The sequence below is a fragment of the Saccopteryx bilineata genome, chromosome 2, assembly GCF_036850765.1.
Source record: "Saccopteryx bilineata isolate mSacBil1 chromosome 2, mSacBil1_pri_phased_curated, whole genome shotgun sequence".
Taxonomy (NCBI): Eukaryota; Metazoa; Chordata; class Mammalia; order Chiroptera; family Emballonuridae; genus Saccopteryx; species Saccopteryx bilineata.
Genome location: NC_089491.1, coordinates 253,835,429 through 253,901,072, shown reverse-complemented (window position 1 = coordinate 253,901,072; position 65,644 = coordinate 253,835,429). Strand labels below are relative to the sequence as shown.

At 45.2% G+C, this 65,644-nt stretch overlaps 1 gene segment (V, D, J or C); it reads right to left on the bottom strand.

Moving 5' to 3' along the window:
• Positions 1-40,231: 40,231 nt before the first annotated feature.
• LOC136322485 (immunoglobulin lambda variable 5-45-like) lies at positions 40,232-46,722 on the bottom strand. The segment is given in 4 exon segments: positions 40,232-40,332; positions 40,470-40,715; positions 46,230-46,544; positions 46,660-46,722. Coding segments are annotated over 4 exon segments (708 nt in total).
• Positions 46,723-65,644: the final 18,922 nt, after the last annotated feature.

Sequence of the window (65,644 nt, the reverse complement as noted above, 5' to 3'; positions counted from 1 at the left end):
CACTCTTCTGGTTTCTCCTCTCTCACAGGATGAGGTTGAAGTTCAGCTCCCCACGTTGCTGTCGGAATAATGGGTGAAGCCTTTTAACTATATTTTCTGGTTACAGTAATGAGAAAATCATTCCTTACAAAATATATTAGGGAATGTTTCTTTCTCCTGTTTCCTTTAAAACTGTGTGCATGGCCCTGGCCAGTTGGCTCAGTGGTAGAGCGTCAGCATGGTGTGTGGAAGTCTGGGGTTCAATTCCCGGTCAGGGCACACAGGAGATTTGCCCATCTGCTTCTCCACCCTTTCTCCTCTCCTTTCGCTGTCTCTCTCTTCCCCTCCAGCAGACAAGGCCCCACTGGAGCAAAGTTGACCTGGGCACTGAGGATGATTCCATGCCCTCCGCCTCAGGCACTAAAATGGCTCTGATTGCAAAGGAGCAATGCCCCAGATGCATAGAGCATCACCCCCAGGGGGGAATGCCAGGTGGATCCCTGTCGGGCTCATTTGGGAGTCAGTCTTTCTGCTTCCCTGCTTCTCTCTTTAGAAAAATAAAACAACAACAACAACAAAAAACAACTGTGTGCAAAATATTTATTATTTCCCTCTTAAATATTTGGTATAATTAACAAAGTCAACCTTTCTCCAACTTCACACTGAATGCTCAGGGCACAGCAAGGGCTCCAGGCCAGCTGCGTCTGGAATTCCTCCTGGGTCTGTGTCCTCTTCCCAGATTTACCGTCTGAGAGCCTTGTCCGTGGGACACAGTGCTCCTCACTCAGCACTGAGCATGGGAGCCTGGCAGGGACAGGAAGTCCTCTGTTCTGACGCCTCAAAGTGCAGAGTTCATTTTTTGAATATTGTTCACCTGCGGGATGGTCCCTGAGCTTTGACTAAGAACAGAGCTTGGAAGTTCTTTTTCTTATTTCAAGTGAAAAAGAACAATTACACAGTCTCTGGTCCTGTTACACGTGAGTAACAGGCAACATTTCAGTGTCATGATGAATATTTTGTTGTTGGTTTTCTCTTTCTTAGAGCTTCAGAAACATGGGAAAGAAAATGGAGGCAGACCAATTATGAAAAAGAAATATCTTCCAAGTAAAGTTTTCATATATACAAGTAATTTCAAAATGATAAATTTTTATAAAACAATAGTCAGGGAAAGTCGAAGTTTATGTCCCACTTCCCAATCTATGTGTATTACTGTGAAGAGCACTATTGTGCCAGAGCTCACAGTAATAGTCCGCCTCGTCCTCAGGCTGGAGCCCAGAGATGAGCAGGAGCCCTGCATTGGCCAAGGTGTCTGTGGATCCAGAGAAGCAGCTGGGGACTCCGGAGCCCTGGTGCTTATCTGAGTCTGAGTAGAACCTCAGGAGATACTGGGGAGGGCTCCCTGGCTTCTGCTGGTACCAGTGTATGTCAGAGCTGCAACAGTGAATCCACTGCTCAGGGGGCAGGTGAGTCTGGCTGATGCTCCAGGAGATGCAGAGAGGGAGGGCAGCTGAGTCAGCACAGGCTGGGACAGGGAATCTGCAGACACAGCACTTGTGGGTGAGGGGTCAGGAACTCAACAGGATATTACGATGATCAGTGTCCCCAGGACCTGTCCCCACATGCACAGTGAGAAGGAAGCAGGAGGAGCAGAGGGGTCCAGGCCATGGTGCTCACAGCCCTGAGCCCACAGTGGGGCTGGGCTGCCCCAGACCTCCTTTTCCTCTCCCCCCTCTGCCAGAGGAGGGGCTGTCCATGCAAATGTGTGTCCCTCAGTGACTGCCCAGCCTCTCCCTGAGCCCTGGTGCTGAGCTCAGCTCACACCCCGCACTGAGGAGGATGGAGGTTACTTTCCCCCCTGAAAGTCACCGCAGCACCCTGAGCCCTGTCCCTTCAGGGCACTGGACCTACTCCTTCCTTTTCTTTTTAGGAGATATTGGCTTAAGCTTGAGATCATGGTGATAGCATACATTTTGAAATATTGGAGTGACTTTTAGTAACAAAATGGGCACACATCTTGATAGACAGGAATAGAGAATTAACAAATACAGACTGTGGATAATATTGAAGGTACACAGTCAGCAGGGAAGAGTTCTAAGTACCTGCTCCCATCATCTCCCATCAATCACCATCCCTAGGACTCCTCTTGTTCAACCTTCCACCCTCTGTCCCTCCTCCTACTCCCTGGACGAGCAGGAAAACACATCCACACACTGTGTCCATCACCGCTATGTGCATTAGCGTGTACGTGCATTTTTAATGTCTCCATACTCTTGCACCTGAAAACATTGTTTTCCACGTACTCTCACATAAATATATCTGTGTTTTAGGCTCAGGAATGGTTAGCTAATTGATTGTTGCACCGACTGAAAGAGTGGAGGAGGAACAAGACCTCCTGTGTCTGCAGTCTGAGGCTCGTGGATGACGTATGAGCAGAGGAAAGCCCAGACCAGCACGCACGGCCTCAGACATTTATTGGCTTCCTTCACCGACGTCACAGCGCACACCCTGTCTTCCTTCACACGGAGAATTCAAATCTGTCATTCTTGTTTCATGAATGTTCCCACTAGAATCCTTTGTGGGAATGTGGGTCAAAGAGTTGAATATTAAAATTCATTGATTACCTGGTTCATTCTGAGCTGTGTATTTAGCACTGTGATATAATTGATGATCTTACAGACTCTCAGTTTAGTGAATTCTGAGATGTTCAAATGATTACCTTGCACCCGGCAGTACATCGGCCCACGGAGGTTGTCTTGTTCTCTGTCATCAGCGTTTCTTCCTCGTCCACCTGCTGCTCCTGTCCATTTCTGGGACTGACACAGACATGCAGACTCCAAGAGGACAAGCCTTTGTCATAAGTTTATTCCTATTTTGTCTCATGCTTAAAAGTACTCCCTAAGAATAAAAATAAATATATTATATATTCATGTGTATTGTGTGAAAATTTCACAATATTAAATGCACACATAGTCTACCCAAATTTCTACTTGCTCTTTATGTGAGAGCAGAGTCCAGGCTCTTTGATTTCATATGAGTTCTGTATAACTGTTTTTCTTTAACACATGAGAAAACAGAAGAAAGAAAGAAGTTTAGTCTCTGTCCAGATGCTGACATAAACAGGACAATAAGCCAAAGGCTGCACGAAGCTGAGAGCATGTTTTTTTTAGCTCAGTGGTTCTCAATCAGGGAGGTGTGTTCCCCTCGGGCAGTATCTGGAACTGTCCGCAGGTGTGTTGTGTGTCCCACTTTAGAGAGCAGAGCTTACTGCCTTGTGATGTGTGGAGCCCAAAGAATGCTTTTTAATGTCCCATATGCACAGAACAGCCCTCTCCTCAAGCAATGACCCAGCCCCATTGTCTGAAGTCCAGAGGCTCAGAAACCCTGTTCCAAACTAAATCACCTCCATGAAGTGAGTGCAAAAAAAATAAGCAATTGTCCATTAAGCCATGGTGGAAGTTTGAAAAGAAAATAGACTCCTGTACCCAAAATATCAACACACACATTCCAGCAGGAGACAGAAAAGAGCACCCCTACCGAAGGTGACAGACGAGAGCAGACCCAGCACAGGGAGGCTCTGGGAGTCTGGTATCGCTTCCCCAAGGGCCAGATCAACTGTGTGATCATAGCTACAATCATATCCAGACTGATAGCAGTAGTTGGCCTCCTCCTCAGGATGGAGCCCAGAGATGGTCAGCTAAGCCTGGTTAGAAGCTACTGTTGGAGCCAGAGAACTAAATGGAGCCCCAGAGGGTCTTTGGTTGTCCTCATATGTCACGGCGATGGGACCACTGCTCAGGTGCTGCTGGTACCAGTACACATACCTGTCCCCAGTGTTGCTGCTGCTGCAGGTGCAGGAGATGGTGGCCTTCTGTCCCGGAAACCATAAAAAAGAACAAAGCTAATTCAAGATAACCTCGGCCCAGGACCCTGCGAGAAGGAATCAACATGGACATTATTAGATTCAGGAAGATGTGCTGTGACTGCCAGAGTGTAGGAGCAGGAACAGGGAGGTGATGATAGGGACCCTGTGAGGCTGAGAACAAAGAAGATCAGCACAAAGGAAGACAAACGTTTGCATTCCATTGCTCAGAGACCCTTATCAGAAGTTATGTTTGAAATTCGCCACTAAGCTAAACCCAGCCCCTGTTGCTATGCTGCGTGAGACCCCCTTAGCGAATAGGTAACTGCCACATCTGCTTCTGTATAATGCTTGCTTACTTAGGATATATAAGGACCTAGCTGTAAGCGCCAGGGTGACTCTCGTTTGCAGCTCCTTGTGAGTACGGTGTCTCTGGACATTTGGGAGTTCACCCCTGCGCAGGTTAAATTTGGCCAATAAAGTATGATCTAAACTCCTGAAAGTCTCCGACGTTTGTTCTCATACCTGGTGGATGCAACAGACATCAGTGGAGACAGAATAAACCCTGTTCCTAGGGAAATGAGAAAGGTCTTTTTTTCAGGTGACAAACAGCTGTCCTCCCAGTATTCTCAGCAGGCACCAACTGAGCAGTGAGAAAGAAGGGAGAGGAGGGCCTGAGCCCAGGCCATGGTGGGGATGCCCTCAGACTGCCCCTCAGCATCACAGCCCGGCCTGAGCCTTCATACATCTTATTTGTCATCCAGATCACAAGAGTGGACATCTCGAAGCAAATTTACCCTATTCTGGAGGCTGAGCAAAACCTACCTTGGATCTGCACCACAGATCCAGCTGAAAAAAAGAAGAGAATAACGTACAGTGTGGAGTGCTGCAGCCTCAGGATATCACAGGAGACTTACAAGAGTCAGGGAGGATTCACAAATGAGAAAGTGGGGCACGGGCGCCCTCTGGTGGATGCCATGAACATGGTGCCCTGGGATGGGAGTTCAGGGCCCCTCCAACTTTCCATCCTCCACCTCTCAGTTTTAGCCTTCTCAGGTTGGCTGCTTTCTCTCACAAATATGCCTGTCGGGTTACCTGACTGAATCACTTTCCATTGTTTACAGTACAGAATCTGTCTATTCATTCACCTATTAAAGGACACGGCAGTTGCTTTTAAGTTGTAATAAACATGAATAAAGGAGCTGTGAACTTGACATGCATGTGCTTGTTTGGAGAAGATTCATCTTTGCAAATACCCAGGGTGTGACTTCTGTACTGTCTCACATAAGAATAACTTTAGCTTTGTAAGAAACTGACAAAGTGTCTCCCACAGTGATGGTGACATTTGATTTACTGGAGAATAAATGAGAGTTCCTGCTGCCCTGTGTCCTGGGAGCATCTGATGACGTCAGTGTATTGAGTCCAGGTGAGAAGGATGGATGAGGGAAGAGCCTAAGGGGGGACAATGATGGTGGAAAGAAAATTGATTTTGAAAGGTGAACACACAAGACAGTGTACAGATGATATGCAATAGAAATGGGCACTTGAAATTTGCATAATTTTGCTAACCAGTGTCACCCAATAAATTCAATAAAAGTTATTTTTAAAAAGGAGAAACATTCATAGAAGGCTTTTATGAAAAATGGAGCAAGGATTGAAACTTGGACCCACCCCAGCAATCCCCACTCTCCTCTCCCCATGATAGAGCTGTTTGTCAAATGCTAACCATGGTCAAGCCATTACTTCCTCCATTTCCAGATGCGACCTGAACTAGTATTCATTTAACAACTTTCTTTAGATACACTGTTTATTTAACTATATTTATTTTAAAAGGTTGCTCTGTATCACCATGGTAAACAGGAAACCAGAAATAGAACACAAATTTACAAATCTAAACACAATGCAGATAAAGCAGTGCTGGTCCATTCTACCCAACACAGCTGCCTGGAAGAGCCCATGAACTTGAGGTTAGGAGCCATTACTGAGGGAGATCAGCAGGTATGAGAGAGGCGTTAGAGACCCACTACCCCAGAAGGAGACTTTCTCCTTCTTGTAACCAGAGTTTTCTGAGATCACTGGAAAAGGGACTTGTGTTCTCAGTCACTTATTCAAAGCTGGGTGATGCCCACACTCTGTTACCTTATTTGCCTCATGGCACTCATAAATTAAGCACTGAAATACTGTACCACACAAAAAATATGTTTTGTGGCTCTAACAAAAGAAAAATAGGTATATTTTGATTTATTCACACTGCACAGCTATTGCTATACTGGTTGTTCTCATTTTTTTTTTAATTTGACATTCTATGGGAAAAGAGGTCAGTGCCCTAATCGAAAGTCAGATAGTGCATGTTTGAGATGTTCTTGCAGCACACTGGTTGAAAATCACTGGCTCAAGAAAATAATATTGTTGCCATTATTTATTTAAAGTGTACTTAATGTGACTCTCACAGGTGTGAGACACTGCTTAAGGCACTCGGAACAGCACAGTGAGCAAACTTGTCAAAACCCTCTTGATCTTATGAAACTTACTAACAACACTGGTCGGTTCACATTATTCTGCTGGCCCCTGGGTGTCATGGAAACAGAGGTAGTCACAGATCCAGGCTGGTCCTAACGGGTCAGGTTTCTGTTTCCTGAAGTGAGGGACATACACCCTGGTGGTCTTAGAAATTATTTCCAGTGCTGCATGGCCATACATTAAATTATGGAGTAAGTTGCTATTCTCCAATGACCACAAGGAGAAAGTCTCAGTAGGGAGCGAGGATGCCTTCAGTACCTACAGGTGAAGCTTGGTGGTTACAACAGGGACTCCAGGCTGCCCTGATCCACATCCAAGCTGGGCACCCCCATGTTAGTCAACTTGGGCTTGCATAACTTAGAAACACTACTAGAGATTTAATCAACATAAATTGATTTTCTCACATTTATGAATCTTCCCCTCACCACACATTTTTGAAATTTTAACTATGTCCTAGAACGTCCTCATGCAATCTTCACCATGTGTCTGTCAGAGTGCGTGTGAACCATGAGGCGGTGAAGACGGCGCTGTGTAAGAAGGGGCCGCAGTCAGGCTCCCTTCGGGCTGTGCTTCCCAGTGGAGGGGCCTCAGCTGAGACCTCAGAAGATGCACGGTGCCCAGGGGTTCTGCTGGAGCAGTGACGAAGGGACAGACACGGTCAGAAGGCAGAATGTACAATAGTCCCTGAGAAGACGCATGAGGTGTGACTTTGCATGCCCATCCCAGCTCCTGTCCACAGGACATCCCTGTCTGTGGTCCTCCCATGAGAGGGTGGCCTCATACTGCTAGTTCCATTGTCTCTGAGAACAATTATATTTCTGAACAAAAATTTTCTGCTGTGTAGAGGTAAGCACAGGCTGAGTGTGTGATCTCAGCAATCATTCAGTTTACAGATTCGTAGTCAGTGATTCATGGGCTCGCACAGAGCCTATTTTTTCATCATAGGAGGAGCACACGACAGGCTAATATTCCTGACCATGAGGGACAATGCAAGTCACCCTGCAGTGAGATATCATTCCACCCAGACAAGAAGGGCTGTGATCAAAATGAAAGGTAATATTAATTGTTTGTGAAGGTGTGGTGGAAATGGAATCTTTATACATTGTTGGTAGAAATTCATCCCGTACAATCATATTGAAAAATACCTAATAGTTTCTCAAAAAATTTAATATGCCATTACCATAATGACACATAAACCCCAATCCTATATTCATCCATCAATTGAAACTTTAGTTTGCAAAATTAAATAAAAAGCATAAAACTTGCACACAAATGTCCCAAGCAAATACATTCATGTTTCAAGTGACACTATGCACAACTGACAAAAGATGACAATCGACCCAGTGTTGCGTGACCTAGTGTGGCATAGTGAACGGAGCGTGGCCTGGGAATCTGAGGACTCGTGGTCCAAACCCGAAGATTGCTCCCTTGAGTTCAGGATCATAAACATGACCCCATGGTCGTTGTCTTGAGCCCAAAGGTCCCTGGATTGAATCCCAAGGTTGCTATCTTGAGCACAGATCACTGGCTTGACAAAGAGGTCACTGGTTTGGTGAGAATCCCCTGTTAAAGGCACGTATGAGAAACAATCAATGAACAACTAAAGTGCTGCAACTATGTGTTGATGCTTCTCATTTCGCTCCCTTTCTGTCTGTCTCTTGCTCTCTTTCTCTCTCTCTCTAAAACCAAACCAAAACAAACAAAAAACAACCCAATGTAGGTCAGTGGATGGGTAGATGGATGGATGGGCAAAGTGAACTGTGTTCATACAATGCAGTGTTACATGGCCATAGAAATGAACTACTCATCATATCACAACATTGATGGATCTCAAAAACAAGACACAAACCAATTAACTAAAATAGAATAGTCATAAAATTGCCCCAACCTTTTACATCTAACCTAATGAAATGTCCTCACGAAGGAAATTATACAGAGAAGAGGATCAGCAGTTACCCAGGACTGAGCTGAGTGGACAAAGACTGATTTGCAAATGGGTGGAAATTTCTTTGAGGGACAATGAAATGTTCTAAAATTATACTTTGGCAATAGTTGCATAATGCAGTAATTATATTCATAACAATTAAATATATGCTTTAAACAAATAACTTTAACATATGCATCTTCTAATTTCATAAACCTGTTAAAAAGAGCATGTGAGCGTCACTGCCCCTTTAAAGTTCATCTGTACGTGTAAAGGGGGCCTCTGACACTCTCCACCTGCTACAGTCACCCTCTCTGTTGTTTGTCACAGTCTCAGGAGAGATCACGAGGAACAGGGGCAGGTTTTGGTCTGAGTTTCACATGGGTCTGAATCACTGTGGTACCACCAGTGGTAGCATCGTATGCTGAGCAGTAATAGTCGGCCTCGTCCTCAGGCTGGAGGCCGGTGATGGTCAGAGAGGCCGTGTTGCCGGATTTGGAGCCAGAGAACCGATCAGGGATCCCCGAGGGCCTAGAGCTTCCAATCATCACAGCTTTGGGGGCAGCACCAGGGAGCTGTTGGTACCAGGCTGCACCAACTATTCCAACATTGTTCCTGCTCCCAGTGCAGGAGAGAGTGACCTTCTGTCCCACAGACCCTGACACTGAGGCTTCCTGCCTCAGCCCAGACTGCGCCCAGGACCCTGCAACAGAGTTGTAGACACACAGAGATGTGAGACTGGGGTTATTTCTCACAGCTCATTCTCATTAAATAAGGCAAAAATGTGTCCCCCATCATCACTTCCCCCCTTCCCTCAGTCTGTCACCTGAGCAGTGAGCGAGGAGGGCGAGGAGGAGAGGGGTCCAGGCCATGGTGGAGATGCCCACACTCTGCTTCTGAGCCCCACACGTGAGAGAACTGCACACAGTCTCTCTTATCTTGTCCCCTCAGGGGAGGGCAGGGAGGAACCCTCATGCAAATTTTACCTCCCTTGGGTGTTCTCTGGCGAAATTTGTTGAATGTTGGGGGTAGGGGAGCATCTCCTGGGCACTGGGAAGTCACAGCTGCTGGTTCCAGTGAGCACAGAGCAGAGAACAAAGGTTAGGGCCCCAGGGCTTGTTTCCCAACTGAAGCCCCTCAGCCCTCCCTCTGGGACAAGCCCACAGCGCCCCCTGCTGTCTGAGAGTGCAGACTCACTTGTAACTGGGAAGGAGAGGCAGGAGCTGAGCAGAGAGGGACTGAGACTCTGGTCTTCAGCCCCTCCTTACACATCACCCACCCCCACAGGGCAGGGCCTTCCCATCCCTCAGGGGCTCCTTACTGTGCTGCAGGTGTCCCCACACCTCACTCCTTACTTCAAATACATTCACTCAGCATGAAGTCATCCTGTGCTCCTCTAGTGTTTAGATCATTATCTTAGGAGGGCCATTAAGTGACTAACAACCCAGAAGCAATGTGTCCCTCACCCAGTGAGAGAAGGGAGAAGATATTGACACCCCTATACACCCTCTCTGTGCAGGGACTGGGAGAGGGGGACTGAGAAACCAGACCCCTTCATCCCATTTCAATCCTGCCTTGAAAGCAAGTCTCCATAACCCTCTCCAGTTGCTCTTGTCTGTAAACTCAAAGAGGCAGGATCCATTCATACAAATGCCCAGCAAATTCTCCCAGAAGAGACCTGTATTATTTAGAGAGAACTGCTTCTCTGTGGCCCCTCCACCCCAAGGAAGCTGATCAAAAACACCCGCCCCAGATGCAGCCGGAATCCACAGCCCTAGAGTGGACACCAGGGGAACAGGTCTCCACACAGGACGGGGTGGGCTGCACAGTGCTGTTGGGTTTCGGGGTGCAGACTGGCTGGAGTGGCGAGGACAGTGACAAGGGAAATGACACAAAGCTCCAGAATTCCTGCCTCAGCCCATTAACTACTCACAGTCAACTCTTAACTATTGTGCAGATCTGTTGGGTATTATTCTACTTGCTTTATGAATATTAACATTTCTTTTCCCCAGAGAACTAATCCACACATGTACTCACATGGAATTCATAAACTGTAAACAACTATATAAACATGTTTCTATCCAAACTCTTGTGTTTCCACTTCAGACTTCTGCACTCATTGCTGTTAGACTTCATGTGTTCATCTGAATGATTCACAGACGACATCATATCAGTGTCTCTAACACTGAGTCAGACTAAAACCCACGGGATGTCCATGACATTTACAGTGTAGTCTCCCGGCTGTGGAACCCAGAGTTCTGGCACTTAGTAGTCAGTAAAAAGTATTTTTGAATGAAAATATAAATAAATCATTAAACATATTTTTAAAAGTGCACATCCCCCCTCATTAACACATGGGAGACAAGGGATGAAGACACGGTTTCAGGATTGATGTCATGAGTGCTGTAACCCTACTCCCTGATTCCAATCATAGACGTGGAGTCATGCTAGAGACACCCACCTTCCTCATCCAAATCTCCAACAACCCCTCATTCTGCTTAATTTACAACAAAAACAGATCTGACTATTCTGTGTTTTCCTCATCTTCACTCTATCCTGAGCTCAGACACTGCCATCTTGCCCTGGAATATGACAACAGTCCTACACCCTCTCTCCTAGCCACACTTCTCCATTCTGTTTTACCTTTAACGCATCTCCCAGAAATAGCTGCAAAGTTGTCATCAAAACAACACTGTCTTTGTGATGATCTGGCTTCAACCTGCCTCCCTAGACAGCCCAGTTCATCTCAAAGGGCACCTCCTGGAACTCTTTCTCACCCTCAGAATCAGATGAATACGACAAAGACAAATTTTATGACTTATTTGAGACGTGTATCCCAAAGTTAGTATGTGCTCATATTAGAGGCACATATCCCTCCACAACATGGTGGACTGAAAAATTATTGTGTGAAAGCACTAAATGAAGGAGAACATTCACACAGGACTACATGTTATATGAGTTTATTTATGTAAAATGCACGAAATAGATAAAGATGTAAAAATAAAAATTAGATTAATAGCTACTAATTGCTGAGCGGATGGAGGTTAGCAACTGACTGTTAATTCCTGAGTTGTCTCTCATTCCTCAAAGGGCTCAAATGTAAGATTCCACCCAGTCCCCAGATTCAGGGAGGGGTGATCATCCTCATCTGGCACCACGTGCAAAAGCCAGCACCCCAATGTCATGTTGTGTCCCCCATCTGGCTTTACAGGGAAAATTACAGAAAAGGTTTCAGCAAAATCCATGGCCCTCCTACCCTCTCCTGAGCCTCCTGAGAAGCAGACGGGGTGGGACCAGGGGCAGCAGGATGGATGTGGGGTTGCTCTTCCAGACAAGTACTCACACCTGAGATGCTGTGTCTTTAATAAATGAAGCGGGTGAAAGGTCATGACATGAGACCTGGAGAAGGGACTCAGCAGTGGCTCCTAAAGGACGTGTGGACATGATAGATCCATGTTCATGGCAGCTGTAAACCCGGGGAGTTAGGTCACAAGGGGCAACGTAGACGGAAGTTCAACCCAGCTCAGGGCAGGGCACCCTGAGAGAGACTCGGGAGTCACCTACAGACGGTAGCTTCACTCTAAGTAGGAAATGAAGATGGCACGAGGGCTGACCTGGTGCTAGTGGCAGGAAAAGAGAGACAGGAACAGTGACCCTGATGACCATTTCCAGAATGCCCTCAGCCCCTCATCTGTGCAGAGAGAAGGGTGAGGAGGGAGGACCCTAGGTCAGGCCTGCAGTGTCCCCAGAGTTGGGACCCTACTACTCCCCACACCTTCATGATCCTCTGTCAAAGCTTTGTGGGTGGATCTCCATCACCTGATGTTCCTAAACTTTCATTGTCGACATCTTGGCATGAGCCTCAGATCACCTAAAATGGAGAAGAGAGGGCGATCCTACAGAACCTGCACAGGAGTGAGGAAGCTGACACTGGTGTCCTGTGTGCACAAGGAGGTCACACACAGTCACATCTCACTCTGGAAAAGACTTTCCCTAGCATCCCTGGAGCCACAGAGACCTGCTTCCTCTGAGCCTCAGGAGGGAACTGACAGTCCCCACAGAAAGCTTACAGTGAGCCGATGTAGAGGGAAGGTGACAGACACTTGGTGATTCTTCCCAGGAGATGAGTGAGGCATAAACTGTACCCAGTGACTATCAGATCATCTACATCTGTGAGGTCAAACACCTCCTTCCTCATCCGTCATCGCCAAGGAGAGGAGCACAGCCCCAAGACCTGATGTATGTCTGTGTGGACATGATCAGGGTGACAAGGTGTTAGCAGTAAATGAAGGATCATTTTGAATAAGGAAAATGAGAAGCCATTTGCACAACCTCTGTTGCAAGGAAAGGAGTTGCTGACAATAAATATCACCCTCAGTTAGACTTTGCCTCAGGTAGAGCAAGGTTGTCAGCTCCAGGCAGGGAGAGGACAGCGGAGTGTTAGTCTCACGTCCCGTGACCCTGGAGCACTGTGTAACTTACTGCCATCATGCCGTGTATAACAGTAATATCCTGCCTCGTCCTCAGGCTGGAGCCCAGAGATGAGCAGGAGCCCCGCATTGGCAGAGACGTCTTTGGATCCAGAGAAATGTCTGGGGACCCCGGACCCCTGGTGCTTCTCTGAGTCTGATTTGTATTCCAGAAGATACCGAGGAGACCTCCCTGACTGCTGCTGTACCCAGCCTATCCGATACCCACTAACTTTGAGGCCACTGCTCAGGGTGCAGGTGAGTCTGGCTGATGCTCCAGGAGATGCAGAGAGGGAGGGCGGCTGAGTCAGCACAGGCTGGGACAGGGAACCTGCAGACACAGACACTCATGGGTGAGGGATCAAGGACCTACTTTCTCAAGTTTCTAAGTAAGACAGAAGTGATGTTGGGTGTTCCCCAGTGTCCTAAATTCTTATACCCACCTGCGCAGTGAGAGAGGAGCACGAGGAGGAGAGGGGTCCATGCCATGGTGCTCACAGCCCTGAGCCCACAGTGGGGCTGGGCTGCCCCAGGCCTCCTTTTCTTCTCCCCGCTCTGCCAGAGGAGGGGCTGTCTATGCAAATGTGTGTCCCTCAGAGACCGCCAGCCCCTCCTTGAGCCCTGGGGCTGAGCTCAGCTCACACCCCAGACTGAGGAGGAACAAGTCTGTTGCTCCCTTTGGGGGGCCTTGGAAGGAAGCACTTACTGAGACCACACAGAGTTGGTGCTTCCTGATATGGAAATACTGAGTCCTCATCTGGGAGCATGGGGCCCAGGCCTGATGCCCAGACTGTAGCAAGTGAATGGTTTTCAGAAGTTATGCAGAAATTTAGGACAGTCCCACAGCACCCTCTACTGGTCAAAGAGTATGAGCCTCCTCATGGCCCAAAGGCCTGGAAGCCCCCTGGTTTCTGCAGCTCACCAGGTTCCTGTCTCTATTCACAACCTCACTTTCTGATTCCTAAACTACACTACCATGTGATTCAGCTGTCCCGCCCCTGGGGAGCTGTCTGGACCAGAGGAAAATAGTAACCCACAATGATACATGCACCCCCATGCTCATGGAAGAGTTACTTACTACGGTCAAGATAGAGAAACAAAGTTGATGTTCTTCAATAAATGAATATATAAATATACATGAATATGTTTCATTTCTTAAAATTGGTAAACCTTTGGCACAACAAGCTAAGAAATAAGTAAGGCACATGATATCACTGATAAGTGGGATAAACCATAACCAGGGGATCACTTGCTCTGTTCCATAGTTTGTGTAAATTTTTGAAACATTGCTTATTGTAAACTTTCATTTCTAAATCATATTTTGCTAACCAAGTTACAATAAAACTGAATTAACTAAGCCAACAAAGAGCATTTAATAAGACAACATTGTTGGCCCTGGCCGGTTGGCTCAATGGTGGAGCATCGGCTCAGCATATAGAAGTTCCTGGTTCGATTCCTGACCAGAGCACATAGGAGAAGTGCCCATCTGCTTCTCTACCCTGGCTCCATTGGAGCAAAGTTGGGCTGGGCGCTGAGAATGGCTTCATGACCTACACCTCAGGCACTAGAACAGCTTCGATTGCAGTGGAGCAATGCCCCAGAGGGGCCGAGCATCGCCCCCTGGTGGGCATGCCCAGTGAGTCACAGTTCAGCAGATGCGGGAGTCTGCCTGCCTCCCCCTCTCGCTTCTCACTTCTAAAAAATGCAAAAAAAAAAAAAAAGACAGCATTGTCAGCTCTCACAAATTGAAATTATATAGTAGTAATAATAAAAATAACAATAACATATGCACTGTTGAGTTAGCATCATTTACAGAGTCAGAAATTTTGCTTTTCCATACTCAGATATTCTTCTACCAATGACAGTAATGCGTTGTGTATGTGTGCGTGTATGTATATAAGTAGTGTTTGTATGTGCATGTGTGTTTATCCAAGCATGTATTTAGGTTTCTCTGTTGAATAAGATCCCTGTTTTTTATACATAAGTCAACACTATTATATAAGTACTTCACAAAAACATAGGTACTGATTATAATTTAGTACTATATAATATGCATACATAATTATATATACAATATATAATTAGATAATTATAAATATCTATATCCTATTATATATGGAGATCTAGACACTGAGGATGGCAGTGACAACCCCAGCACCTTCTGACCCAGGGACCTGGAAGCAGGTTGAGCACCCTCACAGCTAATGGAACAGCCCCGCTGTGTGCAGCTGGTGGAAGGAGAAAACGATGCCCCTCCCCCACACCGGCTCACTTTCCACCACAGGAAACTCCCTGTGCAGGGAGTGGGGAGGGGAGGGGAGGAACCCGGGCCATGACCGAGAGCCCAGAGCTCTGCTTGCTGAGGCCTAATGTTGTCACTGGGAAAATCCCTTCTTAGGTGTCTCCTCCTTTGCCCACAGAGCACTGTGGGTTGTGTTCCTTCAAGATTTAATTTATTGCATCATTTTCTGTCTATCCTTGCCTGCAAATCAGACCGGAAAATGACTTTATGAAAGGAGAAGATACAATATGAGGCAAATATGTGGGTCACATTTGAGCGCTCATGTGACTGCTTGGGCATCAGATGCAGGCAAGTCACACACTTCAGTGAGAACACTGCCTGCCCAAGTGTGCAAGAGCCAGTAGAGAACATCCCTAGACTGCCTGGGCCAGAACGCTAAGCTCTCAGGCGCCGTCCACCAGCGCCCCCTGCTGGTCTCAGAACGCACATCTGCAGCCCATTTCACACCACCCAGTTCTCCTGGAAGAGTTCTGGTTTTGCAATTGAATATTTCCCATGTCACTACCTAGGGCAGTAGAATGAGCATATCCCCTCTGTGATGTTGAGGTTAAGCCATTAATTTTTTCCAGAACACTGATGATCTCCAGACAGCGCTATAAAATGTGATGTTACCAGATATCACAGGATTATATGATAGTTGAGTTCACTTCTACCTGGCCCCCACGCTCATTACTGGTATGTGTTCACATTATTCTTCTAGCACATGGACTTTTTTTATTATTGATTTTAGAGAAAAAGAAATGAAAAGAGAGAAGGAGACAGAAACATCAATCTCTTGTATCTGCCCTTACCGGGGATCAAGCCCCACAGCCTTTGCATGTCGGGACAATGCTCTAAGTAACCGAGCTATCCAGCCAGGGCCATGCCCACGCTGCTGTTGTCATGAGGGTTCCCTATTAGGTCACCAGCCCCCAGGGCACATGTCTTGGCTTTTTATGTCTTCTTTGCCACGAGAACACAGCCCAGTCTGGGAACAAGTGCCTTGTGTTCTTCATAACACTGCAGGTTCTCATTCACCCTTGAATGTGATTCTGACAGTACTTCCTCTCTCCTGACTTTGAGGTAGTTAAGATAGCTTTGTTCATTTATGCAACTTTTCTTAGTACAAAAGTTGATATAAAATATTCTTATGGATTAAACTCTACCCATTTTAGGGGTTCTTCTTTCATTATGAGATTTCTAAACTCTCATTTTCTGTTCTCTAATCTTCATTATTCTGGCTCAAGTTCGTTTGTTAAGACCTCCATAGATCTAGTGCAGGTTATGCTAATAAGGTCTAGGTCCAAATCAACTAATATTTATTTCATATCATCCCAACAACAGAACCCATAGAAAAAGGTAGGGCAGGTCATGGGGTTAAACCAGAGGAAGTGAGCAGGAGACAGGCCTCAGAGCCACACCCTTTCTGGAGAGCATCTCCCGGGGCCTGGAGGTCAGGTGCTCCTCAGAGTGTCATCACAAAAGCAAAATGAAATCCGGGTTCCCTAAAGGAGTCAGGGTTCAAAGAATGAGCATCAAATCTTAGACCAAGAGCAAGGGCAGGCATGGGGCTGGTAGAAGGCACCTGGTCTCCCAGGTCACATATCCCAGATTTCTGTTGTCCTTTCACCCTGCCCATCACTCTGAGGGTTATAATGAATCTGGGTACAAAGCGATCTGTTTGAACTGAAGACTAATAAGAAGTGGAGATGTTGTCATTGACCCCTAGGTGCAGGCCGAGATGAGATCATGAGACCTCCTGGTTTCAAAGCAAATGTCTCAGCAGAGGAAACACCTGAGCAAGGATGGTCACAGTCAAGAACAGAGCAGTGACGGGTCACAGGGGAAGGAGGGTAGATTTGACCTCACTTCTTGATGAGAAAGTTCTCTGTGGCATTGGATTGTGCTGCGTTGGTGGCAGTGATGGTCAGCCTCCTCATCAGCTGTGGCCTGGGGGTCAGGGAGGCCGTGTGCACACCCAGGAGCCAGAGAAGAGGAGGAACCCCTGAGAGTCAGTCACCCCTGTCTATGTCACAAAGTAAGAGACCTGCCCCGGAGCCCTGGGAACCATTGCCATGGTAACCCTCCATGTATGACCACACCCTGTGCAGGAGATGGTTGTCTCAGGTCTGGGCTCATCAAGAGCTTCACAGGGACAGTGACAGAGGCACACACTGGGGAGTCCCTGCTTCTGATGCCCCACAGCCCAGCCCACACTGGAGTGGTGGAAAGCTCACAGGGATGAGAGGACAGGATACAGTCAGGGCCTGTATACTCAGGAAACCCACTCATGGGAGTTCCCACAACCCTGAGTGGGGTCATCTTATCCATGGACCCACTTCACCCTTTTCCATGGATCAGGCTCCGCTTTGTCTGAGGAACAGTGGAGCGTCCCCCACCCCCTCAGCTCCCATAAAGACATGTGCTGCACTCCGTCCACAGATCACATCTCCTGACTAACTACCGTCTCCTGGACACCACACCTGAAGGGACAGGTACTATGACAGTGCCAGGTCAGCTTTGTTCCTGGAATTCTTCCTCACCCTGTGTCCTCACACAGCACCTCACGTCATGGTGCCTTTTACCTGGGACACAGCGCTCCTCAACCAGCCCTGCGCACAGGAGCCTGGGAGGGACAGGAAGGGGAAGGTTCCTGCTCCGACCCCTATTTTTGAGTTCCTACAGGGAATTTTCTTCTTTAATTTCAACCATTGCATTCTCAGTTCTATAATTCCCATTTCTTTTGTTTTTATGCATGATATTTTAATTCTGATTTTTCTCATTTCCCATGTGTACCAAAAACACTTGTTTCCCATCAAGAGGCTATTAACATTGTTGCCTAAAAATATACGTCATATAATTATATCATCTGTGTCACCTCTGTGTTAATGTCAGTAGATTCTCCTTTCTCATTCAAGTTTTGATTTTTCTGGTACTTGGTGTGACAAGTGTCATTTTTACTGGACCCTGGACATTTCGGGATTGTATCACTATCCCCTGGTTCCCATTTACTCTCCCTTTAGTCAGGCCCCCTCCCGCTGAGCCGTCACAGAAGGTCGGGGGGTGGGTTCAGATCCCGCTGGACCCTGGGTGTCCCAGCAATGGTAAAACAATGATCCAGCCACCTTCCTGGGGACAATGAGGCAGGGATTGTAACCAGCTGGTTCCCACCAAGTGGGGTGTGAGACAAGTCCCCTGCTTTGGCACTGCTGACTGAGGGAGGGAAGCACAGGGCTCCGTGGAGGACCAGGGCTCAGTGGGGATGGGCGGCCTGAATCACGGATGGGACTGTGGGTCTGCAGCCTAATTGTTCTTATCTGGTTATAGAAACAGAGACGATTTGGCTTCCAGAAATACGTTGAAAACTTTCTTTATCTTACTCAAAATATTTCTGTAAAACAGTGATTTTCAACCTTTTTTTCTCATGCATTCATAAACTAATTACTAAAGAAAAAGGGGCCCTGACCTCTTCTTCCTTACTAACTAATATTTTTGTGCCATGAGATGAAAATGGTTGTATTTAGTCAGGGGCACTGACCTTAGTAATTTGTGTGTGTTTGTGCCATGAAAAAAAAAGGTTGAAAATCACTGGTGTAGAATATTTATATTTAGCTACTTCAATGACTGATAAAATTAAGACACAAAGTAATCTGAGTCCAGATTTGTGTTTGGAGGAGTCTGAAGCTACACTGTACTGACAACCAGAGACTAAACAGAACCGACCTCACATGTCATGAGATAATATTCACAGTGTAGAAGAGAGCTGCCTTTTCAATAGGCTGTAATTTAAATTAAATATTAATGTCATTGTTGGTTTAAAATAAATGCATTTTTATGCTTGAAAAGAAATAGTTTTTAAGAAAGGTAATATCTATTATTTTTATAGAAGCTCTCCAAGTTCAACCTCAAGTACTGTGCACATCCTATCTGCAGTGTGGCGCCAGCAGGTCATTCCCCAGAGCCTCGTGGTCTCACCTGAGAGTAGCCAGCCCTGGGGAACCAGGTTCCACATGTGGAACTGCTGCTTTCCTGCTGATAGAGCCCAGCAACACGCAGGAACACATTTAAAACTGGTCACATGGCCATAATGCTCTATTAGAAGACCAGTAAGGAAAGGTATTTTTATGGTCCTTATAAAGATAGACCACAATGAGAACAGGAACCCTCATAATTTGAAACACAAGTGACAGAAAAGTCAAAACCTAAGGTGGCTTTGATCACAGTCAGGAAAAGAACTGGGATGGGTCACAGGGGAAAGCTGGGCAGATGTTAACTCACTTCAGATGCAGTAGAGTTCTCTGTGGTATTGAGTTGTATTGAGTCATGTGCCCATGATGGTCAGCCTCTTCATCAGCATGAAGCCCAGAGAAGGTCTGGGAGGCTGTGTGCACACACAGGATCCAGGGAAGAGGCTGAACCCTAGAGGGTCAGTCACTATTGTCTTATGTCACAATGCAAGAGATCTGCCCAAGAGCCCTTGGAACCATTGCCATGGTAACCCTCCAAGAATGTGTCATGCCTTGTGCAGAAGAAAGCTACCTAGGTCTGGGCTCATCAAGACTTTCACAGGGGGACTGACAAAGGAGCCAGAGAAGAGGCTGAACTCTGAGACTCAGTCACCTCTAACCTAGCTCACAAGGTAAGAGATCTTTCCAGAGCCTTACACAAGTTCAGTTGTGCTATTCCCTGTGCAAAGAGAACATGGCCTTCAATCTGGGTTCATCGAGAGCTTCACAGGGGGAGTGACACAGTCACATTCTTTTTTTTTTCTTTCATGGGAAGGTTCTTTTTTTATATAAATAAATTTTTATTTTAATGGGGTGACATCAATAAATCAGGGTACATATATTCAAAGAAAACATGTCCAGGTTATCTTGTCATTCAATTCTGTTGCATACCCATCACCCAAAATCAGATTGTCCTCTGTCACCTTCTATCTAGTTTTCTTTGTACCCCTCCCCCTCTCCTTCCTTCCCTCCTACTGCTCCCCATAACCACCACACTCTTGTCCATGTCTCTTATTCTCGTTTTTATGTCCCACCAATGTATGGAATCCTGCAATTCTTGTTTTTTTCCGATATACTTATTTCACTCCGTATAATGTTATCAAGATCCCACCATTTTGTTGTAGATGATCCAATGTCATCATTTCTTAAGGTTGAATAGTATACCATGGTGTATATGTGCCACATCTTCTTTATCCAGTCTTCTATTTTTTTTACAGTGATTAAAGCCTTTAAGCAAACTCTTGGCCAATACAGCAAGAATCCATAAAAGAGTAGTGTCCTTAACATGTTCACCAAGTCCAAGTTGGCCCCAACACCATGCCAAGTCCCTGATAAATGCAACCTAACCCCAGTTCAATCTGTTAGGAGCTGTCACAAGAAGCAGGAGCCCAGGAAAAGTCCACATCCAGGAAAAGTCCACATGTCACTGGAATTGTTGTCACAATTCTATACTTTGCAGCTCACGTCCAAGTCCCAATGACCGCTGCTTCAAGCTTGTAATGATTCCGGTAGATTGGAAAAGCCATCTGTAGCATGCGTGGATATGGAACTTCTGTTCTCCTCTGCCTGGAGCGATGAGACCAGGTTGCTTTTCCCTGGGCTCTGAGACTGTGGCTTGGTAAAGAGAACTTTGGGATACACTAAGCTGGGTGGCAAAGGTAGATTCATAATAGAAGTTGGCAAAAGGGAGAAAGAGAGCTCTAAATTAGGAGTAGGTCCCAGCCTGAAATATGAGTGGGGCATTGAGGTAGGAGGGATAAAGGAAACACTATATATTAAACAAAGCAGCAGAAAATAGGACTATCAACACCCACAACAGAAATCTTTGAGGGAAGAATAAAAAACCTGACTATTCAGGCTAGACATAATTAAGTGGCCCTTATGCAAATGAGATCAGTTTACCTGCTTCTTGGAAGAAATACCCTAGGCTCATCCACAGTGTCATAGATGGGGCTGATGGCCCTGGGCAACTTCAGCCTTCAGTGGCAAACCCCAGCATTCTGGGCAAGGTTAGGTCATAGGTGGCTGGAGCAGGGCTGGAAGAGACTGACCACTCCCTTAGAGGAGCGAGGGGGAAGCCTACCTTCCAGTGTCCCTGTTCCCTCACAGCAGAGGCATGTCAGTCTGGCAGAATTTAGCTCAATGACCTTACTTTTCAATACTGAAGCAGGACCCAGATGGCATCCTATGAGACCCCTTTGGGGCGTTGGAGTCTTTAAGGGCGTATCCTAAAAGCTGGTAGTTCCCCTGATCACTATTGGGCTTTTTCTGCCTCTTGGTATCTTAAAGGCCATGCTCAGAAGATGTTGCTGAGGGGTTTGAGGATCCCCATCCACCTATATAAATCTTTTCCATATAACTGGGGCTATTTGGAAAAAGACAAAACAGTGTTATTAGCTGGATCAAATAAAGAAGGTAGTAGGTTGCAGGAGAAAAAGATTTGGCATCTCCTGTTCAACAGCATTCAAAAGAAATTTAAAAAATTTTTAAGTAAAAAACATGATATAGTAGACTCGTAGAAATTCCAGGATATGACTCCCCCCTTTTAAATTTTTTTAAAATGACCTTAAAATATTTTTTGGGTACACTTTAATAATACCTTGACTTTAAAGATTGTAAGAATGACAAAATACAGTAAATGCTTTTGCTCCATATGCAGGAGCATTGTCAGTTTAACCAGTTTAGGAAATCCAATAATAGAACAGTGCATACAGGCAATGAGCTATAACATGCTCAGCAGCCTCTCCTATTCTGAAAGAGGTTACTATAAATCCAGAATATGTATCCACTGTAACATGGACATAGGACTGTTGGCCAAATGAAGGTATATGAGTAACATCCATTTGCCAAAGTTGACCTGGTATGGGTCCTTGAGGGTTAACTCCAAATGAAGGGGAAGATTTAGTATAGGACCCCTTGGATAGGATTTTTCAATCTGCCGTGCTGCTTCCTGATAAAGTTGAAACTGTTTACACATGGCTGCAGCGTTCAACACAGGCACATTCTGGGGAGTTCCTGCTCCTGATGTTCCACAGCACAGCCCACACTGAGTGCTGGAAAATTCCACTGTGCTGTAAGAGGAGAGGACACAGTCAGTGCCTGAGCCCCCTCTCGGGAGTCCCCACAGCCCTGGATGCTGTCAACTGTAAGAGCATCTTGTCCATGAACCCACCTCACCCCCTTCCCTGGAGTGGACTCTGCATTTCCCCAGCAACAGTGGGGCGTCCCCCGCCCCTCGTGACCCTAAATGGGGTCTCTTGGCCTCAGACCCAACATTTCCCCTTTTGGTTTCCCCACTCCCTGACTTCACAACTGAAGACACAGGGACCCAGCGATGTTGACAGACCAGCTCTGCTCCTGGGGTTCCTCGTGGGCCTGAGTCTTCACCTGCATCTCATGTTCTGTGCCTTGGCCCAGGGACACTGCCCCACAGCCAGTCCTGAGCTCTGAGGCTGGTGAGTGTGGGACAGCTACTGCTCGGACCCCTGGAAGAGCAGAGTCCACACTGTAAAAAACTCTCCACCTGTGGGAAGGTCCAGAGCTTGACCAAGAAAAAAGCTCTAATGTCTATCATTAATTCAAAAGAGCTGTTCCTCAGGCTCTGGGTCTATTACACATGGAAAACAGGCAAGATTTCTATCATGACTCATTTTGGTTTTATACTGTTTTCCTGAGACTTCAGAAACATAGACTAGAAAATGGAAGGTAGACCCACTATGAATCAGATGGTTCTTGCACGTATCATCTGTATACTGGTACATACAAGTGATTTAAAATGTGCATTTGTCATGAACCAAGACCAGTAGGTTGAGGTTTTGCCTCATTTCTGCATCTTGTCTGTCACTGTGCAAAGCATTATTGCTCCCAATCATACAATAATAGTTTACCTCGTCCTCAGGCTGGAGCCCAGAGATGAGCAGGAGCCCCGCATTGGCCGAGGCGTCTGTGGATCCTGAGAAATGGCTTGGGACCCCAGAACCCTGGTGCTTGTCTGAGTCTGAGTAGAACCTCAGGAGATACCGAGGAGGGCTGCCTGGAATCTGCTGGAACCAGTATATATATACCATAGCTGCCAACACTGATGTCACTGCTCAGGGTGGACGTGGGTCTGGCTGATGCTCCAGGAGATGCAGAGAGGGAGGGTCGCTGATTCAGCACAGGCTGTGACAGGGAACCTGAAAATGCAGAGGCCCACAGGTAATGGGGCTGGGACCTGGTTAAAAATTTTCAGGTCTGACCTAAAAGGTTTGGCAAAGTTTGGAATTGATATTGGGTCCCCAAGTTAAGTCCCTACCTGCGCAGTGAGAGAGGAGCACAAGGAAGAGAGGGGTCCAGGCCATGGTGCTCACAGCCCTGAGCCCACAGTGGGGCTGGGCTGCCCCAGGCCTCCTTTTCTTCTCCCCCCTCTGCCAGAGGCAGGGCTGTCCATGCAAATGTGTGTACCTCAGTGACCGCCCAGCTCCTCTCTGAGCCCTGGGGTTGAGCTCAGTTCACACCCTACAGTGAGGAGGATGGAGGGTGACTTTGGTCTTTAGGAAGCCCCAGAAGGAAGCACCTGCTGATACAGCACAAAAGTTTTCCTCAGGGTCCTGCCAGGACAGAGAGGACACATCTAAGGTGTCCCATCAGGGAACTCAGCAACCAAACCACAGACCCAGTTCCTGTGAGCAAATTGTCTTCACTGAGCAGCTGTGTGGAGATCTCAGTGCAGTCTCACAGCGCCCCCTGTGGGTGGCAGGTCACATAGCCCACATGGCCCAGAACCCTGAGAGTCCAGCTGGTTTCTGCAGCTCACCAGGTCCAGTGTTTAGTCACAAACCCAGGGGCTATTTCCCATATACTGTGACTCTGATACAATGCAGTGATTACTATACAATTTGTCTCTCAAGATTCCCCATCTATGGGAGGTGCTAACATATAGATAAATAATAAATTAAGTTGGTGTAACTCCAGTGAAAATGTTGCAAAAATAAATGCATAATGAACTTCTTGTCCAACTTCACCACTGAGAGGACTTTAATCCAGTCGAAGGGCTTGTGCAATGTTAAGGGAAATGACAGATAAAGGAAGTTTCCTGGATCTCAATCATTGACAAACTCAAAGTGAGACCATCCAACAAACATTTCAAATCCTTTGATGCATTTACAGTTTCCAAAAGTTCTGATTTCATTCAGAGATTGGTAAAAATACCAGCTTTGAAGGCTTCACGTTTCCCACTGGACAATGATGCATGCTTTTTAAAAAATAAATGCTGACTTTACGTCTGTGATGTTCTCCTTATCTGTGATACATACTTTTGTCTGACCTTTGATTTAGGTGTCTTAGAATTTTTTATATATATATTTTAAACAAAGAAAATAAAGATCCCTACCTGTGTTTCCTTACTCACTGTCTTAGTTTGCTAACAAGCTAAATGTGAGAGTATGATGTTTCTGCCAATGTGTGAATGTCTGGGCATCTGAATGCAGAAACCATCACATCCTCCCTGTGCCCCATGTCCAACTCTGCTTTAACTGCACAATGGTCCAATGATGTCCACACTTCTAGGCTCACAGGGCCTGTTAGTAAATGACTGAGAGCAGCAAACCAGTTCCCTCAGACACGCTCCCCTCAGGGCACTCAGAGGGACCTTTCTCATTCAGCTCAGGCAGGTCTCTCCCTGCTGAAAACTCACCGTGTGTCCTCACTGATGTGAGCATAGAGCCCTGGTTTCTCAGCTCCCTTTGGGACCTTCCATGGTCTGACCTCTCCCTTTCCACACCAACCACCCTGTCCCTCTGTCCACAGACCTTCATCTGTTCTTACTTTCCTGTTACTGCAACAACACCCTGACTCCGGCCCCTTCATGGTGTAACTCCTTCTCTTTGTGTATGGAAGACACATGCCTAAGCTTGAGGTCACAGTGATTGTCTGACCTGTGGTGGAGCTGTGCATAAAATGTCAACCTGAAACACTCAGGTTGCCGTTTGAAACCCTGGGCTGCTTGGTCAACACACATATGAGAGTTAACGCCTCCTGCTCCTTCCCCTTCTCTCTCATTCTCTCTTCTCTATGAAATGAATAAATAAAATCTTTAAAAATATTCTTTACAAACAAAGAGAGAGATCAGAATGGTAACATATATTTTGGCAAATCTGTGTTATTCTTAATAGCAGGACATGCAAGCATCATCATAGGTAAGACTAGTGCATTATCAAATACATGTTGTGGGTAATATTGAAGTTACAAAATTATAGAGAATAGTTTAAGGTCTCACCTACCCCCATCATCTCCCATCAATCACCATCCCTAGGACTCCTCTTCTTCAACCTTCCACCCTCTGTCCCTTACTTCTACTCCCTGGGCAACTAGGAAAACACATCCACACACCATGTCCTGCCATTGCTACATGCCTTAATATCAGTGTACATTTATAATGTTCCTGAACCCTTGTTCATACAACCAATAAGTTCCAACTACCCTCACACAAATATATGTGTGTTGTAATCTCTGGAATGATTAATTAATGATTGTTGTAACTAAAGAGCTAAAAAGGATCCAGGAATCCTTTGTCTGCAGCCCTGACATTGTGGATGACAGATGAATAGAAGAAAGTCCAGAATAGCACACACAACCTCAGACAATCAGGTATCCGATTCCTTCACCCACATTCCAAGCGTGAAATCCTATCATCTTTTACAGAGATTTCAAACCCATCATGCTTCCTCCTTGAGTTTTTCCACCAGGGTCCTTTGTGGGGTTTGGGTTGAAGAGTTGTATAGTAAATTGCATTGATCACAAGCTGAATTTTGAGCTGTGTCTTCAGTATCTGGAAATAATTGATGATCTTACAATACTTAGTTCGGTGATGACTGAACAGACGTTCAAACAATGACCTGGAACTCAGCAGTTTTGTTTTTTTTTGCTCATAGAGATCATTTTATGTCTTCAAAATTTGCTGCCTATCCACCTACTGCTCCTGTCTATTCTCTGGGCTGTATAAGAAAATGGAGATTCCAAGAATATAAAACCTGGTTCTGTGTTTATTGATCTTTGTCTCTCATGTTTGAAAAAGACTCCCTACAGGAATAAAAATAGATCTGTTACATATATGTGTTTTTTTGTATAAAACTTCAAAATATTAACTGTACTCATAGTCTAGCCAAAGCATCTACTGCAATCTCTGGTTGAGAAGAGATTCCATGTGATTGGGTCACAGGATCTCTGAGTAATGTGAGTCTATGTAAACTGTTATTTTTTTTTAACTAACAGATCACAACACAGAGGCACAGTGATGTGACACATCTAGTCTCCATCAGCCAAGAGGCATGAACAGGAAACAAAGACAAAGCCTGCACAAAATCTGAGAACACTTCCTTTTAACCCATGGTTTTCAAACTGGGGCAGTTTTCATAGCACAGCTAACTAGATATTAATAAAGGAAGGGGCAGAGGGAATCAGACATTGAGCAGATTCAAGTGAGAAGATAAAGTGGATAATAAAGGGGGACCTGAAGATGGCAGCAGAGTAGGCAGATGCACAGACTCCCAGCTCCCACCACCAAACTGGAATACAATCAACTTAGGAACAACCAGCATGAAAAACCAACTCTGGACTACAAGAACAGCTTTCAAAAACCAAGGAGCAAAAAAGAAGCTACAACAAACCTGGTAGGGAGTGCCTGAATCTCCCCTGGTTACAGGAACGGTGGGGAGGGTGAGGCTGAGAGCCAAGAGGGGCTCTCACTCCAGGGAAAGAACAGAAAATACTGTTCACAGCCACTTGACTGGTGACCAGGGAGCAAGGTCTGTTGAAAGGACTGGCTTATCTTCCAAGTGGAAAAGGTAGAGAGAGGGACAGGCAGTGAAGAGCAGAGAAATGCAGGGGATGACCTAAAAAAGCTGACTCATCCAGTACTGGAGGTGGCCATAGCTGGGAGAGGGACTGATCCTTTCACAAAACAGAACTGAATTGCTTCTGGATCAGAGATCTCCAGACATCTATCCAGCTCCAATCAGCACAACAAGACAGAGAATTTCCATAAGAATTTCCATGGAGATCTGAGATACACCTCCCCCTACTGAAGCTGAGAAAACACCCTGCCCCCAGAGAGATTAGTTGGTGGAAGTGGCCTTTAGAGTCTCAGGTTAAATCCATCACATTCCTGGATACAGTTTCAAGGAAGCTCCCTGCTGAGATCAGTAAACAAGACAATCATTTGTTAAGAAAACAAACAAATCAAGACTTCAAAATGGCCCAAAACCAAAAATGGATTACAAACAATAGCTGATGCCAACCCAAGAAGACCTAGAAATAACACAATTGAAAATTGGAGGCAGACAACACCAAGCCTAGACTCAACCAGCTATACAAGCAAAACACCCAAACACAGACATAATGAGAAGACAAAGAGGTGCAGTCCAAATGAAACCACAAGAGAAACCTTCAGGAGATGAACTGAGTGATATGGAAATAACCAAATTTCAAGATGCAGAGTTCAAAATAATGGTTGTAAGGATGCTTAGGGACCTTAGAACAAAAATAGATGGTCATTATGAACACTTAAATAAAGAAATAGCAACTATAAAAAAGGATATTGAAATATTAAAAAAGAATCAGTTGGAGATGACAAACACAATATCAGAAATGAAGACCTCAAGGAATTAAAAACAGGATGGATAGAGCGAAGGATCAAATCAGCTAGTTGGAGGATAACTTGAATGAAGGCAAGACAGTAGAGAAGAAAAAAGAAAAGAGACTCAAAAAGTCTGAGGATACTTAGAGAGCTCTGTGACAACATGAAGAGAAATAACATCCACATCATAGGGGTTCCTCAAGAAGAAGAGAAAGAACAGGGGATAGAGACTTTGTTCAATTATATCACAGCTGAAAACTTCCATAAATTAATGCAGGAAAAGTCTCACAAGTTCAAGAAGCACAGAGAACTCCATTAAAGAGAAACCCAAAGAAACCTACACCAAGACACATCATAATTAAAATACCAAAGCTAAGAGATAAAGAGAAAATATTAAAAGCTGCTAGAGAAAAAAAGGCTATCACCTACAAAGGAGCCCCCATAAGGATGACATCAGACTTCTCAACAGAAACACTTGAGGACAGAAGGGAATGGCAAGAAATATTCAAAGTAATGCAGAACAAGAACCTACAACTAGGACTACTTTATCCAGCAAGGCTATCATTTAAAATCGAAGGAGAAATAAAAAGCTTCCCAGACAAAAAATACCTCAAGGAATTCATTACAACCAAACCAATGCTGCAGGAAATGTTAAGGGGCATGGTGTAAACAGATCAAAGTGGGAAAAGAACATAGCAAAAGAGGAATACAGCTTTAAAGAATAAAATGGCAATAAACAATTACATATCAATAATAAGCTTAAATGTAAATGGATTAAATGATCCAATCAAAAGACATAGGGTAGCTGCATGCATAAGAAAACAGGACCTGTACATATGCTGTTTACAAGGGACACACCTTAAAACAAAAGATGAATATAGACTGAAGGTAAAAGAATGGAAAAAAAATATAAATATTTCATACAAATGGAAATGAAAAAAAAGCTGGGGTAGCAATACTTATATCAGATGAAATGGACTTTAAAACAAAGAATATAGTAAGAGATAAAGAAGGCCACTACATAATGATAAAGGGAGCAATCCATCAGAAAGATATAACTATTATAAATATCTGTACACCTAATATAGGAGCATCTAAATATATAAAGCAGACTTTGATGGATATAAAGATCGAGATAAACAGCAATACTATAATAGTAGGGGATTTAAATACCCCACTATCATCACTAGATAGATCCTCAAGAAAGAAAATTAACGAAGAAACAGGAGACTTAAAGGACACACTAGATCAATTCAATTTAATAGAAATCTTCAGAACCCTTCACCCTAAAGCAGCAGAATATACATTCTTTTCAAGTGCTCATGGTGCATTCTCTAGGACAGACCACATGTTTGGACACAAAAGTGGTCTCAACAAATTTAAAATGATTGAAATCATATGAAGCACTTTCTTTAATCAAAATGGCATGTAACTATAAATAAACCACAACAGAAAAGCTCAAAAATTCTCAAACACATGGAAACTAAATAGCAGGATGTTAAATAACGAATGGATTAAGAATGAGATCAAAGAAGAAATAAAAAAATTCCTAGAAATGAATGATAATGAGCATACAACAACTCAAAATTTATGGGAGACAGCAAAAGCTGTACTGAGAGGGAAGATCATAGCATTACAGGCACACATTAAGAAACTAGAAAAAGCTCAAATAAACAACTTAACCCTGCATCTAAAAGAACTGGAAAAAGAACAGCAAGTAAAGCCCAAATGTAGTAGAAGGAAGGAAATAATAAAGATCAGAGCAGACATAAATGACATAGAGGCTAAAGAAACAATACAGAGGATCAATGAAACTAGGAGCTGATTCTTTGAAAAGGTAAACAAGATTGATGAACCTTTAACGAGACTCACCAAGAAAAAAAGAGAGAGGACTCAAATAAATAAAATTAGAAATGAGAATGGAGAAATAACAACTGACAAAACAGAAATACAAAATATTGTAAGAAAATAATATGGAGAACTGTATGCCAAAAAACTAGACAACCTAGATGAAATGGACAAATTCCTTGAAACATACAATCTTCCAAAAATCAATCTGGAAGAATCAGAAAACTTAAACAAACCAATCACACCAAATGAGATCGAAACAGTTATCAGAACACTCCCAACAAAGAAAAGTCTGGGGCCTGATGGCTTCACAAGTAAATTCTACCAAATATTTAAAGAAGAACTGACTTCTATCCTTCTCATGCTATTTCAAAAAATTGAAGAGGAAGGAAGACTTCCAAGCTCCTTTTATGAGGCGAGTATAATACTGATTCCAAAACCAGGCAAAGACAACACAAAGAAAGAAAATTATAGGCCAATATCTCTGATGAATATAGATGCTAAAATTCTCAACAAAGTATTAGCAAACCGGATCCAACAATATATGGAAAAAATCATACACCATGATCAAGTGGGATTTATTCTGGGGAGGCAAGGCTGGTACAATATCCACAAATCAATCAATGTGATTCATCACATAAACAAAAGAAAGGAGAAAAACCGCATGATAATTTCAATAGATGCAGAAAAATCATTTGATAAAATCCAGCATCCATTCATGATCAAAACTCTCAGCAAAGTGGGAATACAGGGAACATACCTCAACATGATAAAAGCCATCTATGACAAACCCACAGCCAACATCATACTCAATGGGCAAAAATTAAAAGAAATCCCCTTAAGATCAGGAATAAGGCAGGGGTGCCCCCTTTCACCACTCTTATTCAACATAGTCCTGAAAGTCCTAGCACAGCAATAAGACAAGAAAAAGAAATAAAAGGCATTCAAGTTGGAAAAGAAGAAGTAAAAGTATCATTATTTGCAGATGATATGATATTGTATATCAGAAACCCTAAAGTCTCAGTCAAAAAACTACTTGAAATGATAAATAATTTCAGCAAAGTGGCAGGATATAAAATTAATACTCAGAAATCAGAGGCATTTTTATATGCCAACAATGAACAGTCAGAAAGAGAAATTAAGGAAACAATCCCCTTCACTATTACAACCAAAAAAATAAAGTACCTAGGAGTAAATTTAACCAAGGAGACTAAAGACTTGTACTTGGAAAATTATAAAACATTGATAAAAGAAATCAAGGAAGATACAAAGAATTGGAAGCACATACCCTGCTCATGGTTAGGAAGAATAAACATCATTAAAATCTCTATATTACCCAAAGCAATTTTTAAATTCAATACAATACCAATTAAAATACCAATGACGTACTTCAAAGATATAGATCACATATTCCAAGAATTTATATGGAACCAAAAAAGAACATGAATAGCTTCAGCAATCTTAAAAATGAAGAATAAAGTGGGAGGTATCACACTTTCTGATATTAAGTTATATACTACAAAGCCATTGTACTCAGAACAGCCTGATACTGGCATAAGAACAGGTATATAGATCAATGGAACATAACAGAGAAATAAACCCACAGCTTTATGGACAACTGATATTTGACAAAGGAGGTAAGCAAATACAATGGAGTAAAGACAGCTTCTTTAATAAATGGTGTTGGGAAAATTGGACAGCTACCTGCAGAAAAATGAAACTAGACCACCAACTTACACCATTTACAAAAGTAAACTCTAAATGGATAAAAGACTTAAACGTAAGCCGTGAAACCATAAGCATCTTAGAGGAAAACATTGGCAGTAAGCTCTCCGACATCTCTCAGAGCAATATATTTGCTGATTTATCTCCATGGGCAAGTGAAATAAAAGACAGGATAAACAAATGGGACTATATCAAACTAAAAAGATTTTGCACAGCTAAAGATAATAAGAACAGAATAAAAAGACAAACTACACAATGGGAGAACATATTTGACAATACATCTGATAAAGGGTTAATAACAAAAATTTATAAAGAACTTGTAAATCTCAATACCAGGTAGACAAACAATCCAATCCAAAAATGGGCAAAAGAAATGAATAAACACTTCTCCAAAGAGGACATACAGATGGCCAATAGGCATATGAAAAAATGCTCAACATCACTAATCATTAGAGAAATGCAAATTAAAAGTACAATGAGATATCACCTCACACCAGTCAGAATGGCGCTCATCAACAAAACAACACAGAATAAGTGCTGGCGAGGATGTGGAGAAAATGGAACCCTCCTGCACTGCTGGTTGGAATGCAGACTGATGCAGCCTCTATGGAAAACAGTATGGAGATTTCTCAAAAAATTGAAAATCGAACTGCCTTTTGGACCAGCTATCCCACTGTTAGGAATATACCCTAAGAACACCATAGACCTGCTCCAAAAGGAGAAATGCACCCCCATGTTTATGGCAGCATTGTTCACAATAGCAAAGATCTGGAAACAGCCCAAGTGTCTGTCATAGGACGACTGGATTAAAAAGCTTTGGTACATATATACTATGGAATACTACTCAGCCATAAGAAGTGGATGACATCAGATCATTTACAATAACATGGATTGATCTTGATTACATTATACAGAGTGAAATAAGTAAATCAGAAAAAACTAAGAACTATATAAATCTATACATAGATGAGACATAAAAATGAGACTCAGAGACATGGACAAGAATGTGATGGTAATGGGGCGGTGGGAGGGATGGGGCGGGAAGGAGAGAGAGGGGGTGGGCGGGGAAGGGCACAAAGAAAATTAGATAGAAGGTAACAGAAGACAATTTGACTTTGGGTGAGAGGAATACAGCATAATCAAATGTCAAAATAATCTGGAGATGTTTCCTCTCAACATATGTACCCTGATTTATCAATGTCACTGCATTAAATTTAATAAAAAAAATTAAATGCTATAACGATATTTTACCTGAAAAAAACAAAAACAAAAACAAAACAAACAAACAGGACAATAACAGCTTCACTAGGAATTATAGCTTTACACATACCCCAGGTTATCCTTTATCCTAGGGACCTAATTTTTACCCCCTGGAATAAGCTCCTCTGTTGGGAGCATGCTCAGTACAAGTGAAGACGGCACAGGTAGATGAGCTTCCACTATGAGGCATGTGCAGTAGGAACCAAGATGGCGACCAAAGAGGCCTGTCAGTCCTGCCTTGGAAAAGGATTGGATTGGATAAAAGATATAGAAATCAAGAAGATCTAAGTAATGGATTGTTTAGAGGAAGGATCCAAATTATCCTTGCTAAATATTGAGAAGTTGATTGATTAGTTTAAATGGGCACATGTTTGTTCCCAAATGCGAGATAATATAACCCAAGCTTAACAATGAACTCTCTCTTTTTCTCTGTTTTCCTCCATCCCTGTAACATGTGCACACCCTGTTCCCTGGCGCATCTTCTCTCCATAGCAGCCTGTGGTCATAGCAGCAGCGGTGCGGGCTCCGAAGGCTGCCTGGGCACTGTGCCAGCTGAAGTGCCCCTGAGGAAAGACTGCCCACCAGATGAGGCCAGGCACGGACTAAACTGTACTGACCATGGCACGGAAGGTTTAGACACTGGCCTGTCTCCAGACCTTAGGAAGACCAGGGTGGACATTTGCAATGGTGGGATAGACAAAGATGGGCCATGGGGAACTGGGGCAGCCTTCTATTTCCACCATGTGAACCTCACCACAGGGCCTCCACCTTCCATACATGAGTCTCTTACAATGCTTTCCCTGTGACACCATGAAAGGACCCCATTTCCATGTGAATCAGATTTATTCATGGGTATTAGTTTCTTTTAAAATCAAAATGTTTTTATTCCTCTGTCAAAGTTTCTCTTCCATTTATGAATGCAATTGTCTTCCCTTCGCATTTCACACCAATCTCATGAGTTTGCTAGTATTGAAACGTGCGTAGGTTACTTTGCAGAGGAAAGCTTTTAGCAATGGAGATTGACAGCCCCACTCCCGACCCACTGAGTCACAATCCATATTCTACAAGGTCCCCAGAAGGTCCCTGTGCAGATTAAAGTTTGAGGATTTCTGGTTTCTCACAGGCAGTAATTCCCGTTGGGGTTTTGTTGTGAAATGTTTCTCACCCTCATCTGTTCACTTCCAAACCGCCCTGTCCATCACACTGGTTTCCCCTTTCCTCTTGTGAGCATCACACATCCAGAATAGTGTTCTCCTGGCTTCTCACTGAGAATGGCAGGCATCTCCCCTTTCCACATGGAATATGAATAAATAACCAAAGCAGTTTTTTTATAATAACAAGATGATCCTCACACACTGATATCAGTAAACAATTACAATTGGCTAATACCCATAATTTGCATTAGCCTCCACAATCAAAATCATATACAGCAATCATATATATATATATGTACATATATATATATATGCAGAGGAAAAATTTTAAATTAACCTTAAATACTTTTAATAGTAATAAGTGGTACAAATATAAGCAAGTATGTGACAATAATTTTGGGAAAATAATTGAGGACCAAGTTGAAGAAAATGTGTGGAGATGTCTCCTTATAGTTATGCTGATTATTTGATGTTTCAGCTTCCCGGGGAGGCCATAGCAACATAAACACCGTGGGTAGATCACAATAATAGAAATGACAGAAATGCATTGTCTTATGTTCCTGGATGATGCAGTGCTCAATCGAAACGGCAGGGCTATGATCCATCTGACACCTGTAGGGGAGCCCTTCTGTGTCTCTCCCAAGGTAATCAAGGTTTTCCTCAAATGTCTGGGGTTCCACAGTTTGTAGCTGTGTAACTCTAATCTCTGCCCCCCTTCACATGCCAATCTACATGTGTTTCCCTGTCTTGACACAGCCATCCTCTCCTGTGCACAACAGTCACGTTAGATTAGGAGGCCACCCTACTGTAATGAGGCCACATCTTAGCTAAGACAATCCTTTCCAATGAAACCACACTCTGAGTCTTACATGTTAGGATCTCAATGTATCTTATCGGGAACACAGTTGAACAGTCAATATTTGAGGAGAATTCTTCTCAAAACTTTGTTTTAAAAAATATTTTAGCGGCCTAGCGTGCGGAGGACCCGGGTTCGATTCCCGGCCAGGGCACACAGGAGAAGCGCCCATTTGCTTCTCCACCCCTCCGCCGCGCTTTCCTCTCTGTCTCTCTCTTCCCCTCCCGCAGCCGAGGCTCCATTGGAGCAAAGATGGCCCGGGCACTGGGGATGGCTCTGTGGCCTCTGCCTCAGATGCTAGAGTGGCTCTGGTCGCAATATGGCAACGCCCAGGATGGGCAGAGCATCGCCCCCTGGTGGGCAGAGCGTCGCCCCATGGTGGGCGTGCCGGGTGGATCCCGGTCGGGCGCATGCGGGAGTCTGTCTGACTGTCTCTCCCCGTTTCCAGCTTCAGAAAAATGAAAAAAAAATATTTTAGATGCAATACATACCTGTCTTCTGTGGCACTGACAGATAATAAAGTATTCCCTCATACCCTCACACCCTGTGGTCTCCTGGTGCTCATGTGGGAGAGGTGGCCTTAGGGAAACAGGTCACAGACACTCGGCTCCTGCTTTCTTTGTCATTCTTACAAGCGTCTCTGAAGAATAATTTTAAAACTGGTTACATGGTGATTCTGTTCACACTAGGGAGACCAGTAAGAAAGGAAGATATATTGTTGACCCTGTAAAGATTAGACCAAGGTGAGATCTATAGGTCTCTTGGTTTGTAACAGAAGCAATAGCAGAAGTACAACCTGAGCTCGTGTTGGCCACAGGCAGGGACGGAGCAGTGATGGTCACAGGGCAGAGCTCGGTAGGTGTTATCTCACTTCCACATATAATGGGAGTTCCTAGTAGCACTGGGCTGTATTTAAATATGTGACAGTGATAACCTGCCTCCTGATCGGGCAGGAATCCAGAGGTGGTCAAGGAGGCTGGGTGCACAAACCAGGAGCCAGAGAGCCAGGCTGCACCCCTGAGGGGCAGTCCCCTCTGTTTGGGTCACAATGTATCGTTCTGCCTGGGATCTGTTAACACCAATAGACCTGCTGCTCTCTGTGCAGGAGAAGGGGACCTTTGATTTGGACGAATCCAGAGCTTCACACAGGGCGTGGCCCAGGTGCAGACTGGGGAGTTCCTGCTGGTGATGGCCCACAGCCCAGCCCACACCTTGGAGAGATGTGAAGATTCTACTGGGTATGACAGGGTCACAGTCAGTGCCTGTGTGCTCAGGAAATCCCCTCAATAGACTCCCCATGGTCCTGAGTGGTACCAGCGATAAGAACATCTCATCCATGGACCCAGTTTACCCACTTCCCATGAAGAAACTCAGCATTTCCCTAGCAACGGTGGAGCGTCCCACACTACCCTGTGACCCCAAAAGGGATTTCCCAGCCTCAGGCCCCACATTTCCCCTTATGGTTCCCCCTCTCCCTGAATTCACAGCTGAAGATGCAGATACTCAGCACGGTTTACAGGCCAGCTCTGCTCCTGGGGTTCCTCCTGGGCCTGAGTCTTCACCCTGCATCTCACCTCTCGGTTGCTCGGCCCTGAAACACCGGGCTTCTCGGCCAGCCCTGATCTCAGAGCCCGGTAGGAATGCTACAGTCTCTGCTCGGACCCCTCAAAGTGCAGAGGCCATGCTGTGAAACACCATCCACCTGCTGGGAGGGTACTGAGCTATGATGAAGAAAAAAGATATGATTGTTTGTTTGTTTGTTTGGTGTTGACTTATAAAGGACAATTTTGTAAGTCCTTTATAAAATTCCTTATCTGATGCATGGACAATGTGTGGCCGGGGGAGGCGGGAAATGGGAGAGGCGATAAATGGTGATGGACAGAGACTTGACGTGGGCCATGGTGCACACACATAACGATGTTCAGAGGTTTGATGTAGAATGGGGCACCTGAAAGCTGTATAGTTATGTTAGCCAGTGTCACCCCAATAAAATTCTATTAAAATAAAAATAAACCTGACCAGGTGATGGTGCTATGGAGAGAGCACCACAGGCCAGGGCCAGTACCAGGCTATTTAATCAGCGGCATTGATCCTTTTTCCTTAGATTGTCAAATACAAAATGACAGCAGCTAACACACACACGCAAATAGAAACACTGTCTTCTAATCACAAGGGTAGAGGCAGTCTCACAGGCTTGTGTTTTATTACACGTGCTTCACAGGAGGGTTTCGGTGTGGGCCTAAGTATCCTGTTTCTGGTTTTGTTTCTGTTTCTGAGACTTCAGAACATAGGGGAGGATACTGAGTAGGCACGTAATGGATAAAAAGGTACTTCTCAGTATTGTCTGCATATATACAAGTTGTTTTAAAATGTTCAATTGTCATAAAGTAAATCTCAGAAAAGTGTAGGTTTTGTCCCAACTTTTCCATCGGTGTGTGTCACTCTGGGAAGCACCACTGTGCCCGGTCACACAGTAACAGTCCTCCTTGTCTTCAGGCTGGAGCCCAGGGATGAGCAGGAGCCCCAGAGAACCAGCTGGGGACCATGGATCCCAAACTTGTACTTGTATTCTTATCGCTGGACCTTCTGCATTGTAACAAAAGTGAAAGTGACAGCAGAATACAAAACTTGACTGAGTGTTTGTCACAGTCACAGACAGGGCAGTGATGGACCACCAGAAGGACTAAACCTTGCTTGCGTGTGACAAAGAGAGTGACTATTAACTTATGAGTTGTTTTGTCAACCTTTCTGGCACATCACTGCTGGAGAGCCTGGCACTGAGAAGGCATAAGGACCCTGTGTGATATCAGTAACTGATGTTTGCAATTTACTGATCTCTGTAACAAAGAGAAATTTGTAGTATCAACTCTGCTTACAGAAACCTCCACACCTTCTCAAGGGAAAGCATATGTAAATGAGTAATAATGTAAATAATAAAAATGCTTATATAGCCTAACTTCCAATGTTAACATTTTTACTGTGTTGTTATGTAAAAAAATACTTCACCACTTGTTCAAATGTTCTTTTGTAATCATTGTTGAACTTTGTAATTATTTTTCCTGCAGATATGATCAAAGTTTTTTTATATATACATATATACATATATATTATACTTGGGTTAAGATAATGTATATTATAAAATAATTTTTAAAACTATATAGTATTTTTATTCATTGTAGCCTAGAATTATTTATTCTTTTTAATGAATTTTCAATTCACTCTTCTTTCTCCTATGTACATGGTAGTAGTCTCCATTACTTAATAATTAAATTGATTCCACATCTTTGAATAGCTTCCTTTTTTAAAATGTTTATTATTGACCTGATACATCCCTGGTTGCCATTTTTCACAGTCGTTGTGTCAGCAGCCAGGATGAATGGTCTAAATGAAATGGTAATGATGCTGGTGATTTCTATTTTTAGGAACAATATTCCTCTCTAGAATAAAGATGCACAATCATTAAGACATTAAGGGAGTATTTTTTATTTCTTTATGTGTATATTTACTTTTGTAAAATCAGGAGTAGTAATTGAATGTAATTGGCAGCATTTAGGCATGTATTAAAAATATTATGTGTATTTTTCCACTTAAAACGTTTGAAATTTTAAAAAATCAACAAACATGATTGTTTTGAAACAATAGATTCATTTCATCTTCATTACTAACCGCCGCTTTGGTTCACTGTGAAGCTTTACATTCACAAAATTCTCATGTTTCCTTCCCAACACCTGCTATGGAGACTTTACCGTCCATTTCCAGAATCTTCCATGGTACTAATGGACCTAAGGAAGGGGCCTTGCATGATGAAATGACAAGGACAGTGGGCTCCTTTTGCCTCATAAACTGTCACGGATTTCTCCCACTCTCAGCAGAACCACGCCCTGACACCCTGACTCGGCCGTAAGATAAGGGACACACCCAGGACTAAGCACGTGGGTCTCAGGCATCGAGGTCCCACTTTCCCGCCAGCTGAGATGACCTCTGTGACTCAGAGCAGTGTCCCCTGGTTTCCTGCTTCTGCTGGAATCCCAGTACTTACAAGGGAGCCTGGTATCTGAGGGCAGGAGCTTACAGGGAACACCTTACAGCTCAGAGCTGAGGGTTGGGTCAGGAGACCAGGCAAGGAGGTGACTTCCTGTGTCCTCCTGAGGACAAGAAGGGAGCCACCAGACAGGGGTTGGGTGCAAATGAGAAAAGTACTCACATCCTTGGTTTCTTGACAAAGGCTTGAGATTAGATTGCATGGGATCCTTCCGGTCAGATTCTGGTCAGTCCTTAACCCCTGAACTGAGGACATTGGCATCTGCCTCCCACTAACCCTTCCATTCATTACCCAGAGGGAATCTGTGTCCCCAAGATAAAGTGTCTGTCTGTAGATAAGTAACCAGACTGGGAACATGAGATTAGAAACATTTTAGTTATCCTCAAATCCAGAGACCTTTGGTGAGTCTTCAGGTCCTCAGGGGGCAGTCAGAGAATTACCAGCAGTCACCTCTGCTGTGAAGTCAGAGTAAGGAAAGTGACCACAGAGAGATGAGACCACAGAGGGAGGGGGAGGGGTTGTATCTTCATTCTTCACAGATCTGCAACACATCGTTAAATCATTCTCTATCACATCCTACTGATCAGCCTTTACTTGGGACAGGCTCTCAGAGACCCATGGGAAGCACCCCTTGCCAGACCGGAAGCCAGAGGTTCCATGTCAGAAGCTCAGAGACAGAACTCCCAGGCCCACGGCTGGAGGGCTGCTGCCCGGTGCTCTTGCTGCCAGGCCGCCCTGTCCACGTCGTGCTGCTGCTGCTTCTGCTGTAGAGGATCTCGTTCCTGATTGTCACCTCACTCCGATAAAAGACTGTGTCCTTGCAACTTGCTGAGTAAGACTTCTCACCCAGCGTCTCAAAACTGAATTCCGGGCTCCTGAGTGTATTTCCAGGGCTTACAAATGGAACCTGCATCTATGAATCCTGGATGGAAAATCAAAGACCTTTCTCAGACAAACACAGTTCACTTCTGGGACGGAGGCTGCTGTCCCCCCTCTCCTTGGTGTGGTTCCTGCAGCCCCACGCTCCCCCCAGGCAGCAGGTCTCATGGAAGCAGAGAAGGTTATTCCAGGGCCCCTGTTTCAGTTACATCTTTTCTTACAGCTTTCATTTCTTGGCTGAAATTTTCTGCCTCATCCTTATCGAAAGTGTATTTTATCTGAAGACTTTGCCATTAGTTTTATATTCAAGTTGGGAAAAGCTGTCATCTTAACCACATTTTGTTATTTTGAACCACAAACTGAGATATCTACTTAAGTTTAATTTCCTTGCAATGTTTTATACTTTTCACTATATAAGACATCCAATTTTTTCAGATTTATCCTTAAGTATTTAATACACATGCTGTTTAAACAAAGTAGTGTTGTTATTTTTGAAATGTTGATGGTTCCCTGCTCGTATATAGAATACACTTCATTCAGCACATTGGCTGGATCACAACATTCAGATGGGAGCACCCAGACCAGAATCACCGTCAGTCACTTTGTCACCCTGAGCTGAGCTTGGCCTGAATGAGCTTGCTTTCTCCCCCACAGTGTCTCCTATGGGAAATGTTTGCTCTGAGCAAGGAATTGTAGCCTGTAATAACATGGACACGCCAAGAACATATGAGCCAGAAATCCATCTAAAAGTTAAACTGAAGGGAAAAAAATAATTAAAAGTTGAACTGGAGACAAGGATGTGACACTCTCACAACTACTGTCCCAGGAACAGCGGGTGCTGGATGACGATCTGACAACATGAATCACGGCTGAGCCAGACTTGGTCACAGCCCAGCAGGGGTGACGGCACCAGGACTGGAGAGCGGAGAAGAGGTTTTTCTCACATCCTTGTGGGTCTGGAACACTGTGTAACTGTTATACTTGCCGCCCCATGTAGCACAGTAATAGTCCGCCTCATCCTCAGGCTTGCAGCTCAGTGACGTGCAGGTCACCTGAGTTGGTTGAAGAGTTTTTGGATCCAGAGAAGCAATTGGGGACCTCGTAGCCCTGGTGCTTATATGAGTCTGTGTAGTAGTACAGGGGATACAAGGGAGCGCTCCCTGGCTTCTGCTGGTGCCAGACTATACCATAGTCACCAACACTGAAGTCACTGCTCAGGGTGCAGGTGAGTCTGGCTGATGCTCCAGGAGACGCAGAGAGGGAGGGCTGCTGAGTCAGCACAGGCTGGGACAGGGAACCTGCAAATACACACACCATCAGTATTGAGGCAGAGACCATGGTTAATTTTTACATTAGTTTGAGTATACAGAGAACAAAGCTGGGAAATGAGGCCTGGTCCCCAAGGCCTGTCCCCACCTGTGCACTGAGAGAGGAGCACGAGGAGGAGAGGGGTCCAGGCCATGGTGCTCACAGCCCTGAGCCCACAGTGGGGCTGGGCTGCCCCAGGCCTCCTTTTCTTCTCCTCCCTCTGCCAGAGGAGGGGCTTTCCATGCAAATGTGTGTCCCTCAGTGACCGCCCAGCCCCTCTCTGAGCCCTGGTGCTGAGCTCAGCTCACACCCCAGACTGAGGAGGATGGAGGTTGGCTTTATTGCTTGGGGGAGTCTTGGGAGGAAGCACCTACCCAGGAAAAAGAAAATAAAAAGGTCCCTGTGCACACTACTTCACCAGGACAGAGATCACAGGGCTGCTGAGTCTCCATCAGTGATCACAGGTCTCACACTTGAGGTCCACGGTTATTTATTTATTACTATTATTATTGTATTTTTTAACTTTTTAAACAAATGTTCCTTACTGAGCAGTTGTGTCAAGACCACAGGGCAACCCAGCAGTGCCCCCTCTTGGTCAAACATGTAAGAATGAAAAATTTATAAGAATGAAGAGATAACCTCTATTAAGAATAGATAAAATACAAGCTTTCCTTGAAACATGCTATTGGGCAATCCAAAGTGTTACAAGTGTGTTAGGTTTGCTCGCTTGCACTTTGCCTAAATATTGCCTGAGCACGGGGCAGCGCCATGTGTGTACAGTCTATGTGAGACTGGTGCTTGCCCTCAGGGCGGCAGATTGCAGGTTGTGGGTTGCCTGCCTGCTAGGGAGGGGCCATTGTTTGCTATTCTTTGCTAGGAAAGGGGTTTGTTCCCCCAGCCTGTTTTGCTGGAGAGTCCGGAGAGAGAGAGGGAAGCAGTTCTTTCCTGCTGCTTATTTGTCCACCTTTGTGAGACTTTAATAAACAGAATGGCCCACCATACTCTGTCTGTACAGTTCCTTTACCATCTGCCCAAATCCAATGTGAACCTGCATGACCAGCGTCACTGGCCTTACACATACAAAATTGGCTCTAGTAGAAATATAGTAATTAACAAAACAATTTCTGTAGAAAAATTAAAAACATAATGAAACTACTTCACTGAATGCCATAAGATACACACATTTTCACAGGGAACCTCGACCAAACCTTCAAAGATTAGGGGGTTCCAATTATATTCTTCATATTTTCGAGAATACTCAAAAGTATATAGCTGTCATAGTTTTTGGTTATAGCATTGATAAACATTCTAATAAACATTCACGTATGTGCATAATTTAGCACTAAATGCAGTATCTTAGTTAATGAGATGAGGAAGGGGCATTCACAAAAATCAGCAACAGGCAAAGGTGACCTTTATCTCCATCATTATTCACAGCATCGTGCAAGTACTCCTGTCCTCCACGCCGGGGTCCTCACAGACCAGAAGGAGAAGGAGGAGATGAACCCGAGGCAGATGAACCTGGCTCTTGATCAGCATGGGTCCTGGTGGGACAGCTCACCCACTGAGCACACTGATGGCCAAGCTCCCGGGTGGCCCTGAGGGAGCTGCCAGCTGGTCGGAGCAATCTCAGGATTGTCACACACTGTCCACCCGACCCTCAGACCCCACCTCACTTGTCCTCTCTGACACACCAGGCCCTCCAGTAGAGGAGCACTGGTGCACTGAACCCCCTTTTCTGAAGCTGCTTGTGACATCACATAGGGACTCAGGGCCACTGGGATTGTAGACAAAGGGGGTGTGGGGCTAAGGGTGTCCCTCTCACTGTTAAGGGGTCTCAGAGAGCTTGTCTTGCAGGTGGATCAACAAAACACACACAGACATTTATTACTTATCCATTTTACCTCCAAAAAATGAAGACTATATTCTCCACAGTTTTTCACAGTCCAGATGGCCCAGTTTAAATCACTTCTTTTCCCAACACTCTCACCTCCTGTAACTGGAAACCCAAGTGAGACCCAAGGCTGCTCTGTCCAGTCAAGTGCAGTCTCTAAGTCTTTGTTCCTGACATGCGTGGGAAAGCTGTAAATCAGGCCTGGACAATTGAATCCTTGTTGGAAGGGGGCTGAGATGCTAGATAAGTGTGTGAGTCAGAACCAACTGCTCATGCGCCTTTCTTGGTCCCACAGGTGCAAGAAAGTCACACTTCAGTGAGGACACTGCCTGCCCAAGTGTGCAAGAATCAGTAGAGAACATTCCTAGCCTGCCTGGCCCAGAACCCTGAGCTCTCAGGCACAGTCCACCAGCGCCCCCTGCTGGTCTCAGAACGCACATCCTGCAGCACATTTCATATCACCCAGCTCTCCTGGAAGGGCTCTGGTTTGTGTAGTTGAATCGTTTTGAGGTCACTACCTAGGGCAGTAGAATGAGTAGGTCCCCTCAGTGGAGTTTGGGATTGAGTCATTATTTCTTTGTACTTTCCTAATGATCTCCAGACAGCAAAATGAAATGCAATGCTGCCAAATATTACAGGATTGTCTGACATTTGAGTTTGCTTCTGTCTGGCCCCTGGGTTCATTACTGGTAAGTGAACACCTTAAAACAAGATCCAGGATTAAGGTTCTGCAGAGAAACCTGTTGGTTCCAACTTGGGGATTATTCTACTGGGTCAGCCTTGCTGGTGGACTGACTTGGTTTCTGGGGTTATCAGGGCTCCTGTCCGGCTCCCTGTCCTCACTGCACAGGTCCTGGCTCTTTACCTGTGTCTTTGCCATGAGAACAGGACGTTGTCAGAGAAGGCAGGTCTTTCGTTGTTGATCAATTCAGTGTGTTCTCACTGATACTTGACTCATCCTAGAAATACATATACACAAGGATGAACAAAAATAGATTAATAGCTGCAAAACAAATAAATAATATAATAATTAATAAATAATAAAGAAAAGATAAATAATAAATAATAATATAAGTATAAACTCAGTGTTACTTTGGCCCACCCTTAAATATATATATATATATCATAAATTTAAGGTATTTTTTGTCTAGTTTGTAATTCTCCTCAACATTACTACGAAAGAATATTTTATCTCTTTTCTTTCTTTTTCTTTCTTTTTCCTTTGTATTTTTCTGAAGTTGGAAATGGGGAGGCAGTCAGACAGACTCCCACATGTGCCTGACCAAGATCCACCCGGCATGCCCACCAGGGGGCGACGCTCTGCCCATGTGGAGCGTCTCTCTGTTGCAACCAGAGCCATTCTTACTCCTGAGGCAGAGGCCATAGAGCCATCCTCAGCACCCGGGCCAACTTTGCTCCAATGGAGACTTGGCTGCGGAAGGGGAAGAGAGAGACAGAGAGGAAAGAGAGAGGGAGAGGTGAAGAAGCAGATGGATGCCTCTCCTGTGTGCCCTGGCTGGGAATCGAACCCAGGACTCCTGCATGCCAGGCTGACGCTCTACCAATGAACCAACCGGCCAGGGCCTCATCTCTTTTCAAAGATCCTCAGGGCCTATTGTTAATAATTCGCATTAGCCCTGTTTAGTTCCTTTTTAGTGTTTGCTGCTCCATGCTCATGAGAAGGTTCGGTAATTTTCATGGGGTAAAATCAATAAATTCTAGGTTGAAAAAATAGATATCTGTTCATTATTACACAAAATAAAGAACCACAGAGGGAAAGATATGACAGGTCATGTGGTCACAGTGGAGGAAGTGAGCAGGTGACAGGTCTGAGAGCCATGTCTTCACAGGGAAGGTCCCCCAGAACCTGGAGATCAGGGATCCTCAGAGGGTGACCTCCAGGAAGCAGAGAAAGCAGCTTCCCTGAGCGGTGAGGGTGCAGGGGACGGGCATCAAGCCCAGGCCGGGAGCAGGGCCATGCAGGGAGGCGGGAGAGGGCCCCCGAGTCTCCCAGGGCACAGATGCCAGACTTGTGCATTTCTTGTCACCTGCCCAGCAGCTCTGAGGGATATTTTGTATCTCAGTACAAAGTGACTCTGTGTGAGTTGTAAGACCAGTAAAAAAAGTAAATATTTTATTGACCGTTAAAGTCAGACTGAGACAAGACCATGAGGACGCTTGGTTTAATCACCCAGGTGACAGCAGAAGCTCTCTTATGACCAGGGGATATTGGTCAGAGGCTGATTTAAAGGTGAGTGCACTGGACCCGTGCCCTGGGCCCTGACTTCTGAAGGGCGCCGCAATACTCCAACTTTACACTTTTTTCCAATGTAAGGGGTCCAATATTTTCTTTTGTGCCCGGGGCCTTAACCAACCTTAATCTGCCTCTGGTGATGGTCACAATCAAGGACAGAGGAAAAATGGGTCTTTGGAGAAAAGAGGGCTATGATTAACTCTCTTTCCCTTGGCACAGGTGTTCTCTGAGCATGGGGTTGTATCTATCTAAGTGACAGTGATAGTCAGCCTCCTCATCATGCTAGAGGTCAAAGGTGGTCAACAAGGCCATGTTGATCACAACCAGGAGCCACAGAAGAGGGCTGGACCCCTGACTGTCAGGCATCTTTGTCTTAGGTCACAGGTAGTGGGGGGTGTTGGCTGTGTGCTCACTGTGTTTGCTGCTCCATGCTCAGGAGAAGGTGACCTCGGGCACTGGTCTATAAATGGCTTCACAGGGTTAGTGACAGATTCTAGGGAGTCCCTGCTTCTGTGGTTCCAAAGCCCACCATCACCCCAAATTATTGAAAAGCTCCTGTGGGGTGACAGGGGTGGGACACAGTCAGAGCCTGAGGACTCAGGAAGCCCCCTGTTGGGAGTCCTTCAGCACTGACCGCTGTTGGCTATAAGAGCATCTCATCCTTGGACCAAACTGACCCTCTTCCCTGGAGTGGGTTCCACATTTCCTCAGCAAAGGCAGAGCATTCTCACCCTACTGAGACCCCTAAAAAAGATTTCTCGGCTACAGTTCACAAATTTCTCTCTTGGTAACCCCCTCTCTCCTGATTGAACAGCAGGCACAGGTGCCCAGCAAAGGATGCACCAGCTCTGAGCTGGAAGTCCTCCCGGGCCAGAGTCGCCACCCGGGACCTCACATCTTGGTGCCTCGTCAGGGTACTCAGAGCTCTTCTGCCACCTGTGCACAGGTGCTTGGGAGGAGAGAAGGTCACTGGTCTGACTCCTGAGAGGCGGAGTCCAGGCTGTGGAGAATGTACCCCTGCTGGAATGGTCCCCGGGTTCTGAAAAAAAAAAAGTCATTTTCTTATTCCAAGAGAAGAGCAGCAGTCCCAGAAACTCAGGTTTTATAACACATAGATAATAGGCAAAATTTCAGTGACATAATGAATAATCTATTTTTAGTATTGGCATCATTTCCCTTAGACTTCAGAAATGTGGAATAAAAACTTGGTATTAGATATTCTAAACCAGAAATTGCTTTCAAATATACTTTGCACATAGAAGTTTTTTTTTAATGCTAATTTGTTCTTAATCAAGGCTGTGGAGGTTGACCTTTATGTCCCACTTCACCATCGGTGTGTGTCACTGTGGGAAGCACCACTGTGCCTGATCTGACAGTAATAGTCCGCCTCGTCCTCGGGCTGAGGTCCAGAGATGAGCAGGAGCCCCGCATTGGACGAGGTGTCTTTGGATCCAGAGAAGCGGCTGGGGACCCCGGAGCCCTGATGCTTATCTGAGTCTAAATAGAACCTCAGGAGAAACCGGAGAGGGCTCCCTGGCTTCCACTGGTACCAGTGTATGTAGTAGTCACCAACACTGAAGCCACTGCTCAGGGTGCAAGTGAGTCTGGCTGATCTTCCAGGAGACGCAGAGAGGGAAGCCGGCTGAGTCACCACAGGCTGGGACAGGGAACCTGCAAACACAGATGGTACATGGAACAAAAACTGAAGTAAAGTTTATCAGAGTCTGAACCAAAGTGGCTGATACAGGTTGGACGGCTGCCCTGTGTCTGGGAGGACTGTCCCTACCTGCACAGTGAGAGAGGAACACGAGGAGGAGAGGGGTCCAGGCCATGGTGCTCACAGCCCTGATCCCACAGTGGGGCTGGGCTGCCCCAGGCCTCCTTTTCTTCTCCCCCCTCTGCCAGAGGAGGGGCTGTCCATGCAAATGTGTGTCCCTCAGTGACCACCCAGCCCCTCCCTGAGCCCTGGTGCTGAGCTCAGCTCACACCCCACACTGAGGAGCATGGAGGGTAACTTCACTCTCTAGGAAGCCCTGGGAGGAAGCACCTGCTGAGACCACACAAAGGTCCCTGCTCAGGGGACTCTGCCAGGACAGAGAGGACACAGCTGCTGAGTCTCCATCAGTGAGCACAGGGCCTATTCTGTGAGCCCCAGATTTGTTCAAGTAAATGGTCCTCAGTGAGCAGCTGTGTAGGGACCACAGGGCTCCCCAACAGTGCCGCCACCTGGCAAATATCTAAAAATGTAAAATTTATAAAAAAATAAAAAGATAACCTCTTTAAAAATAGGTAAAATGCACACTTTCATTGGAAGACACAAATTTGGCTCTGGAAGAAATAAAGAAACAGAGGAATTTTAGTATAAAAGTTAAAATGAGATGGAACTACTCTACTGAACAGCATGAGATACAGACAATTCACAAGGAAATACAACCAATTCTTCAGAGATCAGACAGATCCCATTTAATTGCTCTATATTTTCCATCATATTTAAAAGTAGGTAGGATGTCATAGTTTTTGTCAAAATATTGATAGAGTTACTTGACATATAAATTATATAAAAACAGAATTTACAGTCCAATAACATTAAATATTGCTACAAATATTTTAAATAAAATATTAACCTATAGCCCAGTATCAGATAAATAAGGTTATACATTTTTACAAAGTGTGATTTATTGCAATGATGCAAGTTTTGAGTTATATTAAGAAATATTTTCATATAACACAACGTATTAATACAGCAATAAATATGATCATACTGTCTCTATTGATGTGGAAAAAGCATTTCAGAAAATTAACACCAACTCTAAAAAGCCATATAAAGAGGGAAAGGTGCATTTATAATATGGTAATAGACACTCACACACATGCATAACTTTGTACTAAATGCAGCATCTTAGTTAATCAAATGCAGAAAGGGCATTTACACAGCTATCAGGAACAGGCTAAGGTCACCATTATTTCCATTATTATGCAAGTATTAAAAAATAAAATTAAACAAGAGAAATCTATGTTTAGGTCTTAGCTTTGAGGGTAACAGCCAAGTAGACATTCTTGAAGATGCAAATGGAAGGTATGACAGTCTGGTGCTGGTGCAGAAGTGACAGCAGGGACCTCCCTGCGACAAGTATTAGTGACAATGGGTGATGGAGACGTAATGGGTGGAACAAGAGGAGCGAGAGGTGACCTTGGTCCTCTTCCCAGGGAATAAGAGCATGTTGAGAGACCTGAGGCATAGCCCAATCCGATGTCACAATCTCCCATTCACGTGGGCTGCATCACATTCATGGGGCTTCTGTCACAGAGCCAGAGGCTCCCATTGCAAACGGGGGAGATTCTGCCCAAGAGAACAACATGCTAACACAGAAGGATGTGAGGATGTGAGTCTGGTGTCACAGGACCTGCTCTGTATGGACCTGGGAGGTCAGACCCTGTCCAAGCCCCAGTGCTCCTTTCCCTAAGTCTGACGAACATGAGGAGACAGCTAGAAGCTCTGTGTCCTGAGTCCCGCAGGGGAAATCCGACAAAGAGCTATTCTTGTTTTCTGCACAGACTTTCCTAGCAGCTCACATCCTCCTTAGAAATGCATTCTGGGTCCTCATTGTCTATCAGGACAACATGTATCAGATTTGGCCAAAGATCCCACAGAGAACAAGTAGATGACAACAATTCAAAACCATCTGCTGAGAGAGCCAGACCCAGGACCTCATAGGGTGCTGAGGATTTCACAAGGCCAGGAAAGTCACCCATCAATGAGCACAGAGTGTATCCAACTGCCCTAGAGCCCCTGAGTGGATCACCTGCAGTCTGGCATTGCTCCCCCTGCTGGCCACCGGGCACATCCTCCAGCCACTTGATGTCCCTGAGCACACCAGGCAGAGGGGTATTTTCACAGGAGGCTTTTCTACATCTAAGGGAGTGAGGGGAGAAAGGACTTTTCTAAGTCTCCATGGGCACAGGGGTGCTTTAACATTTGGCCTTTTATCTCAATGGAAAAATGTAATTTTGTTTTCAAATTCTCAATCTCTCTCCACTATACCACTGCAGCTCCTAACGTGTCTGCTGTGCCAGGCACCCCACGTATGTGTGGTAAAAGGTAACGGGTGACACATGAACACACTAATGGCAGCAGTGCCTGAGCGCAAGTTGGGGGTACAGAGGGAGCTGACCCCAGTAGCCTGAACAGAGCTGAGGTGTGTGAGTTGGGATCAGTGGGAGAGTCAGGTGATTCTCCTGGCAAAGGGGGGAGAGTGCTCACTCGTGTCAGGGGTCAGGGCCAGTGCCAAGGCCAGAGAAAGGGGGAGGTCATTTGCTGCTGATGCTGGTAAATGACCAATTGAGACCTGAGAGATAGAGCTTCTGACGACGTGTATCTGCCATCTCCACACTGTCTGTTCCTGGACTTTGTGGCCGGGTCCTCACAGATCAGAAGGGGAAAGAGGAGAAGCAGATGAACCAAGGGCAGAGGCACCTGGCTCTTGATCAGCATGGGTCCTGGCGGGACAGCTCACCCAGTGAGCACACTGATGGCCAAGCTCCCAGGTGGCCCTGAGGGAGCTGCCAGATGATCGGAGCAACCTCAGGATTGTCACACACTGTCCCACTCTGCTCCCAGGTCCCAGCCCCTCCTGTCCTCTCTGAGACACCTGGCCCTCCAGTAGAGGAGCACTGCTGTCCGGATCCTCTTTTCTTAAGCCCCTTGTGACGTCACAGAAGAACCCAGACCCGCTGCGATTGTAGACAAAGGGGTTGTGGGGCTAAGGGTGCCCCTCTCACTCCTAAGGGGCCTCAGAGACCTTGTGTTTCAGGTCAATCAGCAAAACACACACAGACGTTTATTACTCATCCATTTCACTTCCAAAAATGAAGACTATTTTCTCCTCAGTTTTTCACAGTCCAGATGTCCCAGTTTAAATCACTTCTTTTCTCCACTGGCTCATCTCTAGTTGCAAGAAACACAGGAGAGACTGAAGCTGCTGTGTCTGGTCATGTGCGATCTTTTAGTCTTTGCTCCTGACATGGGTGGGATCAGCCTCCTCTGTCCACTGGGGTCTGTCTGGGCACACACTGTGCCCTGTCCAAGGAGCTCTGTCCTGTGCAGACATGACTGGGCAGTGCAGGTGCCACTAAGAACAGCTAGATGGGGACAGAGAAGGGAACAGTCTTAAATAAACAGTCACGTGGAAGGACATCAGATCACCACGTGCTGGTGACAGAGGTGACAACAGTCACAGTACAATCATTGCCAGCTCAGAGGGGGTTTATGGGTCTCGCTTCCTCCTGAGCACAGAGCACTGTGCGCATTGAGTCTCATCATTTGCGGGAATGTTGTCATGACCCCATCCTCAGGCCTCCCCCTCGCTCATTTTCTGAGTAGTCAGTGCAACTATCAGTTATGATTGTAAATGAGACTGGCTTCTAATCTTCAATCCTGATACTGTCCCTGTTGGGTTGGGATCCTTTGATTTGTTAGAAGGAGAGAATGAGTTTAGGATACATTTTAGTAAATACTTTCCAAAACATGTAAACAAAGACTTTGACACTGTGGATGGCAGAGCCAGAAGCATCTGACCCGGCCCCCGAAGCTGGTTAGACGGAGGCAGACATCCTGGGTGATGAGCACCGGTGCCACATGATGGCGCTAAAGAGTACAAACGCCCACTCCTTCTATTCCGTCTCTTTCCTGTAAAGGAGACTCTGTTCAGGGAGAAACAAGGTAAGAGGAAATATCAACCATGCTCATGAACCCCCAGAATTCTGTTTGCTGAGGCTTAATGGTTGGCATTAAAAAATCCCTACTTCAAGGTCTGCTGTCTTGTGCACACATAGCACTGTAGGCCCTGTTCTGCAATATATATATATATATATATATATATATATATATATATATATATACATACATACACACACACACACTTTTGTTATGTTGTTTTCTCTCTATTTTGAGCTGTACATCGGGCCTGTACAATTGAAATCATGTGGGGAGGGGCTGAGATATGAGGTAAGTCTGAGTCAGAACCGACAGCTCATGTGCCTATCTTGGGCCCACAGGTGCAGACAAGTCACACCTCAGTGAGGACACTGCCTGCCCAAGTGTGCAAGAGCCAGTAGAGAACTTTCCTAGCCTGCCTGGCCCACAACCCTGAGCTCCCAGGCGCAGTCCACCGACGCCCCCTGCTGGTTACAGAACGCACATCCTGCAGCCCATTTCATACCACCCAGTTCTCCTGGAAGAGCTCTGGTTTTGTAGTTGAATCTTTCCAATGTCACTCACTACCCAGGGCAGTAGAAGGAGCATATCCTCTCTGTGATGTTGGGGTTGAGCCATTAATTTTTCAAGGTCATGAATGATGTCTATGCCACTCCATAAAATGCTGTTACCAGAAATTAAAGGATTACCTGATACTTCTGTTTACTTCTGCGTGACCCCTCACTCATTACTAGTCCGTGGTTGTTTTTTTTTTGTTGTTGTTGTTGTTGTTCATGGACATTTTTCTTTATTTATTTTAGAGAGAGAAGAATGACAAGAGTAAGAGACAGAAACATCAATCTGTTCCTGTATGTGCCCTGACTAGGGATTAAGCACACACCCTTGCATATCTGGACAATGCTCTAACTCAGCTATCCAACCATGACCACAGTGAGCCAAGGCTTAGTCTGAAAGTTATCCATTAATCTGAGTAGTTCACTCCTGGCAATAATTTCACTTGGATGATCCTTACAGGTTGAAATATATAGTTATTATTGCTCTTGATTGTTGTTGTTGTCGTGATGATTTCCTTTGGTTCCCAGGACCCATGGATGTGTCCTGACTTTTTTTATGTGTCCTTTGCCATGAGAACATAGCACCATAAGGGAACAAATGTCTTGTGTTCTTGATGCTTCTGCAGGTTCTAATTCCCCTTAAATGTCATACTGACAAGACTTCCTTTCTTCTAACTCTTGAGGAATTTAAAATAGTTTTGTCCATTTGTGCAATTTCTCAGTAGAAAACTTAATTTAAATATTATTATGCTAGGAACTGTACCCATTTTAGAGATTCTGTCTCCATTGTGAGATTTATTTATTTTCTGTTTGTTCTCCAATCTTCATTATCAGGCTCGAGTTCATTTGTTAAGAGCTCTATGGATTTAATGGGGATTGGATTAATAAGGTCCAGGTCCATATCAAGTAATATTTATTTTATATCCTTTCAACAGGAGAACCCACAGGGAAAGAAGAACAGACCATAGGATTAAAGTAGAGGACGTGAGCAGGAGACAGGCCTCAGAGCCACGCCCATTCAGGAGCAGAGCTCCCAGGGCCTGGAGGTCCGAAGCTCCTCAGAGTGTCATCTCAGAAAAAAATAACACCCAGCTTCTTTCAGGTGTCAGGGTTCAAAGAATGAGCATCAAATCATAGGCCAGGCTGCCTGACCTGTGGTGGCGCAGTGGATAAAGCGTCGACCTGGAAATGCTGAGGTCGCCAGTTCGAAACCCTGGGCTTGCCTGGTCAAGGCACATATGGGAGTTGATGCTTCCAGCTCCTCCCCCCTTCTCTCTCTCTGTCTCTCTTCTCTCTCTCTCTCTCTGTCTCTCCCTCTCCTCTCTCTAAAAATAAAAAAAAAATCATAGGCCAGGAGCACGGGCAAGCATGGAGTTGGTAGACTCCACCTGGACAAGAGTGGCTTATTTCAGAAAATGCCTAGGTGTGCAATATCTGTACTGTATGTATCACATAAGATTAGGTTTAGCTTTGTAAGAAACTGGTAAAGTGCTTCCCACAGTGACAGTGGCATTTGATTTACTGCAGCATAAATGAGAGTTCCTGCTGCCCTGTGTCCTGGGAGCATCTGATGTGGTCGGTGTACTGACTTCAGGAGGGAAGGATGGATGAGGGAAGAAGAGCCTCGGGGGGGACAATGATGATGGAAAGAGACTTGACTTTGAATGGTGAACACACAAGACAGTGTACAGATGATGTGTTATAGAAATGTGCACTTGAAATCTACATACTTTTGCTCACCAATGTCAAGCAATAAATTCACCAAAAATTATTTAAAAAAAAGAAAAGAAAGGAAACATTCTCAGACGCCTTTTGTGAGAAATGGAGCATGTATAGTAACTTAGACCCACCCCATAGATCCCCACTCTCCTCTCCCCATTACAGAGCTGTTTGTCCAATGCTAACCACGGTCAAGCCATTACTTCCTCTGTTTCCAGATATCACCTGAACTCGTATTCATTTAACAACTTTCTTTAAATAAACCCTGTTTATTTAACTGTATTTGTGTTTAAAAAAAAAAAAAAGATGCTCCATATCACCATGGTAAAGAGGAAACCAGAAATAGAACGCAAACTTATAATCTAAACACAATGCAGATAAAGCAGTGCTGGTCCATTCTACCCAACACAGCTGCCTGGAAGAGCCCATGAACTGAGGTTAGGAGCCATCACTGAGGGAGATCAGCAGGTATGAGAGAGGCGTTAGAGACCCACTAGCCCAGAAGGAGACTTTCTCCTTCTTGTAACCAGACTATTGTGAGATCACTGGAAAAGACACTTGTGTTCTCGGCCATGTATGCAAAGGTGTGCACTGGCCCCTCTCTGTTACCTTTCCCATCACACGGCAGTCAAAAACTAAGTACTAAAATACTGCAACACTCCAAAAGATATATTTCTGGCTGCTCTGACAAATAAAAAAGGTATAATTTTGATTCATTCACACTGCACAGCCACTGTTGCATCGACTGTTGTCATTTTGTTTGTTTGACAGTCTGAGGGAAAAGAGGTCAATACTCCTGACTCAATAGTCAGTGCATGTTTTAGATGTTCTTGCAGCACACTGGTTGAAAATCACAGGCTCAGGAAAATAATATTGCTGCCATTATTCATTTAAAGTGTACTTAATGTGACTCTCCCATGTGCCAGACACTGCTTAAGGTACTCAGGACAACGCAGTGAGCAAACTTGTCAAAAACCTCTTAATTTTATAAAACTTACTAACAACACTGGTCAGTTCACATTTTTCTGCTGACCCCTGGGTGTCGTGGAAATGGGGGTAGTCACGGATGCAGGCTAATCCTAATGGGTCAGGTTTCTGTTCCCTGAAGTGAGGGACATAAACCCTGACAGTCTTAGAAATTATTTCCCATGATGCACGGCCATACATTAAATTATAGAGTAAGTTGCTATTCTCCAATGACCACAGGAGAAAGTCTCAGTAAGGTGCTAGGATGCCTTCAGTACCTATGGGTGAAGCTTGGTGGTTACAACAGGGACGCCAGGCTGCCCTGATCCACATCCAAGCTGCGCACCTCCTGTTAGTCAACTTGGGTTTCCATAACAAGGAAAGACTACTGGAGGCTTAATCAACACAAATTGATTTTCTCACAATTTAGGGTTTTCCCCCTCTCCCCAGATTTTTGAAATTTTTATTTTGTACTAGAATGTCCTCATGCAATCTTCGTCATGTGTCTGTCAGAGTGTGTGTGGGCCATGAGGACGGTGAAGACGGCGCTGTGTAAGAAGGGGCCGCAGTCAGACTCCCTCCAGGCTGTGCTTCCCAGTGGAGGCACCTCAGCTGAGCCCTCAGAAGATGCACAGTGGCCGGGGGTTCTCCTGGATCAGTGACGAAGGGACAAACACAGTCAGAAGCCAGACTTTACAACAGTTCCAGAGAAGAAGCATGTCCATCCCAGCTCGTGTCCATAGTACATCCCTGTCTTTGTTCATCCCATGGAATTGTGGCCTCATACTACTCGTTCCATTGTCTCTGAGAGCAATTATATGTCTCTGAGAGCCTCCCCTCCCGCAGCGAGGCTCCATTGGAGCAAAGATGGCCCGGGTGCTGGAGATGGCTCCTTGGCCTCTGTCTGTCTCTCCCCATTTCCAGCTTTAGAAAAATACAGAAAAAAAAAACCAATTAAGTAAAATAGAATAGTCATAAAATCCCCCCAACCCTTTGCATCTGACCTAATGAAATGTCCTCACGAGGGAAATCTATACAGAGGAGAAGAGGATCAGCAGTTACCCAGGACTGAGCTGAGTGGACGAGGATTGATTTGCAAATGGGTGGAAATTTCTTTGAGGGACGATGAAATGTTCTAAAATTATACTTTGGCAATAGTGCAAAATGCAGTAACTATATTCATTACAATTAAATATATGCTTTAAACAAATAACTTTAACATATGTATCTTGTAATTTCACAAACCTGTTAAAAAGAGCATGTGAGCATCACATGCTCTTTTTAAAGTTCATCTGTACTTGTAAAGTGGGCCTCTGACACTCTCCACCTGCTACAGTCACCCTCTCTGTTGTTTGTCACAGTCTCAGGAGAGATCACGAGGAACAGGGGTAGGTTTTGGTCTGAGTTTCACATGGGTCTGAATCACTGTGGTAGCACCAGTAGTAGTATCGTATGCTGAGCAGTAATAGTCGGCCTCGTCCTCAGGCTGGAGGCCGGTGATGGTCAGAGAGGCTGTGTTTCCAGATTTGGAGCCAGAAAACCGATCAGGGATCCCCGAGGGCCTAGAGCTTCCAATCATCACAGTTTTGGGGGCAGCACCAGGGAGCTGTTGGTACCAGGCTGCACCAAGTATTCCAACATTAGTGAAGCTCCCAGTGCAGGAGAGAGTGACCTTCTGTCCCACAGACCCTGACACCGAGGCTTCCTGCCTCAGCCCAGACTGTGCCCAGGACCCTGCAACAGAGTTGTAGACACACAGAGACATTAGACTGGGGTTGTTTCTCACAGCTCGTTCTCATTAAATAATTTAAAAATGTGTCCCCCATCATCACTCCCACCCCACCCTCAGTCCATCACCTGAGCAGTGAGTGAGGAGGGTGAGGAGGAGAGGGGTCCAGGCCATGGCGGAGATGCCCACACTCTGCTTCTGAGCCCCACACGTGAGAGAACTGCACACAGTCTCTCTTATCTTGTTTCCTCAGGGGAGGGCAGGGAGGAACCTCACGCAAATTTTTACCTCTCTTTCCAGTCTACCTGAACCATTACCAGCTAGAAGCAGCAGTCGTTGGGACTTGGACATGAACTGCAAAGTATAGAATGGTGACAACAATTCCAGTGCCATGAGGACTTTTCCTGGATGTGGACTTTTCCTGGACTCCTGCTCCCTGTGACAGCTCCTAACAGACTGAACTGTGGTTGGGTTGCATTTTTCAGGGATTTGGCATGGTGATGGGGCCAACTTGGACTTGGTGAACATGTTAAGGACACTACTCTTTTATGGATTCTTGCTGAATTGGCCAAGAGTTTGCTTAAAGGCTTTTAATCACTGTAAAAAAAATAGGAGACTGGATAGAGAAGATGGGACACATATACACCATGGTATACTATTCAGCTAGAAGAGATGGTGACATCGGATCACTTACAGCAGATTGGTGGAATCTTGATAACATTATGCGGAGTGAAATAAGTGAGAGAGAAAAAAACAAGAACTGCAGGATTTCATACATTGGTGGGACATAAAGCGAGACTAAGAGACATGGACAGGAGCGTGGTGATTACAGGGGGGGTGGGGAGAGGGAAGGAGGGCGAGGGAGAGGGGGAGGGGAGGGGGAGGGGTACAAAGAAAACTGGATAGAGGGTGACGGAGGATGAACTCTCTTAGGGTGATGGGTATGCAACAGAACTAAATGACAAGATAACCTGAAAATATTTTCTTTGAATATATGTACCCTGATTTATTGATGTCACCCATTAAAATAAAAATTTATTTATTAGAAAAAAAATTTTTTTTTCCCTCTCTTGGGTGTTTCCAGGCTATAATTTGCTGAAAGCTGAGTATGGGGAGCATCTTTTGGGCACTAAGAAGTCACAGCTGCTGGTCCCAGTGAGCACAGAGCAGAGAAAAAAGGTTAGGGCCCTAAGGCTTATTTCCCAACTGAACCCCCTCAGCCCTCCCTCTGGGACAAGCCCACAGCGCCCCCTGCTGTCTGAGAGTGCAGACTCACTTGTAACTGGGAAGGAGAGGCAGGAGTAGAGCAGAGAGGGACTGAGACTCTGGTCTTCAGCCCCTCCTTACACATCACCCACCCCCAATGGGTAGGGACTTTTCATCATTCAGGGGCTTCGTACTGTGCTGCAGGTTTGCCCACACCTCACTCCTTACTTCAAATACATTCACTCAGCATGAAGTCATCCTGTGCTCCCCTAGTGTTTAGATCATTATCCTTAGAAGGGCCATTAGGTGACTAATGACCCAGAAGCAGTGTGACCTGCACCCAGTGAGAGAAAGGGAGACTATATTGACACCCCTATAAACCCTCTCTGTGCAGGGGGGTGGTGACTGGGAAACCAGACCCCACCCATCACATTTCAATTCCCTCCTAGAAGACAGGTGTCCATAACCCTCTTCATTTGTTATCCTTACCTTTAAACTTAAGTAAGTAGGATCCATAAATACAAATGCCCAGTAAATTTTCCCAAAACAGATCTGTATTATTTAGAGAGAACTGCTTCTCTGTGGCCCCTTTGCCCTGAGGAAGCTGATCAAGGACACCCGCCCAGATGCAGCCGGAACCCACAGCCCGAGAGTGGACACCAGGGGAACGGGTCTCCACACAGCTCAGGGTGGGCTGCACAGTGCTGCTGGGACTAGGAGATGTGGACAGGCGGGAGTGGCAAGGACAGTGACAAAGAAAATGACACAGAGTTCCAGAATTCCTGCCTCAGCCCACTAACTACTCACAGTCAACTACTTTTACTATTCCACACATCCTCCTGTGGGATCTGCTATGGTGGATATCATTCTAATTGCTTTTATGAATATTAATATTTACTTTTCCGAGACCTAATTCACACATGTCGTCTCAATGGCATTCATGAACTATAATCAATTATACACACCTTTCTAGCCAAACTCTTGCATTTCAACTTCAGACTTCTATAGTCATTGTTGTTAGAACTCCATGTGTTCACCTATATGATTTACAAATTAAATCAAATCAGTGTCTCTAACATTGAATCAGACTAAAATCCACTGGATGTCATGACATTTACAATCAGGTTTCCTGGCTCTGGAACCCAAACCATGGAGAGTGCTGACACTTAGTCAGAAAAAAGTATTTTTGGATGAAAATATAAATAACTCATTAAACATATTTTTTAAATGACCATTCAAGCCTGACCTATAGTGACAAAGTGGGATAAAGCGTCGACCTGGAACACTGAGGTCACCGGTTCGAATCCTGGGCTTGCCTGGGCAAGGCACATATGGGAGGTGATGCTTTTTGCTCCTCCCCCTTCCTTCTCTCTCTGTCTCTCTCCCTCTTTCCCTCTCTGAAAATTGAATAAATAAAGTCTTAAAAAAATTGTGGTAAATTATAAAATGCCCATTCACCCTCTCTAACACACGAGAGATGAGGGATGAAGACACGGGTTACAGGGTTGCTGTCATTGGTGCTATAACCATACTCCTTGATCCCAGATGGACTCATGCTAGAGGCACTCACCTTCCTCACCCAAATCTCCAACTATCCCTTATTCTGCTGATTCTACAACAAAAACAGATCTTGACTCTTCTGTGTTCTCCTCATCACTCTATCCTGAGCTTGGACACTGCCATCTTGCCCTGGAATATGACACCAGTCCTACACCCTCCTTCCCTGTCAATGTTCTTAATTTCATTTTACTTATAACACATCTCTCATAATTAGCTGGAAAGTATTCGTCAAAACAACAGTGTCACCTGACCAGGCAGTTCACAGCGGATAGAGCGTCGGACTGGGATGCGGAGGACCGGGGTTCAAGACCCCGAGGTCACCAGCTTGAATGCAGGCACATCTAGTTTGAGCAGAGCTCACCAGCTTGGACCCAAGATCTCTGGCTCGAGCAAGGGGTTATTCGGTCTGCTGAAGGCCCGAGGTTAAGGCACATATGAGAAAGCATATATTCCAATGTTAGTGTGTGCTCATATCAGAGGCAATATCCATCCACAACATGGTGAACTGAAATTTATTGTGTGAAAGCACTAAATGAAGTAAATATTCACACAAGACTAGGTTTAGCTTTATTTATTTAAAATACACAAAATAGGTAAAGATGTAAACATAAAAGGAGAATAATGGCAACTAATTGCTGGGTGGACAGATGACGGTGAATGACTGTTAATTCCTGAGCTGTCTCTCATTCTTCAGAGGGGTCAAATGTAAGATTCCACCCAGTCCCCAGATTCACGAGGGGTGATCATCCTCATCTGCACCATGTGCAAAAGCCAGCACCCCAATGTCATGTTGTGTCCCCCATCTGGCTTTACTGGGAAAATTACAGGAAACGTTTCGGTAAAATCCACGGCTCTTCTACCCTCCCCTGAGCCTCTTGAGAAGCAGACGGGGTGGGACCAGGGGCAGCAGGATGGATGTGGGGTTGCTCTTCCAGAAAAGTACCCACACCTGAGACACTGTGTCTTTCATAAATAAAGTGGGTGAGAGGCCATGACGTGAGACCTGGAGAAGGAGACTCAGGGGCGGCTCCGAGGAGATGTGTGGCCATGATGGATCCATGTCCATGGCACTTGGAGACCCAGGGAGTTAGGGCCTGGGGGAGGCACAGATGGCAGTCCGACCCAGCTCAGGCAGGGCACCCTGAGAGACTCAGGAGTCACCTGCAGACAGACGGCAGACCCAGTACTAGGGACAGGAAAAGGGGGACAGGGACTCTGTCCTAGATGACCATTTCCAGAATGCCCTCAGCCCTTCACCTGTGCAGAGAGAAAAGTGAGGCGAGAGGACCCTAGAGTGTCTCCAGAGTTGGGACCCTACAGCTTCCCACAATTTCATGATCCTTCTTCAAAGCTTTGTGAGGTGGATCTCCATCACTTGATGTTCCAAAATTTTAATGTTCTCAGCTCCCTTGACATCTTGACATAAGCTTCAAATCACGTTGAAATGGGGAAGAGAGGGAACCCTCACAAAACCTGCATGGCTGTGAGGAAGCTGACACTGATGTCCCTTGTGCAGAAGGAGGTCACACATAGTCACATCTCATTCTTGAAAAGACTCTTTTTTTCTCAGTATCCTTTGAGCCAGAGACCTACTTTCTTTGAGCCTCAGGAGGAGAATGATGGTCCCCACAGACAGTCACAATGAGCACATGTACAAGAGAGGTGACATAACCTTTGGAGCTGGTCCCTGGGAGATGAGCGAGGGCAAAGCTCGACATAGTGACTGACCAGAATCACTCAGACCACCCACAGTGGTGAGTCAGACTTTGACCCTGCTTTGAGCGTCGGTAACATAAGACACCTCCTTCCTCACCCATCAACCCCAAGGGGAGGGGCACAGCCCTAAGACCTGATGATGTCTCTGTGCACATGATCAGGGTGAGAAAGTGTTAGCAACAAATAAATAAACATTCTGACTAAGGAAAAAGAGAAAGTGTTTGCACACTATGGTGCAAAGAGGTTGACTGAAGAGGTGACAATAGATTTCACCCTGCATTACCCTTGGTCCCAGGCAGAACAAAGTTAACAAGCACAAGCAGGGAGAGCATTGTGTGCTTTTAGTCTCACTTACTCCTGACTCTGGAGCTCTGTGTAAATCTTACTATCATCGTCCCATATATCACAGTAATAGTCCGCCTCATCCTCAGGCTGGAGCCCAGAGATGAGCAGGAGCCCTCATTGGCCAAATCATCTTTGGATCTTGAAAAGCGGCTGGGGACCCTGGAGCCCTGGTGCTTATCTGAGTCTGAGTTGAAAATCAGGAGATAATGAGGTACGCTCCCTGACTGCTGCTGGTGCCAGTATATCCTGTACCCACCAACATCAAAACCACTGCTCAGGGTGCAGGTGAGTCTGGCTGATGCTCCAGGAGATGCAGAGAGGGAGGGCGGCTGAGTCAGCACAGGCTGGGACAGGGAACCTGCAGACACAAATGGCACATCGGACAAGGACCAAGGTAATGTACCTTAGGGTCTGAAGAAAAGTGTCTGATCCAGGATGGACAGCTGCCCTGTGTCTGGAGGTCTGTCCCCACCTGTGCAGTCAGAGAGGAGCATGAGGAGGAGAGGGGTCCAGGCCATGGTGCTCACAGCCCTGAGCCCACAGTGGGGCTGGGCTGCCCCAGGCCTCCTTTTCTTCTCCCCCCTCTGCCAGAGGAGGGGCTGTCCATGCAAATGTGTGTCCCTCAGTGACCACCGAGCCCCTCCCTGAGCCTGGTGCTGAGCTCAGCTTACACCCCACACTGAGGAGGATGGAGTGGCTTCACTCCTTGGGAGAGCCCTGGGAGGGAGCACCTGCTGCGACCACACAGAGTTGAGCTTAGGGGACACTACAAGTTTGTAGTGAGAACAGCTTCTTAGTCCCCATCAGGGAGCACAGAGCCCAGCCCTCAGGCCCTAGCTTTATTGAGTGAATAGTTCTTACCAGCTGTGGTGGGAATTCAGGAAAGTCACACAGCGCCTCCTGCTGGTCACTCAACACACATCTTCTCATGGCCAAAGGGCCTGGGTTCCCTGCTGGTTACTGTAGCTCACCAGGTCACTGTGTCTAGTCACACACCTGTGGTTTGATTCCTAAAAAATACACTATTGTATTATTCGGCTATTTCAAATCTGGGTGTTTATCTGGTCCTAAAAAATACTAGATACACCCAGGAGGGTCGCAACATGGCGACGCCCAGGATGGGCAGAGCATCGCCCCCTGGTGGGCGTGCCGGGTGGATCCCGGTCGGGCGCATGTGGGAGTCTGTCTGACTGTCTCTCCCTGTTTCCAGCTTCAGAAAAATGCAAAAAAAAAAAAAAAAAAATACTAGCTCAAAAAAATGCATGCACTCCCATGCTCATGGCAGCATTACTTACAAAAGCCGAGATAAGGAAACAACCTAATGTTCTTCAATAAATGAATACATATATGAATATATATGTATATTCTTCATTTCTAAAAATAGATAGATAGAATTTTTGGACAATAAACTAATTGAAATATGTCTGACAGAGAATGACAAAAACCATATGATCTCACTGATAAGTGGAATAAATCATAACTCAGGGGTTACTTCTTCTGTTTCTTAATTTGTGCAAATTTTTGAACTTTTTCTTATTAGAAAATGTTATTTCTAAATTATATAACTAGCAAGTTACAAAAACTAAAATAACTGAGTTATCAAAAATCATTTAATAAGCGCATTCTTGACTTTCAAAAATTAAAAATGTACTGTAGTAACAATAACAATAATAATAACATATGCACGGTTGAATTAGCATTCGTTATAGAGGCTGAGTCTTTGCATTTCTGCACTGTCAGTTTCTTGCCCATGACAGATATGTGTTGTGTGTGTCTGTATGTAGCATTTGTGTGTGAATGTTTATTTAAGCATGTATGTATTTAAGTTTGTTTGTGAATCCATCCCTGTGTTTTTATACATAAGTCAACACTGTTACATATTTATGTATAGTGTTTACTTCAGAAAACTTAGGTACTGATTATAATTCTGTATTATATATATACATACACACACCTATATATGTATAAACATACATGTATATAAAATTATCTATGTACATCTAGACACTGAGGATGGCAGTGACAGCCTCAGCACCTTCTGGCCCAGGGAACCTGAAGCAGGTTGAGCACCCTCACAGCTAATGGAACAGCCCCGCTGTGTGCAGCTGGTGGAAGGAGAAAGCAATGCCTCCCCCATATCAGTTCAATTTCCACCACAGGAAACTCCCTGTGCAGGGAGTGAGGAGGAGAGGGGAAGAACCCGGGCCATGACAGAGAGCCCAGAGCTCTGCTTGCTGAGGCCTAATGTTGCCACTGGAAAAATCCCTCCTTAGGTGTCTCCTCCTTTGCCCACGGAGCACTGTGGGTTGTGTTTCTTCAAGAAGATTTAAGGCCCTGACTTGTTGGCTCAGTGATAGAGCATCAGCCTGGCCTGTAGGAGTCCTGGGTTTGATTCCGGGCCAGGGCACACAGGAGAAGTGCCCATCTGCTTCTCCACCCCTCCCCCTCTCCTTCCTCTCTCCCTCTGTCTTCCCCTCCTGCAGCCAAGGCTCCATTGGAGCAAAGTTGGCCCTGGTGCTGAGGATGGCTCCACGGCCTCTGCCTCAGGTGTTAGAATGGCTCTGGTTGCAACAGAGCAACGCCCTAGATGGGCAGATCATTACCCTCTGGTAGGCAGGCTGGGTAGATCCTGGTCGGGCGCATGCGGGAGTCTGTCTGACTGCCTCCCCGTTTCCAACTTCAGAAAAATACAAAAAAAAAAAATTAATTTTGTTATGTCCTTCCTATTTTTCCTGCAAATTAGACCAAAGAAATGACTTCATAAAAGGAGAAGATAAAATATGAGAAAAATATGTGAGTCAGAGTTCAGTGATCATGCGACACCTGAGGCACCAGATGCAAACAAGTCACACTTCATTGAGGACACTGCCTGCCCAAGTGTGCAAGAATGGGCAGAGAACTTTCATAGCCTGCCTGGCCCACAACCCTAAGCTCTCAGGTGCAGGCCACCAGCTCCCCCTGCTGGTCTCAGAACGTACATCCTGCAGCCCATTTCACATCCCCCACCTCTCCAGGAAGGGAGCTGGTTTTGCAGTTGAATCTTTCCAATGTCACTACCCAGGGCAGGAGAATGAATAGATCAGCTTTGTAATTTGGGGGTTGAGCCATTAATTTTTTCATGTCACTGATGACATCCAGACAGCTCCGTAAAATGCTATGGTTCCCAGATGTTAAAGGATTGCATGATAGTTGAGTTTACTTCTGCATGACCACTGCACCCATTACTGAAGCATGACCACATTGTTTTTCTGGCTCATGGATTTCATTATTTATTTTAGAGAGAGAAGAATGAAGAAGGAGACAGAGATAGAAACATTGATCTGTTCCTGTTTGTCACCTGACCGAGGCTCAAACCCACACCCTTTGCATATTGGACAATGTGCTAACTAACCAAGCTATCCAGTCAGGGCCATGACCACACTGAGTCCAGGCTAAGGCTGAAAGTTTCCCATTAATCCTATTATTTCATATCTGGTAATAATTCTACTTGAAAGATCCCTACACATTGAAAATATGGTTGTTGTTGCCCTTGTTTGTTGTTTTTATCATGAGGGTTTCCTGTTGGGTCCAGAGCCCCGTGGACATGCTGTGTCTTTTTTTTATGTCTCTTCACCATGAAAACAGCCATGTCAGGGAACAAATGTCTTGTGTTCATTATACTTCTGTAGGTTCTCATTCACCCTTGAATGTCATACTGAAAATACTTTCTTCTGACTTTTGAGGTATTTAAGATAGTTTTTTGTCTATTTATGCAATTTCTCTTAATACAAAGATTGATTTAAAATTTTATGATTGGAAATCTACCCATCTTAGAAGTTTTGCCTCTATTATGAGATTTATTTATTTTCTATTATTCAATGTTCATTATCTTTCATCAAGTTCATTTGTTAAGAGCTCCATGGATTTAATGGGGATTGGATTAATAAGGTCTAGGTTCAAATCAACAAATATTCATTCTATATTACCCCAACAAGGGAACCCACAGGGAAATTAGGAAAGACCATGGGGTTAAACTAGAGGACGTGAGCAGGAGACAGGCCTCAGAGCCACGCCCTTTCTGGAGAGGAGCTCCCAGGACCTGGAGTTCAGGAGTTCTCCAGAGCATCATCTCAAAATAAAAATAAAATTTCTGTTTCCTTAGGAGTCAGGATGAGCATGAAATCACAGGCCAAGTACAAGGACAGGCATGGGGTTGGGAGAAGGCACCTGGGTCTCCCAGGTCACATATCTTAGATTTCTGTTGTCCTTTTCACACCGCTCAGAAACTCTGAGGGATATAGTACAACTGGGTACAAAGTGATTCTGTTTGAATTGAAAACCAAGTAAGAAATGATGATGTTATCATTGACCCTTAGACACAGGCCAAAGTAAGATCATGGGAGCCCCTGGTTTCAAATCCAAAGTGTCAATAGAGTTCAAAACCTGAGCAAGGTTGGTCACAGTCAGGAACAGAGCAGTGATGGGTCCCAGGGAAGGAGGGTAGATTTTCACCTCACTTCTGTATGGTGGGAAGTTCTCTGTGGCATCGGGTTGTACTGAGTCTGTGGCAGTGATGGTCAGCCTCCTCATCAGTGGGAATCTAGAGGTCAGGGAGGCCGTGTGCACACACAGCAGCCAGATAGGAGGCTCAACCCCTGAGGGTCAGTCACCCCTGTCTGTGTCACAAGGTAAGAGATCTGCCCCAGAACCCTTGGAACCATTGCCATGGTAACCCTCCATGTAATTTCACACCCTGAGTAGGAGAAGGCTACCTCAGGTCTGGGCTCATCAAAAGCTTCACAGGGAGAGGGACACAGATGCACACTGGGGAGTTCCTGCTCCTGATGTCCCATGGCCCAGCTCACACCCTGGACTATTAGAAAACTCCCATGGGTGTCAGAGGAGAGAGGGCACAGTCAGTGCTTGTGGGTTCAGGTAACTCACCCAGGGGAGTCTCTATGACCCTGAGTGCTGTTATCTCATCCATGGACCCAATTCACTCCCTTTTGAGAAGTAAGCTCTGCATTGTCCCAACAATGGTGGAGTGTCACCCATCCTCTCAGGCCCCATAGAGAGCTGTACTGAACTCAGACTACAAAACCCATCTTCTCTTGACTAACTACCATCTCCGGGACATCACACCTGAAAGTACCTGTGAGAGTGCAGGTCAGCTTTGTGCCTGAATTCTTCCTGAGCCTGCGTCCTCACACAGCATCTCACGTTGTGGTGCCTCGTGCCCACATGGCCCTAGGCAGTGAATTCCAGACCAAGCTAGACAGTCTCA